Source organism: Haliotis rubra, unplaced genomic scaffold (genome assembly GCF_003918875.1).
Source record: "Haliotis rubra isolate DU_JTF1 unplaced genomic scaffold, ASM391887v1 Scf1665, whole genome shotgun sequence".
In the NCBI taxonomy this organism is placed as follows: domain Eukaryota; kingdom Metazoa; phylum Mollusca; class Gastropoda; order Lepetellida; family Haliotidae; genus Haliotis; species Haliotis rubra.
Window position 1 is genome coordinate 41,299 of NW_025765631.1, and position 72,089 is coordinate 113,387.

Here is a 72,089-nt window from a genome sequence, read left to right on the forward strand (position 1 = left end):
CTCAAATGAGGGTACAGTTAGGCGACGATACATATGTTTCTGGGACAAAAGATTCAAAACATGGCCACTACCGCCCTTGGTATGGGACTGGATATTCCTGATGTGGACGTTGTTGTCCATGTCGGATGTGCGAAGTCTGTCTTATGTTACTGGCAAGACGTAGGCCGGTGTGCCAGAGATGGGAGAAGAGGATATGCGATTGCATTATGTGACAACTTCACAAAGTCACGAAAAAATACTGTTGACGACATAAAAGACATTGTCAACAACGTAACATCGTCTTGCTCCAGGGAGAGGCTGATGCAACAGTTCGAAGGGGATACTGACACAAAACGAATTATTTCTTGTGGACAGTGTACAGTGGACGACATCTGTCCGTGTACACTTTGTAATTGTTGCACCTACTGCAGATCAAACTGTCCTTGTCAAGACGTTATTAATTACAACGTGGAAAAAGTTATGGCATAAAGTGGTTAAGTTTCAGTTGAAAAGTATGTGTACTTAGGACCATTTATACGGAGTTTGTTGTATTTAACCAAGTGGATATGTTCATTTGTGATGTTGAAGAGTTTGTAAACAGTTGCTGTTATAATTCTGTACGGAACTTTTATATGCTGTGTACATTTGAACACTGTGTGTGCATACTTGGAATGTAGCAGACGCTTGGATATTCTGAAAAAGATACAGGTAAGAACATAAAGTATACTTACCAACAGCACTTCATCATAACAGTTAAAACAAACTTAGTCAATGTGAAAAAAGGGAAGGAAAACGTTGGTGAGACAACAGTAGAAATTAGTTTTAACATTATAAAACAATATCTGTACACAGACAAAAAGGAAATTATAAATAGCAAACATTGGTAATTTTGTATTATTTCATTATTTATCTTAAAAAATTACATTAATATTTCAACTACTGTCATTTGAAGCAATCACAAATCGACTCCCCGCCAGTACCAAGTCCGTTCGTGCATTTGTCTTAAAAAGTATCCTAAAATGCTTTGTTTCGTTTCCCTGCCGATCGCCGTTTTAACAACCCAAGTGGTACGCGCGACCTCGTGACGTCACGAGGCAAAGTGGCTGAACCTGAAAGTGGAAAGTAGAGGGTAGTGATGAATACAATGTTGTCGAATATTAAATAATTTTTTTCAAGGTAAGACAGCAATCGGATTTTGTACCTAAGCGATTTATCTTTCGATCCGTGTATCAATATACATGCGATGCTTCGTTTTTCAATGTCTCTGGAGTCAGAAACGTTCCCGTTGAAAATCGCCGGGAAAGTGCTCCTCATAAAATAGGCTTCGGACGCTAAACGTCGGTGTATGCCTTGGTAGGAACACGACGTTTAGCTTGTTGAACTAACGTAGACTGGCCCAATCAAGGATGACCACATGGATTTGATCGTGTAAAGTTAGGCCTACTGTCGATTAACGAAGCTGACATTTATGGTAGAATTCTGTATGCCCTGAAACATTCCCATCACGGATACAATTGAAGAACTTTACAAGTGTGAAAAGGGCCAAGATGATGAAACAGTGGCAACGGCACGAGAATCGACGCGTTGGCGATCAGATCCCTGCAAAATGGCCGAGTACGACCTCTTCCGTACACTGCTGGATTCGGTGCAGTATGATTATAAACTTTCAACTCGATTCCGGCATGGGATAGCAGAATGACGGCTGTTGCGCGAAGGCAGTGATTTGTGTATGTGTGTGGCAACTTGGCATTCTTGGATATGTTTTTCATAATTTGTGACAGTGAATTTTTGCCAACGCATCGTGACTGAAGTGAGGTGTACCCAACAGAATCGCGGATATCGACGACAGATTTCGGATGTTGAAAGAACGATTCATTATTGGGATTCATCTGGGATTTGTACAATTTGAAGGATGAAACCGGACACAAAAGGTAAGATGTCAACATTTTTAATTGTTTTGATATGCTTGGGCTTGTGTCAGTGGGATTTCCTAGACTGCATTAGTACCTTTTAATTATTACCGATTAGTATTTATTTTTTGCTATTTTAGTATATCATGATATTATCATTCAGTGTTAGATCAGATGTAAATCATGTTGAAAGCTGTTTTTGAGAAAAAATAACTATATTTGCTTTTATGCCTTTGATAATTCTGTTTAGAAGCCGTGTGACAGTCTAGCGAAAGGGAGGTAACTAACATGTAACTTCCTTTTGGTTGGTTTACAAAACGTTAAACGATGCACACCTCTGAAGAAAATTGTGTTTCTCTCAGTTGCTTTCGATAATGACCCATCAATTATTTCCCTCAGGCCATTCTCATCAACCTTAGCAAAGCAGGATTGTGGAGGGACGCTCGGTGTACAAGATGGAGCCGGGTCTTTACTTCACTATCATTTGATCACATATGATTATGTGCCATGTGATTGTATACACCATCATCTTTGAATAATTCTTCCAAGAATTTGTCGTCTTCAAAGATTGTATCAAAATCCCAGAGAAAGAATTTGAAGTGGTAATGTTCCTCAATTATGCAAATTCATGCAGCGAAAATAGTACGGTATTAGTGCCAACGTATTAATGTGCGGTTATTAGGCCATCAATTTCAGGTATGTCGAACAATATTCGACAAGGGTAATTAACCAATCAGATTGCGGAAAGCACTCACTATTGGTTTACAATATTAAATTTCCTATCCGTTGGTATAAATATAAGTGCAACTACCTCGGCAGTTTGAGAAAATGTTGTCCATTTTTTTTGTTATGCGTTAAAAAACAGTAAATTTCTCTGCTTTTATCGCGCACCGATAAAAGCACTGTGCTACGCATTTTATTTTAATTTAATTTAATTTTCATTTTAATTTAGCATCTTTACGGAAAGTATGAGCGAAGAAAATACAGCCTGATATCTGAACGACATAATTGTATATGAATTGGGTTTATGTGGTTATCCATAACGTTATACGCTCATCATTAACAATGACTAGCAATAAATGTCAAAAATGGATTTTCTTCTATGACGTCAAATTACGACAGAGAGGTCATACACGTATAATGATAAGGGGGCATAACTCCGTTATGTTTAACACTAGGCCAATGTAACTCAGTTCACTTGGAGAGGATTTGTTGTGGATACGGATGCTATATTTCCTTATTTTTTGTTCATGGTGAATCAAACTATTCCAATTCAAAGTTCCCAAATGTGAGCGGATACGCTTTGGTAGTTTCTCACACACAAACGATGACAACGTACTGCATGTGAAAGTACTTAATAGCGATTTGGATGGCCCTATCCAATATATAAGTTAGTTCTTAGATTCCCATATTCTCCTGTTTGTGTAGATGTATTTTGACTGATTTTGGATCGTTATTACCAGAGTACTAGTTATATCTTCAAATGTAATGAAATTGCTCAAAATAATACAACATTTTAGTTGACGTCATTGCTTGTTTTATGCATTTTGCGTCGTCGGAAAAAGGCGACATTGGTATGCTGATTAGTATATATCTCACCTAATTTCCATTAATTGTATAAAAGTTCTCGGCTTCTTTGTAAGAATTTAACACTCTTTAGCCAAAAGATAAAATGACTGATTTTTCCATTTAAATACTGTCCTGAATATATCAACAATTAGACGGTTTGACTGTGTATCTTATTGTGAGCAACACGCGCAGCTGTTTGGCATTAAAGGACAAATAAACTGGGTTTTTGTATTCTTTTAACCATTACATATGAAAGATGTGTGGTTAGTCTTGTGCAGAACACCAAATTCATTCTTTAAAAACTTGTGATTAATCAATACCGAGCGATTAAAAGTTGCCAAAAAGTCGCCTGCTTCACTCTCGCCCGCCAACGAAACCACAAACAGGTTACGTAACCCTGTCGCCAGCGAAACGGAAGTGACGTCATGTGAGGGAACGATTTTCAGTTAGTTGTACATAAAATGTGTAGCAAGGTCGTCATTTTGATGATTTCTCGACATCAACAAAGACATGCCGAATCGTTCCGTCGTCGTCAATTGCTCCCAGGGGTCGGGCGATGGTGTCACCTTGCACAGATTTCCACAGGACCCCGCAGTTCGTGCTAAATGGGTTATGTTTGTGAGTGCGAAGCGAGCGTTGTGGAAGCCTGGAACGATGTCTTACTTGTGTTCAGATCGCTTCACGGAAGTTAAAGAAATAAAACTACTTACTAGTTGTAGTAAAATATGTATATGATTGATGACCAAGAAGATTTTCCATGACACAACTTGTAACATAACGATTTCTTCCTCGGACGCGAGGTTGTGGTCGAAGTAACAATAATATTGTAAGTAGTATTATATTGACACCCACCTCGCTTCCACGAGAGAAATTGTAATGTTACAAGCTATGTCATGCAAAATCCTATTGGCCATCAATCAAATACATATTTTACTACCAGTAAAAAAATAGCTTTGATTTTGTAACTCGGTGAAAACAAACCTAAATTGAAATAGCATTTATCCTCAGACTGGCGGATGTTCCCGACAGGGCGCCGCCATTTTAGAAAATCGTGAAGTCACGGGCTAAAGTCTGTTAGAATTAGTGAGATTATGGTTTGTTTTCATCAAGTTGGTCAATCAAAACTACTTTCTACTCGTAGTTAAATATGTATTGGAATCATCACCAAAAGGATTTTGCATGACACAACTTGTAACATAACGATGTCTTCCACGGAAGCGAGGTGGGGGTCGAAGTAACAATACTGCGCGATAAATTTCTTGCTACATTTACGTGGTTAATGTCCACTCACCAGTATGTAGATATTAGTCAATATACGTCTTTTATTTGGTCTTATAATCCTAATTAGTTTATTATCATACTTGTATGAATTTTGAAACTTAATAAAAAAGCAGGCGATCTGCTGATAGTTATAGTGGATTTATAACAGAACTGTAATATCTAGACATTTTATAGTTTGCCAGTGTGAATCATAATTCGCACACACGCCCTAGTGTATGTTGTCTGTCTCATTACACTTCAAGGCGAAAACAATGATTCTGTTGAATGCTACGACAAATGAATAAAAACAAAATGCAAATATTACAATTAAAACAGATTCAAGTTATAGGAACAATGTCATGCTATTACCTTGTTCGAAGAATGTATCATCAATATCCACAAAAACGAGTGATATGCCATTCATCTGCAGCTGTTCCAAGAGATGTGTCTTTTAACAGTCTAATATACCAAAAAGTGATATATCGTTTCAGGTATTTCACATTGGTATATAGTCTCATTGGTCACCCAAGATAGCACACCTGGCAACTAATTGCATAATGTCCGCCATTCTTTAAAAAAAGTAATTTAGTTAGCCAATAATGGGCAATCAATCAATGTATTGGCAGTTAATCTTTTGAAAGAAGGACGTTGTTTTTACAACACAGACACGACAGAGTGTATTCAGTATAGATTAGTAAATCTACATACATAAACACTACCTTTTGACAAATCCGCTGTGCAAGATAAAAGTAATTAATCAATCAGCGTGTTATCGGTTAATCCTTTAATCGATGTTTATAATGATGAGTTTTTAATCCAGACACAAGAAATGCCAAATGGGAACCTTTGTCGGTTAATGTAAGTGGTGTTACCACTAATTATGCCTGTTATAAATTCATTAACTGGCCATCATGTGAATGATGACAAATAACATGTGTAGGGTATACCGCCTAACACGGGTTACAACAAGGGAGTATTAATTGCTGTGTTATTGGCTGACACTGTTTTGAGAATACGAACAGAACTTCATTGTTGCATAAGAAATACATATAAGCATTTGCTGTGTGCTAAAACTGTATGTACTTTTTTTACCTAAGTAAATTTTCAGATTCTTCTAGCAACGGCAAAGTAGGGTTGTTTAGTTTACGGATTCAAATAAATCAAATGTCAATTGTTAATATCATACGTAATAGACGTCATATTTTTACATGACATGATTAAATCTCGAGGTAAAAAAACACAGAAATGGGATCAATTTGGATCAGTCATTATACCATCCAGGCATTAGATAACTTGAAAAAGCCCACACTGCTTTGATACTTTATTACAATCAGACAATAACTACCGAGGATATTTTCAAATAACTGCATCTGATGGGCATCCACCCTTCCTAGTGTCGCACTGTTTAGGTTGAAGAAATTAACCGTAACCGTGATGAGCGAGGCTGATCATCGTTTACACTATCACTCGGAAACTAGGTAAAGCAGGAGACAAAATTAAATATTAGTAGGGTGTGAGAACATATAGCTTTCATTTTTCACAACAGTTGTCACGATTTCAGGTTTATACAAACCTGTAAACAAGATAATTTACCCCCCTGAAATAATATTTCACAACACCCGAATATTTTGCTTAGGATAAGAATTTCCTTTGTTTATGATTATGTATCTTTGTCTCTTCATAAGTTTGCAATGAAAGATGCAAAAAGATACCTTTTATATGTAGAACTATGTATTAGAATATGGATGTAAGATTTGTCCAAATTAAGACATGATATGGTTTATATATTTTTCAAGAATTTTCGTATAAATATAGTTAGAGTTTGATATCCTGTCATCACAATATGTTTTAATCGAATATGAGTTGATTATATTATCGAAAACAATGATAGTGAATCATAAAACGTTTCCGACAAACGCGCACCTGGCCAATCAATATACATCATTGTTTTGTCTATGAAACGACCCAACAATATCCAATGAACAAGACAATTCCTTAAATATATGTGCATATACATTTCATAACATATATAAATCATTTTCCTTAATATTATGAGTTTTACTTATAAGGTTCAATTAAATCGCCGTGCATTAACCTGTCCATGTGAAACTGCAATATTAGTCCAAATGCATTGAATATTGTACATCATAGAAACTAAAGTAGTTGCAGTTGTGGCTACGTTTGATCTTCTAACACTTGTGTAAAGGTTTAGAATATGGTGTACTGCAGTAAATATGCCAATTTCTTATGTAATTATTATTCAAACAATCAAAACCTTTCAAAGAATAAAACACCGTAAACCCTATACATGTATACACGTATGATATGATATTGAACAAGGCTAAATGTAGATACTGAAGTCATTTTCATGAAAAACTATCTGAACTATCCGCAAAATATACACCTTAATACTGACAGTGTAATCGGAAGGCTTGGGCGGTTGTGTTTACTCTCGTTCAACCGACCTTCACCTCAAAGAAATTGCGTAATATGTACAACAATGTTGACGTATGACATCACTACCGATGACCGATTTCTTACAAAATGGCGGCTTTGCTGACAAGGGTACACAGGATTTTGCGATGACGCTTCCATTGATTCAGGGATCGTTTGTACATAAATATGAGATGTAAGTAATCAGAATGACTCTAATTATCTGTGTATTGTTATATGTTTTTATCGTTTTCACTGTAAGTAAGAGAACAAGCCAGAAATGCAGATAATTACCGTTGTGGTTCTGCGTGATTTTGCGACAGTCATGGCCTCACGCTACACGGAAACTTTGACAATTTCTTATGAATTATCAAATCATTGCATTGTATCTATTAATAATTTCCTATTTCTTGCTACGATACTCTTTCCATGCATATTCCAAAGGTATTGAGCCATTGCTAGCAATGAATAGACGGATGAATGTTGAAAAATTCAGAAAATTCTACGCAGTTTAAAATTGGAATTTGGCTTTGTTTACATTTCAGAGAAGCGCAGTCTTTCAAGCACAGCGTTCGTTTTCACACCCAATATGTTTCATCTCATTTTAACTAGACAGTTGGTATTGGTGACACAGACAAGTTGCAGTTTGATTCTAAAATGTATGGGGAATTCAGTGATGCATTTTTCGAAGCTGAATATGAAACATACGTGATGTAATAGGCGTCTCAATACCTGCCTTCGCGAAACGTGAGTTTGTAAACACTATCCAATATGGCGGAAAGCGCTCCACGGCGTTAGTGTAAGTGCATTTTCGAAAACATCAGAACCGATTCTAGATTCATCGGCAACGTTTCAGAATTATAATTAGCGATTTCATGTAAAACTGATATCAGTGATCATGAATGTGTTATTTTTTTAAATTAAATACTCCCAGTAATTATCCGATTTTCACATTTCAAAACATACAACAAATAACGCTGTGAATCGCGATTTCGTACTGTGTCAAATATGGCGACATTTTCCATGAAGCCTATTTTGAAAGGTCCTTTTCATCTCTTTAGCTTTGTCTAAAATAATAGTGGATGGTATCAAGGAACAGGAAATTTCCCGCAGAAATCGAAACTATGAAGTGTATTTGTGTGCGTGTGATAGTTTGATTTTTATTGGACTTCAAAGTGAGGGTTGGAGGGGGAAGGACATATTTGTCCCTGTGGCACCTGTGGCAGACAAATTCCAATTTTACAACCCGGTTCTTCACTGGTGGCCTAACAGACCAGCAATAGGATGATGGTTACACATGCCATCTGTTTGGGCGCAGTGGTTTGCCACCTGTGGGCAATCGAAGATCAGCTTCACAGGCCATGCTATCTGGGTGGTCCCAGAGGTCACTTCTAGGTAAACATAGAATATTGTCTTCAGTGTTCGAATCGGAACTGTTGCAACATACCGTTGGCGCAATGCACAAACCTTCAAAGTGTATTACGGACAGTACTCTTATATGCCACGACGTGTAGCATATGGACTTGTAATGAGGCGAATCGGAACTACAGGGGTTAAACATTACGGAGTCCACCGCCGTTTAGGGTACTGTTCTGTGTTCTGACTTCGGCTAGTTTAAAATCTGGGATATATATCAGTGGTCCTTGTGCCCACCGACTCCTTCAGCTGAAACAATCACTCTCTCAGTATTATTTCAGTGGGGGCGTGAACACAACTGAATTGGTCAACGGCACGTTTGGCAGTGTTGAGTGGATTAAGTGTCTGAAATTGTCACATTTCACCCACATTGCCTTTTTCAGTTCTTCAGGGGCATGTCAGTACCTTGCCATAACAACTGGGTACAAGTATACAGTGGTGAGTTTAGAGTACAGAGGATATGTCGTCAGCACCGCCAGCCATATGACGTCACGGCGCCAGCTATGACGTCAGGCCCCGACGACCAACCTTGCCGCGTGCCAGCTGTAGTAAGAAAGAAAGAAAGGAAGACGTTTATCCTTTGAGTCCTGTACGGCGGGCGCGCGTCTTGTGCCGTTTTTGTATTCTGATCTCAATCTTTCTGCTGTAAGTATTTTGACATAATGTAATTCTTCTGGCATACGGAGTTTGATATTGAATTATGTAGTGTTTAGGCCAGAAAAAAATACGCTGTGATGACTATGTATCCGCTCAAAAACATCTGATTGCTAATATTGCTAAAACATCCCTTACCCTTGTTGGTATAAAAACCGTTGTCATTCTGATATTTCCCCCCAAGCCCTGTATGTCAAGCTTACGAAATGTAAATACATATGAAAAAAACCCCCTATGGCTGTGCAGACAGTGTCCATATTGTGTTTCCACAGCCGCCACATGTTAGTTCAGATAGAAGCACAGGTCTGCAGCAGTAATGACACAGGATTCACAATTTATCACGGCCTCAGTCTCAGTGTTGTGTCTACTGAACCATCACAGGTTCGTATTATGACAAAAACACTGAAGAAAATACTTGAAACAGATAAAAACTTATCCTTATGAACTGGTATAGGCAAAGATCGTATTGGTTAAAACACGAAAACTCCACAAGCATTTTGATGCTGCAGAAAGTCTGAAGTGGATGTTTTTAAGAACATTGACATTCAATTGCACGTTATTCTCTTTGGTCAATTTGTGTCGGTACTGTCGTATTTCGGAGACAATGTTATTGTTAGGGGATTAGCGATCCCAGATTTGGTTAGGGGATTAGGTATCTCATGCAGCGTCAGAGTTAGGGGATCAGCGATCCCAGGCAGCGTTAGGGTTAGGGGATCAGCGATCCCAGGCAGCGTTAGGGTTAGGGGATCAGCGATCCCAGGCAGCGTTAGGGTTAGAATTTTCAGTGTGCGTAAAGTCTGGTGTTTCGGCTAGGGCAACTCACCAGTCAAACTGCATATTGTAAGAAATTGTTATAGAAAGGGGTATTGTATGGCCACAATGTGCACCCTGAGTTATTACTCAAAATGGGTATGCGTTGGCCACAATGGATGACTTCAGTAATTTAGTCAAATGGATATCTATATGATCTGTTTCTACAAATTAAGGTTGCCATAGATATTTGGGCTTGTCACTGTGTCAAATGACATCAACAGTGTTACATTTAATAGTTAAATATAAATGAAACAAAAGAATGATTCACTGAATCACCCTAAGAAGTCCACTCCACTCACTTCCTCACTCACTCACTCACTCACCTCACCCACCCACCCAATCACGCACGCACGCACATACTTAATTCATATCAATATATCGTAGAAAATAGCCCTACTTGCACATCCGAAGTACACCCTACCTTCAGTTTAGCCAAGTGAAGCGAGCACAATCCTTCCTGTCGAATGAGAGTCGTCAACGTTGAAACGGGTCCCGCTCTAAAAACACCATCATTATTTCATGAAGGAATATGGCACATTGTCCCACTTAAGTCATATTCCCTAACTAAGTAGTTTTATAAATACACACAACAACTCGCCAAAACAATACTAATTCCTTTGCCATCAGACGTTCGAGTCGTGCCACAACAGGCTAAATGTTTGTCATAGTATATTATAACGGTGTTTGCTTGGCTCTAATGGACCGTGACTAACATATGTTTAATCCACAACAGTTCGGTTAACACGACTGACCATGTTAGAATAAGTAATTCCATGATGAATAACCCCCTGTTTCTGGACAGGTTACCTGAAATTTGAGCAGATAGCACGCCACTGTTTGCCGCCTCAGGACCAATTAAGGCCTGTGAGTTCAAGTACAGAGGTAGTGACGTCATCATCGCTGGTTCTGATGTCACAGATTTCCAGACGTCTGCTGTCCGTCCAAGCTGCCAAGAAGAAGACTTGACCATAAGCTCGGTTCTCGGGTAGAGGAAGGGAGGACTGGATGAGTGAAGGGCGTCGGAAGAGAAATGGAGAGACATTAGCATTTGTGGGGAGTCCTATTTTTTTGTATTGTATGCAATACAATATATAAGTTAATATGAAATCAATCAATCATTACTGAAAGCTTGAATCAAACCAAGCTAAATACTAAAGAAGATATATGTACTATATTTTTACAGCAGGATAGCACATCTTGCTGCAAGGCTCATGTCAGCAGACAGCTAATTTGTGAGGGTTGGGCGATATCAGGTGATCAGATATACAATACTGTGATACAGTACCGAAACTTAAACCACACACACACACACACACAGCCGCCGCCCCTCTCTCTCTCCCTCCCCTACGTAAATCATACCGTTCATACTTCAGGTTTAGTTTTGTTATTCATATATGTCGACGTGTATGCACCGGCCTGTGTTCTGCCCTTGTAGGAGAGGTACAGTAGTTTAGTGGGTAAAGCGTTCACTCTCGTCACGCCAAAGGTGCTAACCACACGTGCTGTTCCCCCGAGTTTTCAAACCATTCCCCCCGCCTCAGTGCCATTCTGCAGTGTGACCTCTGCGGCAAATGTCTGTCAGCAGCAACATTCTCCCAGTGATCAGGCATGTTTAATAAAACTTTAAATACTATAAATTCTGTATTTGAGGGCAGAGCCACAATAAATGATAACACGCCACATTTTCCGCCATTCACCACAAATGTAAGCATCACAAGGAACATTGTGCAATCTTTGTGAAGTCGACTGATGCATGGAAGCGCGCCGCGCGCTGAATGTCCTGGGTTCGAAACGCTCATGTTCTTGAAACCATTGCTTTGTAGACATACTAATCCACAGTGAAAACTACTCCTATACCTTGATATAAACAAGATATGAGTAGAGTTCATATAAAACTAAAGCCGTAAAAATCATCTCGTACTTTAGATCAGACTTTGAGCCACGTCATGAAAATTCTAATTAGTTTTTGTGAACGGCTGCTTGTCCGATATTTGTAGGCCGCTTCAGTTAGTTAGCACTACCTCTGTTAACGTGGAGGTTTTCAAAAGGAGGAAGTAAGAGACACAATCAACCGGGTTCGAACCTGCCCATCCCACGTTATTAAGACCAAAGGAAGGATAACAATAAATGGATGAACAACTTGTTTATTACAGTGGGATCCACGTTTCAGTGTAGCTTCTAACACAAGCAATTGTCACAACCTACACCGAACGTTTGTTATATTGCTATCCTTCCTTAGTGCCCTAACATGTAAATGCCTCTCAAAGACGTTTGTTTAGGACGCCACGCCACGCCACGCCACGCCACGCCACGCCGTCAAATAGATAATTTATGTAGGCAACATACCAGTAGTCGATAGCAAGAATCAGCACGCGGCACGGCACGGCACGGCGCGGCACTTTTTCCCTGTACCCGCACATATGAGGGACGAAACTACCATTGAAGCAATTGCAATTCTGGCACCTGACCCACAGTTTAGGATTTCTTGGTACCATGAAGTTCCTGGGTCGATCTCGCCTTCAGCATTGTTTTCTTCAATATTTGTTCACGACGCCTTTATTAGACTTTCCTCTATACAGGGAGCTTCAAGGTATGACAAATAGAAAGAACTGACCGAAAACATTAAGACATTTTGCCAATGTGAAGAAAAACTTTGGAATTTCAGTTACTTAATCATGCTCAAGTGGCTATAATACCATGTATAACATGTCCCAACTTATCGCTCATTGTGCAACACTATTCCGAGGCAAACAGCCGTACTGCCTCCCCACCCATGACATATGAGTTTATATTCAACCCCTCCATTAATGCAGTGTAGAAAGACCTCCAACAATGTTTTCAACTAAACTAAGCATCTTCATGGGTATATGAAAAGTAAATGTATTTTCTGCATACAAAAGAAATGAAAGACAGAAGAAGCATCATAATCATCACATACAGTTAAATGCTGATACTGAATCGAGGCAGTTTACAAGCTAATTTCCATGACAAGCCTCATACACATACCCAAGGTCCGTCAATTTTTGTTTAATATGATAAAACATTTACCAACATGGTCGAGCTTGAGACTTAACACACACTACGGCCAGCACCAAGAACATACCTGCCCCTCGACGACCCCTCTCTCTCGTGTTGGTCCTGTTACTCAGGCACTGTTACAGATATGGTTCACATTTTGCTTGGATACAGTATACCAATAAGTATTAAAATCAGTACTGATAATTATCAGATAAAGCCTCAGTGCCTGTGACCCTGTGTGCATTAAGTCCAACAATGTACAACATTAGACAGGACCACGCGGCCAGCCTTCCAAGCCCAGATGATAAGAGTGTTTTCCCTCTCTATCATTCATACAATGTAAAAGAGCTGGTTTCAATGTTGTACTGTGCGCTGTTTGTTGTTTTACTGGCTTCAGTGGCTATCACAGTGTGTGTATCATGTCCAACACTGTAAAACAGTAGACACGGTCACACGCACAGCCAGTCAGACTTCCAAACAGTTGATTACTGGATTGTCTGGTCCAGACCGCCACCACATAGTCGGGATGTTGCTGAGTGCGGCGTTAAACAACAAACCAACACAACCAACAATGACAACAACTACAACAACAATTTAAGCCCATGTGATATAGGCGTTTTTCCCAACACAGCATTTATGCAATGTACTAAGCACGTGTTTCAAACCGGTATTGTGGGCTGATAAACTTGGCCGAAAATGCATTTTTTGTCTTGTGCACAAATGAGGGGGTAGGGTACCCGGTGTTACCCACATATCAACGAGGGTATCGATACATTATCAAGATATCTTATTACCAATACTATTATCACATCAAATACACAACATTCAGCTGCAATTTATCATCCAAAACTGTGTTCCACAGGAGATATCGCTTGTGTGAGATCAAACGATATCTCCTAGGAGATATCGTTTTGACAGTAGATTTTGTACAATGCCCTGACAATGCTATGACGTCATGTACTTGATGACGTCACAATGCTATGACATCGCTGCACTGCAAGTCTAATGGCAGTACCATGCTCAGAGATGTACATTTTCATTGAAAATTAACGAAGAATGATTTTGGATGATAAATAGAATCTCACCCTCGTGTCTACTGATATCAATTATATCAACACTCGTTGATAAAGGTAAAATATCCTCGGCAAGCCTCGGATATTTGTAACTTTATCAACTCGTGTTGATATAATTGATATCAGTAGACACTACTGAATAATTCTCTATATATCAGACAATCTATGAATGATACTGGGTGTAGGGTGTCTAACACTGTGCAACATTATCCAGAGCAAAACGACCCTTCAGCCTTTCCAGCCGAAAAAGATATGGGACTTATTCACCCCCACCATTTAGTACATGTTTACAACCGCGGGACACTTTCGCAACTTCCTGTATCATTGTTACCGCTGGCTTCTGTATAACACCCGGTGTCGTTGGTCATGTCAACTGTAATGTTTGACATGTTATACAGGCAACATCCACTGTATACGGGGCGGTGGGGTAGCCTAGTGGTTAAAGCGTTGGCTCGTCACGCCGAAGGCCAGGGTTCGATTCCCCACATGGGCACAATGTGTTAAGCCCATTTCCGGTGTCCCCGCCGTGATATTGCTGGAATATTGCTAAAAGCGTCGTAAAACTAAACTCAGTCAGTCAGTCAGTCCACTGTATACTTTCGTGATTTTCACGCAGGCATAATCTGTTGTCACGTCAACAATAAGATAATGTAGTCATACTTTTATAATAAAAAAGTTACCTGGGAAACGGCTAAGTATGTTTAAATATAACATAAAATTGTCTAGTAAAATATCATTAACATCCAAGTATGTGTTTGCTCTGTGGTATTGTTCTTTTTAGTCAGCAGTATAGGTGTTTGTGGTTCAGGCATTTTTGTGTATTTATGTAGAATAACAGTCAATGTGGTAGTCAGTATCAGGTCACAAATGTGGCACTGCATACACAACGGTATGGGTAACGGTATGGGTCCTTGATGTATGTTACGGTCCATGACTGCGTGAATGCGTAGTCACCATACATTCTTTCAACCACACAGAATAGCCGAATGTCTATTAATAGCAAGGGTGGTTTCCAGACAACTCACACCAATCTCAAAACCCATGATGCAGGTACACTTGGAGCCTGTGGAACTACAGCATCCTGGATTTGTACCCGAAGTAGCAAGGCGCCAATCACAATGGCCCCGGGGCACCTCCAAGAGGTACAAACGCCCATTTTCAAGAAGAACTCTCTTTTGAGGAACTACTTAGAAAGCAGCCAGCCAGCTGACCTTTCCCTCTTGGCCAATAAAAACCCTGCCTTTTTTCACCTACGACAAGGCGTTTCACTCCCTTTGCTTCGTTTCGTCTCCATTACCCGGGCCATTTTATAGTCGCTAGAATTTTTGGCTTTCTTGTCATACAGTCATTTACAAATATTCTTCAATTGCTTTTTAAAGTGTTTCATTATTTATGTTTTACATTTTCTTCATCTCAAACACGTTTTTACTTTCAGTATATTTTTTGCACCTGTTGAATGTATGTGCGTGGTGTTTTAGGTTTCTATTTTTTAAATAGTTTTTAGAGTCTTTTATTGCTTATTCAAACATACCACAATATATTTCACACTGCTGCAGTTTTGCACCATGTATTGTATCTGCCCTGCTCAAAATACTACTGCCTGAAAAATACCTTCACTACGCAGGCTTTCTGTCAAACAGAATTATGCATACTTTCAGTTTATTTTCTTTACATTGACCAATATTTTTACATTATATTCTCTCTTTCATCAGAGCTGCCATTCATTTCTGCTCGTTTCCACTTTTCACGTAACCCCCAGCTGGGGGAATCACTACAGTTCACCTGCATGCCCAGGCATTCCGTAACCCGGAAGCCGCCAGCCGCCAGCTGCAAGCCGCAAGCAACAAGCAGGAAGCAGCAATCACAGGTGAGATGGCAATGTTTACTTGCATCAGCTGATCATGGCGGCTCACACAGCGGACCGAGGGTGGAGGGCTTGTAGTCAGTTTGCAACTCCGTCGCTGGTCAGGGACGAGTTTTCACATGCGTCTGGAGGTAAGTGCATCAATGTGTTTCACTCGACATTTAATATTTATCGCGCGGAGTTGACTGACATTCGCTAGAACGGGGACGAAGCATGTTCCAAACATTGTCATGACAGCCGGTTGCAGTCACTCTTTCATGGAAGACACTGTCACCTGTTTTCGTGCCTCTGTGCCAAATGTTTTCGTGCCGAGGAAGCAGACAGGGGGACTTTCCGTATTCTGCTAGGCATGTATAATAATTCAAGCAATCATCTCGCATATAGTAATAGTAAGTGAAGCTCTCACGGCGCCTTTCAATGGGTGACCCAAGAATTCCAACAACGTATTTGTTAGTTTCCAGTTGACAAGTCCCCCAAGTTATTTTACGAGCGCTTCATTTGATTTTGGTTGAATGTTTGCTTTGTTTCTGTAGGTGTCTACTGATTAATTGCCCCGGCAACTGATACCGAAGTAGTCCGAATCGTGCCACAAAGCATCTTATGTTATTTTTGTCTCTGATGAATATTATCCATTTGTGTCGTGCATAACTGAAACATTTCTCATGTCATGCATGTAAATGCATATTAATGAACAATTTAATGAGGTATTGTACAACACAATTTGGTTTCGTAAAATCAACAATATTCGGTAGTGATAGACCATACTCTGTAGCATTATTTGCATTTATTGTACCTTCTACCAGTAATTTATCTGTTTCATCTGCCAACTATATGAATTCTACCCAGGAATGAGTAGAACATAAAAATATATCCACAGTATACATGGTCATCATTCATTCTGTATTTGTATTTCACTTACAGTATTTCTTTCATTCATTCATTCATTCATTCATGCTGTCTCCCTCCATTTTGAATGATCCAATTCTGAATGAATCTGAGATGTAGACGGCCTCTGATTGGTTGATCTGCATAGATGTGAGTACTCCCAATATCGACATCCATTACCTTAGAGTGAGTTGAGATTTCAGGAACTATGATATCCTAGTTGTGACATCCTGATAGTGTTCCAACGGGGAATAAACAATACCTTCATGAGCGTTGATGTACCCCTATGTATTTATGTTCCATTTTGTCTGGGTGAAATCATTCTCTTCCCACAGAGGGTTACTTGTCATATCTTCACCTACGAACCTCTGTTCTATTACGGCCATATTTCCCGGTTCTCGTAAAATCCCTAGCGGCAAAAGATCGCAACACGAATTATCTCCCTTGTTTCTATCCAATCAGAACACGTGTTACATCGACTTAGATTCAGTTTGACTAACACAAGCAAATGCGGGGCCACAAATATCCCCATCTGCCGGGGACTTGTGTTGATGTTACACACAAGACGTTTAATGGATAGCTTGTCCGTTGTCAACGAGGGCGATGGAGACGCCACTGATCCGCCATAACATGACTGAGTTCTGTCTACAAGAAACGTTTGCACATCGTGCAGGGAAGAAATTTAGTTTTTCTCGAAGCATACGGAAATTACCGAGGCCTTGCGAATGATCACTTTTGAAACAACGTCTCTGATTGCCTCCAATCACGAGTCTTGAACGCTCACACCATGAAAGGGCCGTATTAGAACAGAGGTTACGTAGGAAGATATGACAGGAGTAACCTCTGTGGGAAGAGAATGGGGTGAAATAGGAAACCCAAAGTCCCATAGATGTCAGACGGAATTAGTCGTCTAAAGAATTGTCTATGTTGACATGTGGAAAAAGGAAATCTCCGAGATATCCGTGAATGATGGCGTGTTGTAGATGGAGGTATGCCAGAGCTGGAGTGGTTATAATTGTAACTAGCCACGGAGTTATCGTGAAGATATGGTTGGTACATCATAGATTACCCAATGGTCAGAGATTCCCTACGGACTCCATCAGAAACTTGTGTGGTCATCAAGGTATTCCAAGATGAAGATCGATGAGTGTCATCGTTGCTGAAAACTGGGTATTCTGAAGCCGCATCCTCCTCCATCGTAGTGGGTAGCGTAGAATCTTTCTCACGTCAGAAGTAAATCAGCAGTATATTCCTTGAATATTGTTGATTAAACGGACAAACTCATCAAACTCTCTAATTGTTTTCCCTTGATCAGTGCTCCAGGGGATATGGTACATCCCTTCAAACCTTTGTCCAGGGAGGCAGATTTCAATGCTAAATCTCAGAACATGAGTCTTTAATGTGTGGTTCCGAGCGTTGAATCTGGGTGAGTAAGTGAGTGAATATATTTATTGTCACATCGGCGATATTACAGCCCTATCCTGACGAGAACAATTAATTATTCCATTAGAGAACAATAAAAAGTAGAAATTAAAAAGCCTGTTGACGAAGAACAGTAAAACTAACAGTGTATCACAGATACTAAAGTAAAACTAGTATGTTATCATTAAACGATATTTTTCAAGAAGAAAATACAATATAAAACCAGGCTATGGGTTGCCAACAACTGAAGGTAGATCAACATGCCAGGGACCATGGGGACTTACAGTACATTTGCTTCCTGCATGGACCCTAGCTGGATTTACACCATCCCTTCAGCCGTTAGCAATTTACATAAATTTAGCCGTACATAAAAATAAGATATATACTACGATTAATGGTAGTAGGTTTAAATTTACTTTAAAATGTATTGGGACTTAAGTACCCTCTTACAATACTTCAAACCCCTTTGAGGGTGCAGCCACTAACAAACTCAGTTACTAATCTAAACTACCAATAATAAAATATTCATCTATTTACAAACCATTCCTCAAAAGTTATCTAGTAATTCTATTTCTTTCAAATATTCGATGGTTAAATGATAATTAACAGTCCTTCGCAGGTTTTACATTGAAATACTAATCCCTTGTGATGGAAAAATCAATACAGTCAAGCAGGACATGCTTGACCGTGATTCTCTCATCACAAGGGATGCAAACGAGAGGATCTTCGCCTTTTAACAGATTTTCATGTGTGTATCGAGAATAGCCAATACTGCATCGTCTTAAAATGACTTCTTCAAATCTGGACTGGCAACCCAAGTAGGTGTAACCAATATAGGGTTTTACATCAGTAATTTATTTATACCGACTTGAGTGTCCCACTTCTTTTGCATTAGATCACGGATATAAGTAACGGCTTTACAATCAGTATATGGAATAAGAAGTGGTGTCACAGATTTGTTGAGTGCTGCCTTTGCAGCAAAATCGGCCATTGTGTTCCCAGAAATACCAACATGGCTGGGTAACCAACAGAAGACGCTGTCGTATTACCAGTTGCAAGATCATTATACAGCCTCAATAATCTCAATTAAAAGTGAATGTTTGCAAGAAGGATGTTTAATAGCCTGGAGGAACGAAAGGGAGTCTGAATACATTTTATTGGCTGTTAATATGGCGTCTGCTTCGGCAGTGAAAATTGAGCTGTGGTCCGGTATAATAGCAGATATATAATAGTTAGTTCCATTCTTTCCGAGGTGTGTCGACCCATACGCCTACAGTTTTGCCTCTCGTGGGGCCCTTTATGTCCAGGCACCCGTGAAGAGCCACCTCCTCGTGGTGGGTGCTTGGTAACGCTAAGCGCTCTTCGACCCCCTGTTGCGGACCTGGGGTATATTTGGTCCACCAACCTGTTTACCGTGGGTTGCGCCCTGTGTCGGTGGATGACGGAGTCTGGTGGTTGAGGGCACTGGTTCCAGGAACAGTGTTCCTTTGCCCAACACATCACTTCGCCCCTTACTTCACCTAGATGGGTGGTAGAACTGGCCCGGATCTATCAATCGGCTGGTCGCCATATCCTGTGCTACAACTGTATAATGTTGCACAAACTTTGATACCTTTTAGATGATATTTTTAAGTCTTGGCAAATTTTTGAACTCTGAATTTCAAATACACAATTTCATGCCTGTTTTGCTATCATTGGGAGATTGATTCAGACCATGCATATGCACAAATGTTTGAGCAGTCGTGTGGGCATGATCAATTATTCATCAAAACGTCTCCAGACGTTCATTGTTTCACAACGCCCTCAGTCATCTTTCTTGTTGTTTGAAGCCTAACCACAAACTGCCAACATGTTCTGGTGGTTGTCATGTGGCACCTTGTCTTTCCCATATAATTCATTACCATCACTTGATACCTGCTGGTATTTCTGGAATCATGTGCTGCTTACCAATATCCTCTATCTCTTTGACCTGTGAAGATCCGGGTAAGGATTGGTCTTCAGTGAGTCAGTGAGTGAGTATAGTTGTACGTCGCACTCGGCAATATTCCAGCTATATGGTGGCGGTCTGTTAATAATCGAGTCTGGATCAGACAATCCAGTGATCAACAGCATGAGAATCAATCTGCACTTTATGAAATGAAATGAAACAGGTAAAATGATATTTTTATTCATATAAGCTTAAAATATCACTTGTCAAATATATACATTTACCCCCTGAATAAATAACCATTGCAATGTTTCTGTCAGTAAACACACATTAGCCTTTGAGGTTAGTTATACCACTAAAGCCTGGGATTGTAAGGGCTAGTGCTAGGAGACACAGAGACTGAACCTTGCCTGGCTGTATTAGTGTCTGTTCATACTCAAAGGAAGAAGTTCAAACAAACAAAGAAACAACTTCAATTACATCCTTCTTGTTTATTGCCTCTGCTGTCCTGTGTGAAGAAGGACATATCAGTGTTGAGACACTGCATAATGGCTCCTGTATAGTATGGCCTATGCTTTAAATGAAAGTCAGCTGCAATCGTCACGGGATTAGCAGTTTGACATGTCATACCACACCAAACAGCCCTGATATTCTCAATATGAAGTGTGGAGTAACTCAGGTAAAGCCCAGGCGAGCTTACCAACAATGAACAATGTTTCAACAATGTTTCAACAACGTTTAACAAAGGGAGGGTCAAAGGGTGAGAAAGGATGAACTGTGTAACACTGTAGAACACTGTGACAGTGATAATTTCACACTGTATCAGGATTGTATCACAATGTTACATACTACTGTTAAGGGTTCCATTGAGTATACACAACAATTATATTCTCATTAGGAATTATTAATAAGTACTTCATCAACTCATTCCCTCTCAGTCGCCAGTGCCAAGTACACAATACCCCCACTCCCACAGGTGAGCTGTCACTTGTAAATCAGTGCACATTACATGAAGGGATCACAAGCTGAAGGCGACTCGAAACCAGAACAAATTACAGGATTTGGTGTGACCACGGTTAAAACAATCAACAACAATTATTTAAGCATTTACTGAGTGCAAGGTTTTGTTCGAGCCACTGAAGGCATCTTTATTAATAAAAGTTTGTGACAAGCCGACAACAACATGCTTGATTCGGCTGCACAGAGCCTTGAACGGAAACCGAAGCTCTCGTATAATTATTTTGCTTAATTAAATTTGTCATTAGAAATAAATGGGGCTTTTTATGTTGCCATAAGGGTGATTTGCCTTTGCACATAATGTCTTCTATATCGTTAATGTTACTTACCTGAACAAAGCAAAGTAAGTAGGAATACTCCTGTGGGATTATGAGCAATTAGCGAAATTCGATGCCGTGTGGAAGGGAGCATTTCCTGCCATAATGTTATAACAATTGGAAGGGATTTTTTTACGTAATCGGACAATGTCAGTGCTTTAATAGGCCTTCATTATGATAAATATATATAATATACGAAAATAGTAGAAATCAAGACTAGTATAGATGGCATGTGAAGTAGGGCACCGCTTTTGGAATATTCCATGAAATGAATTCTCCCGTTCCTGCTTTGTATTAAATAATATACTCACTATAATCACTTTTCATAAAATTATGCATGTATCCCTGGGCCGTGGGTGATATAAAGTAGTTCCTAACAATTAAAATAGTCTTTTCGCCATTTGATATCGTCAGTATTGTAAGGAACAGTGTCCTGAAGGTCACCGCGGCTGTTGTTTGTCCAAGCTGTGGATGCTCGATACGCGGTTCTGTGCAAAACTTTGCACTATTTTCTCTTTTGTGGGGACCGTCTCAGTAATTTTCTTGAAAGTATTTGTGCCAAAAAAATATTTCAGCTTGTATCCTAAATGCCATTTCTAGTGAAATTTTTGGTATGTGTAAAATTAAAGATCCAAGCGATTGCCCTCATTGAAACAGTAGGGTATGACATGAAGAACTCAGGCTCAGTTGGGGAATTTGCGAGCAATTCCAGCCTGTCCTGTGAGTTATATATGTCTGTGCCATGAGATTGGTCTGACTTCACTAGGTGTGCAGATGCTCATCACAGACATTGGATGAACATACATGACACATGCACAGTGTATCTGGGGATGAAATCAACTTGCAAAGCTAACATGTTAAACTGCAAATCTTGTTCTCCGAACAAACCGCCTGTTATCCTGGAAAGTACATAACTTTGTTTTAGTCCTGGATAAATACATATATTCTACCACCTGAGGGATAAACAAAGAACTACAAGTGAGAAGTGTCCAGAAACATGCTGAATACCATTCAAAAGAATAGTCCTCGCAGGTCCGTGCGTACGAGAAACACAAAGTAGTCAGTTTTAGCGACAATTTTGACGTATGTGCCAATTTCAGAGAAACACGAGTTTACTATTTTCTGAAAGCTTATTCAATGGAGATTTACCTCATGTAAATACTTTTTCCATGTACACGAACGCACATGGGTGTGTCATCGCGTTGAAACAGTTCTATTTTTCCTCCCACTGCTCGTCACAGACAAGCAAACCTTCCCTCACAGATCCGTTACGCATACGTGAGACGCCTCTCAGAATCACGAGCAAACGTAGTCAGTTTTGGCGACAATTGTTTGTCTATTGTTTGAAGGCATTCTGAGTACATACTGGATGATAAATTAGATTTCTACAAACACTTTAAATCTTGTCTGTCAGTATAACATTATTGAATAAAAAGCCGACAATGGTGAGCATGCTTTATGGAAGATTAAGAAGTGGGGCATGTTTCACTTGTGTGCTGGATTCCAACATTAACAATTTCAACAAATTATTTCTCACATTCCAGAACCATGGCATGCTTGAGAGGTGCCAACAGTGGAACATGTCAGCTCTATTTCAGTTTTCTGGTACATGAAGAAAACAAAACCAAAATACTAACTCAACAGATACGTACGATGTTTTAGTGCTAATTTCACATTCTCAGTTCTGTGACTGAGAGACAAACTATCTCCTGGGTTGGGATTTTTTTGGGATTCTGTCAAAACCTTGTAAGACCCATCTTACCCCTCACCTATCAACATACATCATCAGTTTCAGCATTAAGATGAAATGACTGGTCAGGACACAACCCACTGATCCTAAGCCAAGGCATGTCAAGTATTCCTGGAGATACACCACCAAGGCCCAAACTCAGATATACCTTGGGGAAACAACCTGCTGTTATATCAGCACAGACACTGATACAGTCCTACCTAAGCATCAAACATGATACACCAACATACTCATCGACAAATACCAAGTGCTCACACTGCAGTAAACAATGGCCTCTGCTTCAAACAAGCTGGTACTGAGCTTTAACACAGCTTAGATACATGTGTAAAGTTCAGCTGTTTCTGATAACCACAATGTGTTATAATATGTGCAATATCATGCTTTGGTTACGACTGTTGTTTGATAAGATAAGCAAGTAGGCGAGTGAGTGAGACATCAGTGGTCACAGAGAAGACCTATGTGTGATGGTGTGCACAGGTGCAGACTGTGACGTTTGCCACTAGTGCGAAGCCCGAGTAAAATTATGTTTGGAGCAGTTAGATAAGCCAAAGAAGTGAACAGTAAACAGGGAGAAATATACTGAAGATGATGCCAAGTTTGGGGCGGGGCACAGACTGCAGGTGTGTACCGACAGAAACAAACTTACCTGTCTCATCAGCCTGCTTTCAGTCATGATGATGGGATGATGTTGGGATACAGGGCTGATGTTGGCTCCATTGTAAGAGTTGTGTTGGAGCAGCTGGCTCCAAACATGATGGTGGTCAAAGCTGCAACAATGGCTGTTTAATGAGTACACATGATTTGGCTGATAGTACAATGGTCTTTAATCTTAATAAGAAAGTAAGAAAGTTTATTGATAACAACTTCTTTATATCTAATATATCATATATAATAAAGAAGTTGTTATCCATAAACTTTCTTACTTTCTTATTAGTCACCAACTTCTAAATGCCAATCAAACAGTTTAATCTTAATCTGAACAACTTTAATCTTACCAACATATAATTAAGAGATATATCAACATACAAATGTGTTTCATGTTATGAAAGAGTAAAGGGGGGATATAAGTCAAAAATTAGTTGCTGACACAGTAAACTTATTCCTGAACCAGTGTATGACACACATAAAATATGCCATACTGGTGGGGGAAGGTGGGCGACCGAATGCAACAATCAAAAGTGGGGAGTGTGGGGCCAAGTTATTATGGTGGCTGATTAGGGCCATCGCTTTTTCGTATTAAAATTCGGAGGCAAGAAAGCGAGAAAGCGATTTCACGAGAAGAGAAAGTGATAACGCGAGACGAGAAAGCGATAGCACGAGACGAGAAAGCGATAACGCGAGACGAGAAAGCGACAGCACGAGACGAGAAAGCGATACCATTATGGGAGAAAGCGATAAAGGGAGACAGCGATAGAGCGAGAAAGCGATATACCATGGCGAGAAAACGATATACCAAGGCGAGAAAGCGATATGGCGAGAAAGCGATAGAGCGAGAAAGCGATATACCAAGGCGAGAAAGCGATATAGCACGAAAGCGATAGGGCGAGAAAGCCATAGAGCGAGAAAGCGATATTTCCCATAATTCCGCATTACATCTTGTCTGCAGGTGACTTAATCCAAATGGAGGCTTTGTCGCCATTTGTAAAATGGAAGAGATTCTGAAAGATCTTAACCTAAGTTATTTGACCACCGACTTTATTGCCAACAAGGTGAGGTTTAACAAGTCTTTACTATTGTTGTACGTATGTGTTTGAACCCGTGAATATCCAGTGTAGAAATGATCTTCAGTAACCCATGATTGTCATAAAAGGCGACTAACTGGATCGGGTGGTCAGACTCCCTCACACGACAATAAAGAAATGAGATAACACCACGGGACCCCAAACAATCAGCACCTTCACTACTCCCCATATCCCATCTTTCAAGTTCAAACTGTGCTAATGTTATCTACAGTGTTGATATGTGTGACAAAAATTGAACTATAATTATTAATAGGGGAATAACGCACTATAACCTATACCACCAGCAACGTGCGAAACGCTCCTATTGATAGGGGTGTCTTTAAAAAAAATACACCAAGAAATAGAAAAGACACAGTTAAGAATCAAAAATAGAATATCCATATATATCAAAATAAAAGTAGGTATTCAGAGGGGATAGTTTATAGATTGAAAATAATTATAAGTTTACACGGGCAGTGAAGTTGGAGGTAACAGGGCGGGGAAGTCGGTCCAGGAAAAATAAACCAGCCCAAGTTAGCGTATAATTTATATATGGTAAACTGTGTAAAGTATATTGAGGCTTATTATATATCAAGAACAGTTCAGCTGTTGCTGATAAAAAGGTAAGGAGCCTGCTAAATAAAAAAAAGGTTAAACTTCAGGCTAAATGTCAACACAGGAAAACTGATTTGTATGGATAGTCAACTTCTTTATTGCAATGAGTGCGACGTTTCGGTGTAGGTACAGGTCACTTGCTTGATAACGGTGTTAGTACCTACCTACACCGAAACGTCGCACTCATTACAATAAAGAAGTTGACTATCCATACAAATCAGTTTTCCTTCATCTTCACAACTTCTAAAATGCCTCTCAAAGAAATTAAATGTCAACAAGTTTGGCTTCCCAGGCAGGGTACGGTATTTATGGTGAGGTTGTGAAACGTGCGTTGAGTGACCTTGGCATTGAGAGATAGTCTGGATAATTGAGTTTATACTGTAATGTGTGTAGCTGTAATGGTTGTTTTAACTCATGAACGTCGAATATCACATCCGCGCACAGAATTTGTATCCCGATCTGATATGAAAAATGAATGATGTTTATAAAATTAATGTGGTGGTAATTTATGTGTAGACTAACGTTCAGTTTCTGAATATATATAAAATTAATAAAAAAAATTCAATTAAACTGAAAAGGAGTCCCAGTGAAATGGAATATTCAGAGCCTAGTGAAATCTACACTTGCTTCATTAAGGAATTTAGCATCGTAGAAGGGGCCGGGCGGGTGGGATGTAAGGAGGTCCTGTACTGCACAGTCTAATGTATGTGTTGTATAATGTTGTTTAATTGGATATGTAGGTGGGTGAGGCCAGGGGATGTATTTAGAGGTACCAGTCTTTGTGGCTATTTTGAGGGCTTTGTAATATAGCGAGTTTAGTTTATCATTATCGATCATTAGAATGGAGGACGGGAGAAGCGCACCCCTGTGTGCACAGCCTAAATGTTTTGTAGATATGTTGGAGGGTTTGTTTGTCTGCATCCCAGTGAGTGCCACGTTTTGCTCTCATTAGATTTAAATCGTTGCAACATTAGCTCACCAAATCATTAACATAACCAATACAGGTAAATAATTCCATATATCTAACGGGTTTCAAGTCATTAAAAAGATATTTTAACACACTGTCACCAATCAGCTTCTCAAAACCTACGTGGCAATGTGTAGCTGTAGCCTGTGAGGTGGACATATATTCTGTACATAATTGCATCGTTTAAAGATAGGTAAATCCGTATTATAAAGTACTGTTGCAGTCACAATTCTCAAACGGAAAGCTTCACACTGTATGTCTGACTATGAATCTGTCTTGTAGCATGTATTTTTAATCATGTTAGGTATGATACATATCAAACTGTTGTTACTAACGTAGTGATATGACGTGGTCACGTCACTTTATCCAAGATGTCGTATAGTCAAATGCGTTTAACCAACTTCTGTCATAACAAACGAAACTTAAGAAAAGCAAGATTTATGGATATCAACTTCTTTAATGTGAATAACACGACGTTTCGAAGTGTATGCTTACTACATCAGTAGGTGAATGGTAAGGAGTATGAGGGGGGTCTATATATATGAGGCACTACAAAGATGTATATATCCCCCTCATACTCCCTACCATTCACCTACTGATGTAGTTTTCTTGTGCATTCCACTTCTAAATGCCCTTCAAATATTTGAAACTAAACTTAGCTTTTCCTTTTAGTTATTACAAAAGTAGTTAACTGCATGTAGCTTGCACCCGCACTCATCATCAAAAGCTTCAGATGATATATTTAAATTATATTTTTGTTCAATACTTTTTCACGCAAGGTTGGTCCTTCAGAAGTTCTTTCCTTGACGGATGAGGAGTTCAAAACACTTGGGATCGGAACCATTGGCGAAAGAGCTAAACTCAGACAACGCTGCAAAGATTTCATCTGTGGTAAAATCCTCCTTTTAAAATGGCTAAAATTTAAAATGTACGGCATTAACGTTATGTCTTCTCAAAATACGTCGATTTACGAAAATAATTGAATTCAAAGTGTACACATGTAAACAATATGCACAACATATCACAGCAACTGTTATACATACTATGGTATAGTTAAATAGGTAGCTTCGTATATGTTGCAAGTGAATTTTACATTCATATTCAAAGTGTTTGAAGTAACTTTGTGTTATTTCATCTGCAGAATCTATACCAGAATCACCAATTGTCCAACGAGTGAAAATGTTTCAGTCAAAGAGGCGACGAAGGTATTCCTAGTATATCCTAGTATGTTCCCAGTTGTGGGGTAAATGATATGCACTCTGTGTAAGGAATGTTTTTACCACTCGAGTAACAATTTTTCATTTTTAACTGATAACTATTCATATTCATATTCTGAATTTCTGGAGTATTGGTTCTTCGGTTATTCGTACGTTATTTTGAAACTTTGATAACGACATAAGTGTCTATGTTGACGCCAAGGCATGAACGAACGATGCACTTGTAATGTTTTAAAATTTTATCTATCAATCAATTTGTATTTGCTATTTTGCATTGTTGTTATTTGTTTTCAGTTATGTCTGACCATGTATGATTCAATATCATAAATAAGTATTACATAATACCCCAAAACTGACACTTTCAAGTTGATAATTTATTATCGAGTTTTGTTTACATATATGTAAAGTTCACTGCTTGTTTGTAGGCATCATGGGGGGCTGACAACGGAGCCTTCAGAGGTTCGAAATCAGCAACAAGGAACATCAAATTAGGATGGAAACACCAAATCACTGGCTCGTTCAAACTGATACCTGCAAGTAAGGGAGGGGGTGCCCATGACATTGATGCCGAGAAGCACCTCTCACTGGTTGAGCTGGAAAACAAAATTTGCGAGCTGTATTTTCCAGAGGGACAGAATACAGTTCAGGACTTGCTCCTGTCAAATCTCAATGTCTCTCTGGCTAATTTCAGTGGCTCAAAACTGCAGGACACCATAAATGGAGAACCCTTCACTGTAGATTTATTCTACAAAAGTAGGAAATCTCACCCAATTAGGGTGTATCTTCACACATACGACAAAAGTGAAAAGGTATCTATAGTATTGACAGGGAAATGAGAAAATATTACCATTCAGTAGGGCACTTCCTTCACTAGTTCTGATTTATATACCCGTTTGTTCCATGGAGTCATGTGTGTTCATCACTTGTTTGATGGTTCTGAAAAACTGTCATAAATGTCATAAGTCAACTGTTTAGTGTTGTGCCTGTTTCCTCTATGTATGCGTAATGTGTATTTCCTTCTTTCAACAGACTGTCGACGAAGCTGCTACTGATCACATCCCTGTGACACTTAATGACCCTAATGCTGATGAGCAAGAGGTATATATTCAGTTGTCCTGATAATTGTTCTGATGGAAGCAAAGGGGGTTTGGTATCCATTGTTTCATAGGTTGATCCTAGAGCAAATTGTAATTACGTAATTGTGTGACAATGATAAAAAGTTTGTAAATGTGAGAAAGAATCATTATTGCATCTATTTTAGGAGTATCTGAGTGTGGTGCTATTTTTAAGTTGTTTACTTTCCATGTTAACACATACATGTTAACATATGGCATGAAGTACAGGTATTTGGTATTGTTATAAGGTAAAAATGCATCCCTAAATCAGTGGGAGAATTACATCAGACTCGGTATATAGAGTTACAGTTTGGCTCATGATGGATAACGCCACAAACGCTGGGAGGAGACAAAGTCTAAAGTGAATGGCGTTAAGTCGTCAGTTAGAAATGTATACGTCGCTTGAGACAGAACCCATTAATAAATCAATGAATATTGGGGAGTTACCGAACTGTATTTACCGATAATTTTCCAATCATAATATTCATGATTGCTGGGACAGATATAGGATTAACGAATCAAAACGATGGGTTGGAAACAGGTGATCAGGATCAGGCCAGTCTCGAACCATATAAAAGATAGGTTTGGCACTGAGCGAGTAGTGCGCTTTTAAGTGACCTGAAGCCAGTCCACGTCACTCAGTTGCCTTTGTGGTACGAGCCTATCCTGTCTGTTGATGAAGTTGTAGTTAGAGATGGACTGAGACAGAGTAAAACTACTATGTGAGTATAAACTTGGTTTTGCGTTTATCTATGAATGTATGTGTGCCAGTACAGGAATGTTATGTGGCTTGTTGGGAGTCACGGTTGTCCGACCCCTCACTCCCTGACTTAGCATTCTGCAACGGACCAAGCGAGTTGAGCACCAGAGCTACCATCTCCCCGAACAATGGGGAACGACCATAATCAATAGGTAACTGGGGTAGGGTTTACTAACACCCAAACGCCAGTTACGACAGTATGTAACAGACAACAGTTACTGATGATGTAGTAAATAGATGATGATGAGAATGGTAATTGTCCTGACAAATAACAGTACTCCATCTTTGGTGTAATTTGCATTGAAAGTGTGGCAGTTATGTACAGGCTGTATGTTTACACAGGATGTCAACGGACCCACCTCAGATGACCAACATCAGATGACCAACATTCATCAACATTGTTCTGATGAACAGGTATAGTGAATTAGTCTTGGCCTATATAAATGTAGTTCTTTCAGCGCCACCACAGTGTAAAGTCAGGTGTATTTTATGTGTTGTAACGTTATGACGGCTTCAAAGTTCTAGGCCCCGATGATAGTTATCCGTGAAATGAGCACAGTAATTTCACTCCACCATTAACGTTTTATATACATACACATACTGGTGATTAAAAATGTTATTAGTTGTAATCTTTTCAACCGTTGGCTTTTTCATTTCCTGTTAGGGTTCACAAGTCATGGACAACGACGACGACGATGAGGAGCTGCCCGAAATATACTGTGGGACGCCAACCATTGTCTTCAATACACACCGTCACTTGCAGGTGTCAAATGTGTACTCCAGCCCCTTCTATAACAAGTACACATATCATCTTTGATTAATGTAATTCGGGAAATACTCACCAGTGAGGCTCATGTCAGTTTACAAAATGTTTTCAATAATAGACGTGATCAAATAATACACAATCAGTCCATGCCCGTTCAACAGAAAACTGAAAATGAAAATCACGTTACAAATACCTTTGTGTCATTCTTTGATTGTGTCATTACTCTTCCCTGTTTGTTACAATACTTACAAACCTTATGGATAGCAACTTATATTATTTCGTGAGTGCGCTGTTTCTATGCAGGTTCTTGCACAGTTGTCAAGTAGGTATTTAGAGTAATCACACAATCAATGTAGTAAAGCGACATAATAACTACTCACTAAACAATCATATTATCCAAGATATATGTTGCTGAATGAATAATTACGTTTACAAAATGTTCTAAACATTCTTTGATTTCTGAGAATGACTTCTCTGTCTATTTCTATTTGAGGAGGAACTCGATGATCTAACAGAACATCAACAGCACAGTAGTGCGATTGTGGTGAACATCACTCATGAAGACACAGGAGTAGACCACCTGCAGTCAGACACAATGTATGTCCTTCCTGTACATATACTCAAACCCCATTTATACAGTCTATGATCACTAACAGGGACTGAAATTAATTATTTATTTATTTCATCGAGTATTGCTGAATACGTATGTCCTTTTCCTGTAATGCTGAAATAGACTGTAGATAGGTTTCATAAACGGTGAATGATTCTTTATCATTAGCTATAAGTATAGCTTATCTCGTAAATGTCTCTAAGAACTTGCAAATAGTATATGGTATCTGATTAGAAAATACGCAGCCGATTTATCTAAAATAGATAATTTAAATGAAAATGCTACCATTTTTGCAATGTGTATAGTTTCAAGAAATCGTTCAATAAGAACAGTCAGCTTTATACCTCTTTCTAAAGGTTAAACAGCATATGTACACCATGCTGCCAACGAGTGCGTCTATACATGAATGGATCACATATACTTAACAATAAATGTGTTCTTTTAGTGTTGCAGACATAAGTTTGACAAACATCCTTGAAGACTGGCAGCCCAAACTAAAGAAGGAAGATCAAACATAGTGAATGTGTCTCGGTATGCTGTGCTGCAGGGAGACACAAGGGCGTTTAGACGACACTCATTTGATCCGAGACACCGTCTGTCAGTCAAGTTTGTGGACGAGTGTGGTATCGATGAGGGAGGGCCATCGAGGGAATTCCTCCGGCTGCTTATGATAGACATAGCTAACCTACCGATTTTTGCGGACCGGAGAATTCAAAATGCTCGACCTTAACTACCCAGGTAAATGCAGATGCATTTGATCACCATCAGTTCTTCTTCTTCGTTTATATTTAGAGCAATCACATGCAATGGGTCCAACTATAACACCTACGTCTATGTTTTGTAAGTGAGTGAGTGAGTGAAGATTTAAAGTCCCATCGGCAATATTTCAACCATATCGTGACTAAAACTAGTTCAAAATTCATAATACATACATATAATATATAAAACCCTGTCAACGAAGGACAGTAAAACCACTAGATTATCACAGATTGAGTTAAAACTAGCAAGCATATATCTTTCAAAGTACAAAATTATTTTTGTACAATACAACGTAAAAATGGGCTATAGATCGCCAACGACCGAAGGTATATCACCATACTAGGGACCATGGGCACTTACAGTGCCTTTGCTACCTGCATGGACCCTAGCTGGATTTACTCTATCCCCTATGTTTTGTAAGTCTTTTGAAAAGACTTCACAGACGACGTCACAGAAGATAACCGTATTTTGTCGGAAGGAAGAAAGGAAATGTTAATGTGTAATTTAATCTTAACCGCATGTGCCTCTGCTATGATAAACATATGTACATTACTATCTTAACCGCCTGTGCCTCTGCTATGATAAGCATATGTACATTACTATCTTAACCGCATGTGCCTCTGCTATGATAAACATATGTACATTACTATCTTAACCGCATGTGCCTCTGCTATGATAAGCATATGTACATTACTATCTTAACCGCATGTGCCTCTGCTATGATAAACATATGTACATTACTATCTTAACCGCATGTGCCTCTGCTATGATAAGCATATGTACATTACTATCTTAACCGCATGTGCCTCTGCTATGATAAGCGTATGTACATTACTATCTTAACCGCCTGTGCCTCTGCTATGATAAGCATATGTACATTACTATCTTAACCGCATGTGCCTCTGCTATGATAAGCATATGTACATTACTAGTGTGGTGCAGTTCTCTTCCAAGAGAGCCTGTAAATCACGCCTTCAGTTGGCCATTCTTGGTAAATACACGTTTCAAATGTTTCTTCATAATCTGAATGTACTGAAATACTGCTAGGAAACAAAATGAGCTAAAAGATGATTATAAATGTTATTTTATACAACGTTATATTTCAGTAATCAGCTTTGACCCCTGCGTAGATTCGGTACGTGAGGTATAATTTGCTAAACCCATGGTGAAGGGATAATGCTTAAAATATCATCTGTTTGAGCATCGTGTGTGTGTGTCGTGTTTTCTTGCTTTCTTGGGTTGCATGCTGTAGACACGCACATTCAGGTACCTTTAACAGTCGAATTCCTTTTAAACATGTATAATAATCTCTCCTCACTTCCTAACATTCTCTCACACATAATAGAGTCCAAACTAATACTTACTAATACATAAACAGGTATTTTGTATGACAATGTGCACATTCACACTGCTTAAATTCAAGATGCTGAAATGTTAATTCTTGAACTTTAAAGGAATTATGTGATAAGAATGTCATAGTTGGTATAACTACTCATGGAGCAGTGGCTTTTGTTGTCAAAAATTTAAACACGTAAAGACGTATACCGGAGTTATAGCAAGATTATTTTGGTACCGGTTGAAAGCTTGGAATCTCTAGTTTTCCAAAACCAATGTTGCCAGACTTGAAAGTGTCAGACAACATGTCATTTTGAGGTGTTTCCACGGTAACCATGTTATTTTTCAGAGAACATGACTGCTATATATACAGGAATATATCTTCACTATGAATAGTGATTATATAATTTTTGAGAATGCATGTGCTGATCCAAGCACTGCTCCACCGAACCCATTCGAAGTTTTACCTCGCATCTTTATGAACTGCTGAGTATTGTAAAAGTACAGCACCATGTGTTTCGTGTCAAGACACCTCACACACTCAGCTTTCTGACAAAATATATTTCAGACCAGCAATTGTTAGGACAGGTGGGATTGAGGAAGTTTCCATGGTTAACAAGCATGTTTAATTATATCAAAGAATGCATCATAGTAATAGTAATAGTCCGCTTATATGGCTCTCATTTCCAGGCACATTGCCTGCTCACGGCGATACGTACATTACTATCCCCGGTCATAGGACACTATCGTACTTTCCGATACTCCCTGGGCTTCACACAGCCATGCTGCCTGTTAGGCGCAATGAACTACACACTCACACTGGCAGCACACCCTGACGGGTACGCATTTTACAGCAGAGTGAACTGAGACAATCATGCCTTTATGTAACTAAATTATAAGAATGATATTGTTTCAAGAATGTTTCCCTGGGAATACAAGTGCATAAATACAAGTGCATTAACACCTTCAAGGTCAAAGGCCAAGGTCACATTCATCAATTGTGTAGCAAATGTGGGCTAAAATTCAAAGTTTCCTCATATATTGTTGGTATGTCAACACAAATAACACCAACTACATTCTGAGCTCAGAGTCACTGTATATGAAATTAAATGTTGCCAATATAAACAGTGTCACGGAATATTAAGTTTAGGGGGCGCCACCGTGGCAAATGTCACTGTAAATATTCTATATTTGAATACAACAAAGATAACAGTAACATTTTGCTTTATGCATGTGTTTCAGTGATTGCTTGTGTAACATACAACTAAACTGTTTACAAACAGGTCAATGAAAATTGTTTAACGGTCAAGGTTAATTTCAAGGTCAGATGAACATGTTTGATATTTTCAAAATCACACCAAATTCATCAATTTTGCAGTAAATTTAAACATAAGTTGCATATTTACATACTTATTTTGGTTTGCAAACAGAAATATTAGACACACATTATCAATTCAGATACCAGATTCCGATGTTGCAAAGATATGCAAATATGAAAAATGTTGTATTGTACTACTTGAAGGGGTTGGGGAGGGAAGGGACCATTTCCATGGTAATTTATGGATAACTTTCAATGACTTTCCAAGTGTTGTAATAAATCAAAGACAAACTTAAAATTTTCGTCTCTATACATGTTTTAGTGATATATATATAGATAGATAGATACACACACAAACACACATAAATGATTGCATACACGCACAAAGGTAAGGGTAGCATCACCAACCTTCGATTACATGTTTTGTAGAGCATACCATTGCAATATGTTAATATGTACAAAACATTGGGTTTTTAACATGTATATGTCAGTATATGTTCTTGATATTGCGGGGCGGTGGGGTAGCCTAGTGGTTAAAGCGTTGGCTCGTCACGCCGAAGACCAGGTTTGATTCCCCACATGGGCACAATGTGTTGAGCCCATTTCTGGTGTCCCCGCCGTGATATTGCTGGAATATTGCTAAAAGCGGCGTAAAACTCAACTCAGTCAGTCAGTCAGTCAGTCTTGATATTGCAATTTATCCAAAACTGCCAGTGTCCAGATGACGTAATTAGGAGGTGTTATAATTCACTGCCAGAAATGGGACATACGGAAATTGCACTGACCGAATTGGTACAACTACCATCACTAATTGGTCTGTGTAAAATGGAAGTGGGTTAATTAATCCTGAATTAATCCATTGCTACCTACCTGATCAATTGCTATGTGGGCAGGTTAACCTTTTGCCAATTTATTATGAACGCAGTGTGTTTGTATTTGGACAGAATATAGTGTACATGGTTATGAACACACTTTGTTCTGTATTTTAAGTACATTACACTTGGCGTCAGGAAATGATTTGTTTTTGTATGTTAATCGAATTTCTTAGTCTTGTTTGTTAGAATTGTTAGTCAGTATTTTAGTCACACATAAGCATTATGATGGCAGAGAAATGAGAGAAGGTGGCGGGTTCGATCCCCGACCGCGTCACACCAAAAGACGTTAAAATATGGTACTTATTGGTCCCTGCCTGGCGCTCGGCATTAATGGGTACAACAAGGACTAGTCGGCTCGGAGTCAGTATAATGTGTCTGAGTGGGGTATTCATGGTTTAGCCTAGTGGTTAAAGCGTTGGCTCGTCATGCCGAAGACCCGGGTTCGAATCCCCACATGGGTACAATGTGTGAAGCCCATTTCTGGTGTCCCCCGCCATGATGTTGCTGGAATATTGCTAAAAGCGGCGTAAAACTAAACCCAGTCAGTCAGTCAGTATTCATGCTTCACTGCGGCATGGTATCTCAGTGGGCTAGCACTATAAAACCAACTTAAGTATGGGATAGTACAAGCAGCCGCACATACACATACACACGCATGCACGTGGTCATATGAGCAAAATATTCTCAAGCACGACGTTAAACCCAATTTCACCTCACCTCACCAAAACACGTTTAAAAATGGTATCTTGTTGGCCCTGGGCATTATTGGGTACAACAAGGGATGGTCTGCTCGGAGTCAGTATAATGTGCCTGGTGGGGGTATTCATGCTCACTGCGGCATGGTATCTCAGTGGGCTAGCACTATAAAACCAGCTTAAGTCTGGGCTAGTACATGCAGCCACACATACACATACACACGCATGCACTTTGTCATATGAGCGAAATATTCTTAAGTGCGACGTTAAACCTCACCTCACCTCACCTCAACTCACCTCAACTCACCTCACCTCAACTCAACTCAACTCATATCCAGACATACCATCAATACAAAACGTCCATATGTCAAAATCTACTAAGGTTCTCCATCTGGAACTTCGAAGACATGTTTTGATATTTTCACAGGCTGACCATAAATATGTACACTAAACATTGCCGATCATATGACAACCACTGACACTTTCTAGATGTTGAACACTGCGAAACAGAATGTACGGAAACACACAATCTCTCATTTCGTATCTCATAAGAACACGATGGGAACTGCGGGCTGCTTCATTCTGGCTCCATCCACATTATATCAGTAAATGTTTTGTTTTAGTAATGGATTACTGTGGTGCTTGGGTGTCAAGAATGTATGCGTGCCTTTCATAAGTCCAAGTGTATGATAGTACAAGAGGTGCACCAGGACACCCGTGCATGTTTCAGGAGATTTCTCATTGACTGCATGCATGATTAATCGATTATATTCTTCCACTTGTAATTGGGAAAAATGTGTGATTTCTTCAACATCTCGTGAACCAGTTAATTTTTCAATTTTGCCAAACATATTACTGATAACAAGTACTGTTCTGTAACTTCATTTGTGTTGCCGAATACACTTTCAGCTTTGCAAGATCGGACATACGAACTTGTTGGACAGATGATTGCATACTCTATTGTGCACGGTGGACCACTACCCAATTTCCTCCATCCACTTCTGTATGATGCCATGGTCCATGGCATAGACAGCGTTCAGCCAGCAACAGGCCACATCAGGACCACGACTACAAGGATCAAGTGGTGAAGGTAAAAGTGCACAACCGATCAGTGAATAGACAACCTAACTAAAAGCTAATCACACGTGTTTTACTATTAGTTCAGTTAGTTTATTTCGTCTTGTGTACACGGGAATACAAGTACATTAATAATCTGCTGTCTGTTATCTCGTTAAAAATATGCTCAATGAACTAAGCGCTATTCCAAAACATTCCAAGAATATTGTAAAGTGTACATTTCAAGATTCATTAATTTCATTATTAGTTTAACAATGGAATTTAGTTACGTTGATTGAAATGATCAGTATTTGATATAAAGCATTATCGTGTAGTGAAATCTGTATGCTGTATGTAAAGTTAACAACTACGTGTGCGATTGGACACAAACCTGTAACTTTTGTGAAAGTAAATATTGATAATAATGAATTGCATGAACTCATAATGAATAGCTTCACAAGAGAGTGAGCCATGGATTCATGTCTTTCGAGGACGCTGTTTAAGAAGACTCGTTCGTTTGCACATATGCAAATATCCGCTATATATTACACTGGAATGACAACCCAAGTTATCTATTTCATCTATTATCAGTTATCTCAGGCCGAGGATTACACGGCCTTTGAAGACCTGATTCAGATGGCAGGCAGTATATCCATGGTCCATACGCTGAGCAGGCGACAAGAAATGTGCAAGGCCATAACACAATTCATTGTGTTCGGACGTGCACATCAAGGTTTTGACCAGTAAGTGTAAACATCAAGTGCGTATTTATTCGAGATTTACAATGTTTTCTGTTTATTTCTTATGTAAACGCTCACGAACATCGACTACATACACTTGTGCAGAATAGACAGCACACACTGTAGCTATCCATGGACATACCTTAAACAAAAGGACAGTGACTGAATATTGTTTGACGCGGCGTTAAATGCCTTATTACTAAAGTCAACAGTGCATTCACTTAACACATTTTGTATCTCGTACCAAATGTAAGACAATGAAATAGTGACATTGCACTGTAGTACAGATGAACACCTTGATAAGATACTGAACATTCAATTCTGTGTATCTTAGATTCTGCAGAGGACTTGAAACGCTTGGCGTATTAGGAGTGCTAAAATCATGGAAGACGCATGAAAGAAGTTTTTGTTTATGAAGAAAGGCTTCTGGATTCAACAACAATAGAACTATTGTTCGAACCGGATTTAGCAGACGCCAGCTCTAACCGACGCCGCACAGAAGAGATTGTTCTCTCAAACTGGAGAGAGATTTTCTTGATTTGGAAGGTACAATCAATGTGATAATTGGTTTTATAAATGAATACACCGTGCATTTATAGTATTTGTTACGAAGGTAAGATCATATAGCTTTGGATAACTGATATCATAGTTTAAATCAGCGATTATTTCTCAGTAAATCACAGACTCAATGCAAAGGGACCCCACAACTGATAAGGATACTCTATTGCATGTATTTAATGCATAATGTATTTAATATATCTCATCAGGATCAATCCTTTCATGTATTTAATGCATAATGTATTTAATATATCTCATCAGGATCAATCATTTCGTTTCCTTTCTATTCTTAAATACTTCAAGCATACGGAATATTGCAAACGTTTCAATAACGGTTTTAATAGGGTGTTAAAAAATTAATATATAACCAATGTATTCCTGAGTATACGGTAAACTACGGTTAGAACGAATGCAAACGTCAAGTACATTTAGTTCGTCATACCCGTAGTTTGTTATATACATTTCGACTATAATATAACGTATGTTGGTTTATACGCCGTGTTAGTAACAAGCGTAGTACACTGTATGTCCATTTCAGAAGGTACGGAAGTCCCCACACTCAAAGACCTCTTGGTGTTTTGTGACCGGGGCTGACGGAATCCTGCCTCTGGGATTCGACCCCTCTCCACCCCTGCTGTTTCAGTCGGCAGAAATTGAATCACCTGAAGACAAGAAGAATTTCCCTTTTGCAAACACATGTGCAAACAGTTTGTCGCTCCCTATGTTAGTTGACTATGAGCTTTTCAAAAAGAACATGGTCGCTGCCATACAAATCAAACTTTTTACAACTGAGTAGAGCTGTGACATAAATAACAATGTACAACGAATGACTGCCTAATGTTTCTGTTGTTAATATGTTCATGTTTTGTCTTCATACCATGCATATTGACTGTGAGTCAGTTTGATTGCATCCTTTGTTTTAGCTTGGATTAGACGTGAAGTTATTACGTCTTGTTACTAGGCAGAGTTAGACGAATGTTTGGCTGCACTATGTATTCCACTGGTGACTCAAAAGGCCATCAAGTACTGTAGTACGTCTCTGTGGTTTGTTGTACGGCTTCAGCTTCAGTTTTTGCACATGAACAACGTACAGTGAGATACAGGCGGGTGTTGATGGTCCTCAGACTCAACATCTACATTCTTAACAGCTAGGGCTCTCATGGAACACGACTTGTTTTACTCTTTGTTTATCATAATGATCATACACCGCAGTGCTGCTTCTTATGCTTGTTGTGGTCTTCGTCGTAGTGCGTTGATTTTATACCCGGGCGACTTATATCACCTTGTCTTTCTTTCGCCTTATACGAGAGATTACACTTGCACAAGTCTCTTGTACAATGGTAATTAGCTTTCGCATTGTAATAGTCTTGAAGAATAATATTAATAATCAGAACATGCTGTAACTATTAAAGACTGGAATCCTTAGATGTAGTGAACGCTTATCTATATTTGCATATTATAAAGGTAGAATTACATGCACTATAGAGCCTTGGATCAAGGCTAAGGACGGATAGTGGAGACTGGTTGTTCTCTGGCGTTGATAGGCTATATTGACTGTGTACACCACATTTTGTACAGTAGTCCAAGAGTTCAAAGTCACTTTTGTATGTTTTGGTAATTTATGGAAGGTGAACATCTAAAGGTTTATTTGGAATCTTAATATAAACTGTTAGATATTGCCTAAATTCTAAAGATACTGATCATATATCAAAAGGATTTGTTGTTCAAGGTTTAAAATTTCAAAAATAACAGAAAACCGAGTTTTTAATGTTCCCAAAACAAAACAGACAGAGAGGTAAATAACATGACAGAAAGGGGTTTAACTCCGTCAAGCCTCAAACTGAGCCATTTATGTGTGGCGGTAACACTGTTAATATCAGTAATATAGATGACGTTCACGACGTCGTCTCCAGACTCTATGCCTGCCGTCCGCGAATATGAGGGTAAACCTGGATTCATCGCTAAAGACGACTCGATTCAATCTCTCTGCGTCCATCGGAGGTGACGTTGGGCCCACAGCAGACGTTGACGTTGATGAAACGGCGTCAATATTGGCCCACAATATGGACGTCGAGAATGGAGATTGGCAGCCCGCAACCGATTTCAAATGGTCTGTGAGGACAGTCGACCTCTAAACATCTCAGCCCTGGTTCGTGTAGCTGTAGGTGACGTAGGACGATTTGACGGTCTTCTGCTCGTGACGTCACACGTGGACGACCCGACCTTGGGCGATCAGAAGTGGTGCCAGTTTTTTGTAGACGACCTCGCAAGTCATAGATACTACGACGGCTGCATCCCATTGCTCTTGCGACGTCAGTAACTGATCTTCCCGCTTGCAACATGCCAACGGCACGTTCACGTTGCACATTTGACAATCGTGGCATTTCAAAGTACCGTTAGAATTGTGGATTAAAAGTGTTTTCAATTCTTGAGGCCAATGCAAACACGTGCATATGAAGAAAACTTCGATGCGAAGATCACGTGATCGACTACACGTGCAAAACCTTATTTGGCACTAACATCATTTGCACGACAAATGGATGGGTTTGAGAGGGTTTTGCTAACGTTTTTCTAGAGTCGAAAGATAGGGATCCCATTTCGGATACATAGAGAATTTCACCCAAGTGTCTTCTGATATCAATTATATCATCACGAGTTGATAAAGTTACAAATATCCGAGGCTTGCCGAGGATATTTCTAACTATCAACGAGTGTTGATATATTTGCAAAATCTACTGTCAAAACGATATCTCCTAGGAGATATCGTTTGATCTCACACAAGCGATATCGCCTGTGGAACACAGTTTTGGATGATAAATAGATGTATCATCAGAAAAAAATTATTAATTATTTTCAAATTACATTTTGTGAAGTTTCTTTTTGACTCAGGTATATAACAAAAATGAGCCAGGGGCTGTCTACATTTTTCTGAAACTATGGTATTCTGAACTTGACATATATTCTAGACTTGCATGGGCTGTATTGTATATAGAGAATCTCACCCAAGTGTCTTCTGATATCAATTATATCAACACGAGTTCATAAAGTTACAAATATCCGAGGCTTGCCGAGGATATTTTTCATTTTCTATCAACGAGAATGTTGATATATTGATATCAGAAGACACTTGGGTGAGATTCTATTATCATCAAAATCACTCTTCTTTAAATTTTCAATGAAAAATGTACATCTCTGAACATGGTACTGCCAAGAGACTTGCAGTGCAGCGATGTCATAGCATTGTGACGTCATCAAATTACATGATGTCATAGCATTGTCAGGGCATTGTATAAAATCTACTGTCAAAACGATATCTCCTAGGAGATATCGTTTGATCTCACACAAGCGATATCTCCTGTGGAACACAGTTTTGGATGATAAATTAGATTATAGGTACACTAGGTGTGCTGGTCCCAGATCTCTGGTGAGACACATCCTTAGGGCTTACAGGACGAACATAGGTACCCAGCAATCTCACATTGTTATAAGAGGCGAAAGTACCGACTCGGTTATTTACCGGGCGCCGTCATAGAGCTTGAATATTGAAAAATGACAATAACATAGTTATTACGAGGCCAAGATTGTGGTCTGTTATCATACACAGGAGTATTTCTGTGTTTTAATGTGCCATGCTTGGGGATCGTCTATAACTTATTGCTAGGGGTTGATGATGAGTTATATGTAGAAGTATCTGCAATGTGAATTACCCCTAAAATTTATGTTAATGACACACCTTGCATGCCATGTACAAAATCAATGACACCCCACTATAATTTCTTAGCATAAATTTTATATATTGCTATGTACAAAATTCATGAGTCCCTTTCAACAAATTACCCAAAACTAAATGGGTGACGCCCCCTTAAAATCACCACCATCATTACCCGCCCCAACCCCCCTAGCCATATATTATGAACGGTCCTATAGCGTGAAGAATATATGATTACATATGAATGGAAATAGTAACAATGTCCCACTGAACTGTCAAAGACAGCTCACAACTCAACATCATGGGGAAGGGTGTTGGTGAGGGTGTCTGAAACCTCCTTATGAAGACACCCGGTGTGTATCAGTGGGACAGATAAACACTGATGAATGTGGGCGGGGGTGAAACACTGTTTCTGGAAATACGAACAAGCGCTGAAACTTGATTCTGTGAAGGTTGTCATCACTGTATCAACCAATCAGAAGACACCTAGACATGCGCACTGGCACAGTCATTCCAGTTTTGGCGCGACTATATAAGATTGAGAATGCGGCTGTGTTTCAATCCGCTGGTTCACTTCGATCAGAGAACAGCAACAATGCCACGAGCAGGGAAATTTCGTCGAGGGTCTGTCGGTCCAGCCAAGGAAAAGCGCCTGCCTCTGTCCCTTCTTGTCCAGATTTGTACACCTATACGCCTCCAACGAAGACGGCCTCACCACGTCGCGTGACCTCTTCGAAGAATACAAAGCCAGGGTGAACGCATGGACAACTGACAAGAACCTACTGAAGATCGCCGCCAGGTTACAAGCCTTCACTTGTCAGTTCAAGGTGGTCGCCATCAATACGGGCTTCGCCTCCATGGACACTCCACACCGTGGCTATCGTATCTCACAGGTTAGGTTCGGTCGAAATTTGGGGGGAAGGGACTGGGATATTTTGGCAGAACTTTTGGGTTATTCGTTAAGGGGGTATGCTGCCCCCAGTCAGTGCAGGAGAGGGAAAGGAGGAGGCTTACAGATTCCGGCCCGTTTATTGCACCTGTCAGTACCAAAATTGGGAAAGGGGTTTTATGCTTCACGTAATTACAGGGCGGGGGAGGATGTGTGTGAGTACATTGGCCAACTCATACCTAGCGGGGAGGTAGAGTATGACAGGCAACATTTGTCTTATCAGTTCATTTACATGGCTGGGGCTCATGGTGATGAGGAAATGGTTTTGGACGGCCAACGGAATTCTCAGGGTGATCGTATTCACCCCGATCAAAATGTGGGGTACCATGAACCACTGCTTTGAGTCTCCAAATTGTAAGATTAGGCGGGATAATTTGGGGGTGCATGGGCTCACAGGCAGAGGGACGAGGCACGGCGCTAGAGGTTCATGATGTGCACCATCACGGACGTTAGTGCTGGTGCGGAGCTGTCGTTGAATTATGGTGAAACTGATGAAACTGATACATAAAAATATTTTAATATTCAAGGCAGTGGTAGCAGACTGGCTGGGATGTTTTCCTATTTCTATCTGTAATAATAGATCCCCTTAAATATATCAAACATACGATCATTCCCAGTTACTTTACACCTATGTATAGTAAATGTAGCTAGCATTAACAAGTGATTCATCAGTTTAAAGTTTTCTGAGGTTTCCTTGACACCATATAAAACATCTCTATATAATTTCCATATAGGCTATTTTCAACATGAATCTTTGCCCACTTGAAAAAAGGAAATCCAAAAGGGTACTACAAAATGACCAGAAAACATGTACTGGCTCACATTTTGTTCCTAAATATTGATTGTTTAAGACACATATTACATGGTATTATAGAATGTAAAATCTTACACTGCAACTGTTTAATATTTATTTTCAGCTGGTAATTCATCCTCAAAAGAAACAGAAAGTACTGTGTGTAGTAAGTTATACCAAGTCTTGGCTTTATCATGAATATCAGATGATTAATACCATGAACAGTTGGAAGTAAAACTTCTAAAGAAGTAAACTTCATGTATATGAAAGAAACATTAAAACCAATTGCTTTGCTATGGTATTTGAGTAAAGTTTTTATTTTCTTGGCGAAATGTCAAACCAATGTTTTCTTGAGAAAGTTCCATACTTGAAAAATTCACCATTTCTCTTGATTACCTGCCAAATATAAACGATACCTGTTTTTTCCATTCTGCATCAAAATACTTTTTCTGTTTATGAGAACAGTTTTATTATTCCACATCATTTCATTAAATACACCTACCCCATTGTAAAAGTACATTTCCAATAGATTTAAAAATATTCTAATGGAAAAATGGAATTTTACTTTTAATCTTGAAATGTAGAATTACACTGTATTAAAACTGAAATGAGCCAACCGAGACAAATAGAGCTCCAATGTGGGTATGTCCAAAAGCTGCCTCTTAAAAAAAGTATGTTGTAAGCCATACAGTGTAGTGCATTATAACGATATGGAAATCTATTTGCTTTAATACCCCTATTTTCATAGCTTTGTGATAAACGATTTTTGATATTTTTCCTGATTTACTTTTCCATATAATGGCAAGTAATTCTCTATTTATTGACTTATTGACTTCAATATATTTGAGGAAAGAGGTACAGCTTGCTTGGTGATTGAGTCTGATAAACCTTCTGATTTACTGATTAACATTCTTTCATAAATTGTTAAATATATTGCATTCCATACATCAAAGCGTCGCTTGAATTTTTCTGCTGGTATTTCAATATTGTAATGAAACAAACTGGGTCATCAAGGTCTAACATTATACCAATATATTTGTACCTGGATATGTGGATTGGTTAGACAGCTTTGCATTTTTCTCTAAGTATACAAGGTCCACAATAGCGAGAATTAACTTTACATTGATCAAATTACATTATTGAATGTTGTTATATATTGAAATAGATTTAACCTGTCTCCTGCCAGTTATGGTAATACACAAGTTAATACAATGTGTGACGATTGTAGCTACTTTCTCTTGTCCTGCTACTTGCAGCTGGCTGTGAGGTGTTGCTTAGGCGAGGTGTATAAATAGAAGCACTTTGGCAGACGGTGTATTGTTGAAGAGCAGTGGTAAGAATCGTATTGTTTAGTTTTTATTTTGAAATTGATTGTTGTCCATCTGTCCTCGCCAAGAATTACTGGAAAACACAGCAAGTTTGACAAAGTGCTTTTACTGATTTGTAATATTTCTTCAAGACTGAAAAGCTGTTTTCAGACTGTGAAGTGAAAAATACAATAATAAGACAATTAAATCTGTATTAAGCTGACAGTATGCAAATAATACCATAATGTTTAACCCATTTTTACTACTTATTACTTATTACGAAATGCTGATTCACAGCCTTATTTGGGGCATATATTGAAATGCAAAAGTCGGATAATTACTCTAAGTGTTGAATTTCAAAAATAGTATATTAATGATCACTGGTACCAGTTTTTCATGAAACCACTAATGATAATTGTGAAACGTTGCTAATGAATTTAGAATCGGTAGGGATGTTTTCGAAAATACACCAACATGAACGCCATTTTGAAGTGCGCTTTCCGCCATATTGGATAGTGTCTACAAAATGACGTTTCGCGAAGGCGGTAGTGAGATGCCTATTGCATCAGGTATATTTCACACTCAGCTACGACAAATGCATCACTGAACTCTTTATACATTTTAGAATCAAATTACAACTGGTCTTTGTCATCAATACTAACTGTCGAGATGAAATGAAAGGAAAGATCCTGGGTGAACTGTGTTCGAATGACAGCATTTGTATGAAATGTAACCAAAGAATAATTCAGACTTTACACTGTGTAGGATTTCTCAACTTTCAAACTTCCATTCGTCTGTTCGTACCATGCATATGCTCAATACTTTAAAAATATGCATGGAAAGGGCATCGTAGCAAGAAATAGCAAATTAAAATAAATACAATACAGTAATGTGATATGTTTATAAACGAAATTGTCAAAGTTTCTGTGCAGCGTGACGTCATGACTCATGGAAAATCACACAGAACAACGGTAATTATCGGCATTTCTGGCTTCTTCTCTTGCTTACAATGACAACGATAAAAAACATATAACAATACGCAGCCAGTCAGAATCATTATGATTTCTTACAGCACATATAAATGTATGCACAAACGATCCTGATTCAAGGGAAGGGTCCTCACAAAATCCTGCGTACCCGTGTCGTGTATGGATTATAAAAATCCTTGTGGTTTTGCCCACGTATCTGGCTGCTGTTTTGTCAATAGATTCCTTGCTGCATTTCTGTGATTTTGAGAACATCTTAATGATATCATCAAACAAAGCCCCTTCCGCCATCACGATGGTTTGTCTGGTCCCGACTCAAACCCGGCATATAGCAGGCGAGATGGTGCAGCCGCCAGTTGGGGAGACACTCAAAACATCTAGTGTTTCTATAACTCTACCGCAAAAAAATAAAATCTCCTATTCATTCGAGCTGTTTGTCAACACTGGTGTGTTTTAGCTATATGTGTTGCCACTGAATAAAATACAGAACGTAAGTGAAAAAGAATACCCAGTCTAGACTATCCTCAGAAACAAACTACAGTTGGTGTCATGGGTGAAAATAGCTGTGATATGAATGGATCTTTGAAAATCAGTGACACCAGGTGTTCACCAAAGAGTAAGCATGTACCACCCTAACCATGGAATCCGCCATTCAAAACATTTCTCTGAAGTGGAAGTACTTCATGCCTGACGCCATACAGCAGTGCTTCTGCCATGCGACAGCGTCTGTAAATAAACCAGACAATCAAGTGATGGATGGACTGGGAATCTAAATTAGTTGACTCATTTAGAATTACGACTGCTGTGTAGAATATATACACGAAATTTCGGATATTTTCTCTGGATCTGACTTAAATTCATACCTGACCACGTGGGTGTCACCTGCCATAATTGTCAAGAAGACAGGCAAAACAAAGAAGCCAGAGCCAGACAAACACATCTATAATTCTGTGCAGTCGGCAATGACAAATTTCTCCTTACATTGTGTGTCGGATATATAATATTGTATACTGAGTCAAAAAGAAACTTTACATTATTTCTTCAGGGCACTATAAAAGAACAAGAGATGGTAAGATGGTTAAATTGTTATTATTTCATTGCTGAGATCTGTGTGATGTACTCGATACACTGACAGTGCCCTAATCAGTTCCATTAGGCTACACCGCCATTCCAAAACATGGGTATACAGAATGTCAAGTCGCAAGAATAAAAATGCAGAAACTTCTCAGTTCAGTATCGTGTATGGCCGCCCGTGCATTCACCACTGCCAAACACCGTCTCCTCATCGACTGCCTGATGCTTGTGGTTGGGGATTCTGCGCCATTGCTCTTGCAAGGCAGCGCCAAGTTCCTGCAAATTCTGAGGCTGGTTCCAAGACGCAGCTCTCTCCCAAGTGCATCCCAAACGAGCTCTGTTGGATTAAAGGTCAGGGGACCTCGATGGCCAGTCCATGACGTTGATTCCAGCGTCTTGAAGGAAATTTCGTGTCAACATCGCGGTATGCGGTCGAGCATTATCATGCTGGAACTGTAGACCTGGGCCATGAGCCGCCATAAAGAAAGGAACGAGTTCAGGGGCGAGCTCCTGGTCGCGGTAAGCAGCAACTGTGAGGTTTCCACGGATGACCAGAAGTCGGGGAACGGTTGTTCCCATTATTAAAGCACCCACACCATGCAACTTCCGCCCCGAATCTGTCGACTTCCTGTACAAAACATTGGGCATACCGTTCGACGTCGTCTCCAGACTCTACGCCTGCCGTCCGCGAATCTGAGGGTAAACCTGGATTCATCGCTAAAGACAACTCTGATTCCAGTCTCTCTGGGTCCATCGGAGGTGACGTTGGGCTCACAGCAGACGTTGACGGTGACGAAATGGCGTCAATTTTGGCCCATGATTTGGAGGTCAAGAATGGAGATTGGCAGCCCGCAACCGATTTTTCAAATGGTCTGTGAGGTATGGTGGCTCATTCAGACCATCGCTTTATCGCCCTGAAGATATCAAGGCGATATCGCGACAAAGCGATAGTACGACACGATTTTTGGATATGGTGACACGATACAGCGATATTGCGATACAGCCAAAAACTAAATAGCGAAATCACGACACGACATGGCGATAACAAGACATGGCGATAACGCGACACGAAATAAGCAACAACTCGACACGAAATGGCGATAACGCAACACAATATGGCGATAACGCGACACGACATGGCGATACGACGATATTGCGATCACGGCGATATTGCGATATGCTACACTGTTAGATCTGCGCATGCTCAAACGGAAAACGAGGCTCATTCGCCATTTGCAAGTAAAGGAAAACGGGTATGTATTTTCTTACTGAATGTCCTACATTATAACACTCATTTGTTTTCATGCGCATTGATTGTTTTTTGTTGTTATAAACAGACGGAAAAAAAGTGCTAAACTTTGGGTATCCCGCATACCACTTTGAAGGTACACAACGTGTAAGTACAAGAAGATTAGACTTGTATTTCCACATAATATGCATAACCGTGTGTGTAAGCTTAGGACTGCGTATTGATTTGTTTTTATCTGACACTCTTTGAAAAAGGAACTTGCTCAAAACCCATTAGTATATTGACATATTTGCATCCAAATGGAATAAGGTAAGCCAAATTCTCTCATTTTGGCTAGCTATGCTAATAGTGTGTGAATGCGACCTCACGAAGTTTACATATGTTATGGTACGTGGGTCTTTAGCATACCGCAGTGTTGTTTACTCTTTATTATAGAAATCATCCAAAGCAAGTTGAAGGGAAACTAAAGCATTTGACGAAAGTGATACAAATGTCTCAGTTTGAAAGTGATTTTCAAAGGCTTTCTCTGTTTTGCAATCCACTTGGAATTTGTCCAAGCTGCTAGCTTTTGTGGAGACAATAAACTAGATGTCATTGACTCGTATGAGATCAATGGTTTCAATCCTATTGAACACACTGGCTCTGCTCATTTCAGTCACTTGACAGTTGCAACTTTAACTCATGACATGCTGAAATTAGATTGAAACAATTTATAAATATACTGATGAGAGGAGGATGTTTCATTCACGTGAAGGCATTACATGTTAAAACCTTGCTTTTGCACATACCTATGTTTATTTGTCTGATCATCATATGGTGACACTTACAGTCGTTTAATATTAATGTTGATGATGCTGATGGCGCCCTACTGTAATGCTGGAGGAAGGGTGTCAGTCAAGCAAAGTGTCATTTACAAAGCGCCTTGAGTCGCCTTTTGGAGATGTTTCTGAAAGGCATGTATATATCCAGTGTGGGTTGCACAGGATAGCAACCTAAACTGACTCATTTGCTTGCATGAAATCGGCTGGCCTGAAAAGTGTACGAGGTTTCCTTTTCGTTGATACATTTTATGGCACATGCTCATCCTGATGTGTACACACACACATACATACATACATACATACATACACACACACACATACATACATACATACATACATACACACACACACACACATACATACATACATACATACATACATACACACACACACACACACACACATACATACATACATACATACATACATACATACATACATACATACATACATATACACATACATACACACCTTTATGCCTGTAGACATGCAGATTTGCCTGTTTACATATATAAGCACAAAGTAAATTGTGGAATGTTTATCCTTACAGATTACTTTGATCATGTCAAGACCTGTTATGGGTAATTTGTTCGTGTTGAAGTTGGAAGTCAAACACTATTTGGAAGAGGTTAACCTTCGAAGTGTTTATGAAGTTGTCAGTTATTCCAATGGTTACCTATTCAGTTTCAAGTGCTTATCTGCCTACATTCTATCCAAGCTGATGTTGGCAGAGAGGAAAACGTATATTCTAAGTTTTTGAGAGGTTTGTGTTGATTGTCAACTTTGGTACTTATAATAGGGGTACAATTCACTATACAGGCGCAAGGCGCGATTTAAGAATGTTTATGTTGGTTGCACAATTTGCAACCTCAGAGAAAGCAGGCTTCGAAAAATGCATCATTGATTTTGTTCCCCTTATATATATTAACTTAGTAAGTACAGCCCCTCTCCTAGAGGAACACACTTGCTGTAATTCTTTATTGTTCTATTTCCGTAGTGGATACCGTCAATCTGTTTGGCGAATCATACACCGTAGTCTTCCGCATAAGTACAAATGTATTGTCCGACAGATGTTGAAAGTATATAAAATAGATTCATGTAATATATATATAAGTTAGTGAGGGACTGAGTATAGTTTTACGCCAATAACATATTTCATCAATATCAAGGCGAGGGACACCAGAAATGGGCTTTACACATTGCACCCATGTGTGGAATCGAACCCGGGTCTGCGGCGTGACGAATATATATAATACAAAAATAGATGACAGAATAGCATGAGTGATATATGAAACGTTATTAAACTAATGATGTACATACGGAATTTAGATATGTTTTGTGCAAAATTATTAATCAGTAAATATGAAAATGAATTACGTTCATTGTGATCTTTTTTTCAGCATGGATGAAATTCTTGAAGAACCTGTCATCACTGAAAAGAACTTTCAGGACAACAAGGTATGGAAAAGGTCATGTTCATTTTTCTTATTTCGTACGTCTATGGTTTATGATGTATTGCACCTATTCTACGTTTCTCTTTAAGGTTGATCCTACAGACGTGCTGTCTTTGACTGAGGAGGACTTTAGAAGACTTGGCGTGCAGACAATTGGGGAAAGAGCACGATTAAGACAGAGGTGCAAGAATTTAGTTTCCGGTAAGATTATCAGACCAATTAATCCGTAATTCATGAGTGCTGATTATGTCATGTTACGTTCAAATAATAAAATATCGGCGTTTGACAATTTATTAACTTTTCCAGAGTCTATGTCAGAACCACCAGTTGTTCAACGTCTCCGGATGTTTCAGTCTCAACGTAGACAACGGGTATTGTGGCAATTTCTTCTTACTCATTCATCATATAAAGCAAAGCAACTAAATATATTCTTATTAGCAAATTTGTATTGCAAACAATTGTACACACAGATAAAGAACCTGGTATAAGTATCGTGCTCATTTTTCGAAACAATGAATATTTGCTGTTGCTATTTGTTGCACATACGTCTGCTCATATTGATTTGAAAAACGATAATGTCGCTATTATTTCAAGGTGAGTTGGAGAGGTCCAAACTCTGCTGCATCACGATTGACAACCAGGCGACTACATATCGGTTGGAAACATAAATCTCGAAGCACGTACATCCTGGTTAGTGCAGGCAACGGTGGCGGTTCTCAGACTTTTGATGCAGATAAAAATCTGACTTTAACAGACCTTGAAAATAAGGTCATAAGCATTTATTTTCCAAGTGGTGTGAACCAAAGCCAAAACCTGAGATCTCTAACCTGACGTCTCACTTGGCTCACTTTAACGGAAAAAAGCTTCCGAACAAGATCAATAACGAAGATTTTACTGTAGATTTGCTGTATACGCACAGAAAGTCCTACCCAATTAGGATATATCTGCACACATCAGCGGTTGAAGAGCAGGTACGTGTGGCATCTTAAAAGAAAAGTAATGATAAAGAATTTTGTTTTCAGCTATAGTGAGTGAGTGAGTTAATATTTAACGTCACATCGGCAATATTTCAGCCATATCGTGACGAGAACATTTTACATTGTAATGGAATATGTATATATTATAAAACCTGTCATCGAAGGACAGTAAAGCAACTAGAGTATCACAGATATATATATGTAAAACTAGTAATTGAATCTAAAACATTTTAACCATAGGGGACAACACAATCTAAAAATGGGCTATAGATCGCTAACAACTGAAGGTAGATCACCATCCTAGGGACCATGGGGACTTACAGTACATTAGCTTCCTGCATGGGCCCTAGCTGGATTTATATCACCCCCTCAGCCGTTAGCAATTAAGACATATCTAGCCATACATTAAAATTACAAATATTCTACGATTAAAAAACGGAAAGTTGAAATTTACTTTGAATGTTTTGGGACTTACGTACCCTCTCAGGAGGACAATAATTTTACAGTACTTTAACCCCCTCGAGGAATACAGCCACTAACAATCTATGTTACTAATTCAGACTTCCAATCATAAAATATTTAGCTATTTACAAATCTGTTAACAAATTTAATTCTTTTAAAAAAGCAATAATTAAATGAGGACTTATATTAGTAAAAAGATCCTTCATAGTTCGGGATTTGAAATAGATATCCCTTGTGATGGAGTACTCAACACAGTCAAGCAAGACATGCTTGACCGTGATTCGTTCATCACAAGGGATACAAAACGGAGGATCCTCACCTTTTAATAGGTACTCATGCGTATATCTAGTGTGGCCAATACGACATCGTCGCATAATGACCTCTTCAAATCTGGACTGACAACCCAAGTAAGTGTAACCGATATAGGGTTTTATTTCATGTAATTTATTGATACCTACTTGGGTGTCCCACTTCTTTTGCATCAGATCACGGATATAAGATCTTATAGCAGCTTTGTAATCAGAATATGGCATCAGAAGTGGTGTCACAGATTTGTTGAGTGCTGCCTTAGCAGCAATATCAGCCATTGTGTTCCCAGAAATGCCAACGTGGCTGGGTAACCAACAAAAGACGATGTCGCATTGGCCAGTAGCAAGCTCATTGTACAATTCAATAATTTCTAATAAAAGTGGATGTTTGCAAGAAAGATTTTTAATAGCCTGAAGACACGAAAGAGAATCTGAAAAGATGATATATTGTTTATATTTACGGTGTTTATTAATATATTTAAGAGCTGTTAGTATTGCGTTTGCTTCTGCTTTGAAAATTGAACTGTCATTGGTTAGTCTGGAAGATATTGTTTTGGACCCAATGACAGTGGCACAAGCAACCGCGCCACCATCCTTGGATCCATCTGTATATAAGGATTTATAGGTATTATATTTATTTCTTAATTGACTAAATTCTTGTTTATACTGTAAATCATTAGTTTCGGATTTTTTTTTAAATGTGGTTAATGTTAAGTCAACTTCTGGCCTCACCAATTGCCAAGGAGGAGAAGAAAGAAGACGAGAAGGAGAGATATTCTCCAGCTCAATGCCAGCAGCAGAAAGGAATGGTTTAATTCCCTGTGCCCAAGAGGCGGAACAAGAGAAGGCTTTTTGTTATACAAATCCTCATAAAGAGGTTTGAAGACACAGTTAAATGCAGGATTAGATTCGTTTGAATATAGTTTGGTAATATATTGTAAAGATAATTTAATACGGCGTTGGGAAAGAGAAGGCTCATCTGCCTCAACATAGAGACTATCAACTGGAGAGGTTCTAAATGATCCAAGACAGAGTCGTAGACCTTGGTGGTGAACAGAATCAAGTAGTTTAAGGTTGCTCTTTTGCAGGCTCCACCATATACGATCGAACCATAATCAAGTTTAGATCGTACCAATGATCGGTATAAGTGAAGGAGCGTAGTTTGATCCCCTCCCCACTTTGAATTGGAGACAACCTTTAACAAATCGAGTGCCTTCAGGCATTTAGCTTTAAGGGATTTAATATGTGGCAGGAATGTTAAATGGGAATCGAAAATTAGGCCCAAGAATTTGGCCTCCTTTACAACTTTGATGGGAGTGCCATTTAAAGATAGTTCTGGGTCCTTATGAGGCTTATATTTACGGCAGAAATGTATACAATTAGTTTTGGATTTAGAAAATTTAAAGCCGTTTTCAAGACACCATTTATTTATTTTATTTAAACACAACTGCATTTGCCGTTCAATAGTGTGCATATTTTTACCGCGACAAGAAATATTAAAATCATCCACAAAAGTGATCCATCAATTGAATCGTTTAAAACCTTTGTATAAACTGTTAATCTTAATGCTAAATAATGTGACAGACAAAATACTTCCTTGTGGAACACCCTGATCCTGATTATAATGGTCAGACAGGGTAGAACCCACTCGGACTTGAAATTGCCTGTCATTTAAAAAGTTGGATATAAAGTGAGGCAAACGGCCTCGTAATCCAAAGTCATGTAAAATCTCTTAAAATACCATGTTTCCATGTTGTGTCGTATGCTTTTTCTAAATCGAGAAAGATCGACACTGTATGCTGTTTATTAATTATGGCATTTTTTAAAAAGACTCTAAACGCACTAAATGATCGATGGTACTACGTTTTACGGAAACCACATTGGATATTAGTTATGAGGTTATTGGTTTCCAAGTACCAAACAAGTCGATTGTTAATCATACGTTCCATGGTTTTGCAAACGCAGCTAGTCAGTGAAATTGGTCTATAATTAGAGGGATCAGTATGATCACGTCCAGGTTTAGGTATGGGAACAATAATAGCATCCCGCCACGACGAAGGAAAATTTCCAGATGTCCAAATGTCATCAAAAATTTGTAAGAGCGTCTCTAAACATGATTCAGGTAAGAAGTGCTTCAGGAGTTGATAATGTATGTTATCAGCCCCTGAAGCAGTATCATGAGCCTGATCAAGATCAGTATGTAGCTCATGTATCGAAAAGGTTTCATTGTAGTCTTCCCATTATCTGAATTGAAATTAAGAGATTTCTTTTTCTTGCTGTTTTTGGTACTTTTGGAATTCAGGTAAAATAATTAGATGAGGGAAGAATGTTTCGCCAATGTCTCACCAAGTTTATTTGCAATATCTGATTTATCAGTCAATAACTGATTCCCATCTTTGAGATGGTGAATGCTAGACTTAGAGCCCTTACCCTTGATTTTCTGGATCATATTCCACACCTTTGATATAGGTGTACGCGAATTGATTTTTGAGACATAGTTTCGCCAAGAGTGGCGTTTATTTTGCTTGAAAGTACGTCGTGCTTTAGCGTTTAAAATTCTAAATTTGTTTAAATTGTGGACCATAGGATGGCGACGGAAATAATGCTCGGCTTTCTTCCTTGCCTTCCTTGCCTGTTTGCATTGGTCGTTAAACCATGGTTTTCGTACGTGTGGAATTGCAGAGGACTTTGGGATACACTCGTCAGCTATGTTGTTAAGTTCATCAGAAAACAATTTTATAGCATCAGGAACGTTAATAAAAAGTTCAGGTTTAAGTTTGTCAGTACAGAGAGTTTCATATAAAGGCCAGTTGGCCTTTTTAAAATTCCATCTTGATGATGGAGGAACATCAGATGGGTTCACGGGGTTTAATATTGTTGGGAAATGGTCACTTCCACAGAGATCATCGTGGACTGACCATTCAAATTCACTCAATAAGGTTGGAATCAGTAATTGACAAATCAAGAGCTGAATATGTTCCTGTGCCAGGATGTAAATATGTCTTTGAACCGTCATTATAAATACATAGATCATTGTTTGAGATGAAATCCTCCAGTAACTTACCTTTGGTGTTTGTATTAGTACCACCCCAGAGTGGGTTGTGGCCATTTAAATCACCCATAATTATACAGGGTTTAGGTAATTGATCATAAAGAACTTGTAGATCCGTCAACTGGACAGCAGATGAAGGTGGAACATACAATGAACAGAGAGTAAATGCAACTTGTAACGTAAGTCGCACTGCCACGGCTTGGAGATTTGTTTTAAGTGTGACTGGGCTATGGATAACATTTTGGCTTACCAGGATTGATGATCCACCAGTAGCCCCTATCACCTGCAGGAGAAAAATAGTGATATGCCTTAAAATGACGTAGGTCAAAATTATCCGTCTGCTTAAGATAGGTTTCTTGAATGCAGAATGCTGACGGTTTAAAATCTTGGACTAATAATTGCAAATCGTTTAAATTAGTCCTTAGTCCTCTACAATTCCACTGAATTATAGGTGGAGACATTATTTCTTGGGTGGAGGATGTACAGGAGATCTATTCCCTTACCTTCCTTTGAGGGCGACAAGCTATGCGTCCTTCCATGGCTGTGGTCGGACACATCCATGTCCTCAAGGGTTCCAAACCTATTGAAGGTTTGGATCGGATTTTCCCCTTTGGAGGCTCTGCCACTTTGATTCTTTTGAATGTGTCATTATTTGCTTTGCTCTTAGCAACTGGTTTCACAATTGTTTCCGAGTTTGATGAATGTTTCCGAGATATGGATGGATCCATTTCGGAAGATGTCTTAGGATGGTTAACACTTGTAGATACAGTGATAGTTTGTGAACTGGAGCACACACTTGTGGAGGCCTTGCCTTGACTTCAACAGACAGCAGGGTAGGAGCAGAAGTCCGTGCCCACGTGTAATCTGTTTGGCAGCCAACAGTAGTACATGAAACATTTTCGGTTTTGAGGCTTGGATTGGAAGCAGAAACAGTGGTAGAATATGTAGGACCACATTGTTCTTGGGCAAGTACAATTTTTCTTTGCTTCAAAGAAGGAAATGTTACGTTGATGTTTTACTTGAGATATTTTTGACTGTAGTTTCCAAGTGGGACATTCTTTGGAAGAAGATGGATGGCTACCGGAACAGTTCACACAAGCAGGAGGTCTTTCACAAACAGTACTGTTATCACATGTTCCAGCACACCTATGGCAAGCAGATGCATTATGGCATGATTTCGATCCGTGGCCATATTTCTGGCAGGTGTAGCACCTTAAAGGGATTAGGGATAAATGTATCAACCCTTAAGTTGCAATAGCCAGCTTTCAGTGACTGTGGATGTGTGGGAAGACAAAATGAAAACAGAGATGTATTTGATTTTGTGGATTTCATCATTCCTTTAACGGTAAAACGTCGGACATCAGTGACTCCTTGTGAGCGCAATTCTCTGACGATGTCAGTCTCAGTCATGTCTGAAAGGCAACGACCGACATCACGGACGATGCCCTTACTGCAATTCAATGTCCTGTGAGGGGAAACCTCAACAGGAACATTTGCTAACAGTTTAGTTGAGAGGAGAACTTGAGACTGGATCTGCTTTTATATCCCTAACTAATTTTGTCCAATATATTATTACAGACTGTCGAGGAGGGCTGCCCAGGGAGATGAGGAGCCTGATGCGGTTATGAGAGATAATACCTCAGTGGTAAACGTCTGAACACACATGATATATTCTGTAGCTCAAAGGGGACACAAGCTAAGAACAGAATGAATGTTTCATAAATCTGGTCCGAGTTGGTATTATTATATTTGGTATTGAATAATGAAAGCGTAATGCTGTTTAACATGAATATTTTCCACATGTTTCCCATTAAAGAGAATGTAACATACATGAATTATGGCTGATCACGTTCTGTAACCTGAGCCTGGAGTAGTGAGATAAAAGCGTTATTTAACATCACTTTGAACAGGTATATGACGGTGGCGGTCCGTTGTGGGAGTCTGAGGTTGTGAGTGAGTGAGTTTACTTTTACGCCGCACTCAGCAATGTTCAAGCTATATGGCGGCGGTCTGGAAATAATCGAGCCTGAACCAGACAATCCAGTGATCAACAGCATGAGCATCGATCTGTACAATTGGGAACCGATGGCGTGTGTCAAGCAAGTCAGCGAGCCTGACCAACCGATCCCGTTAGTCGCCTCTTACGACAAGCATGGGTTACTGAAGAACGATATTCTGACCCGGACCTTTACGGAAATCTGAGGTTGTGACAAAACTGTGGGTATGGCTTGTATTCAGGACAAATGAGGGATTTGACCATACGTTCATCTGATTCTGTGCTGGAAGCTGTAGCGCCTTAGGCGTGTTCCATAAGGCAAATAACGAATATTTCTTTGTGAACATGAATTCGAAAGGTATTAGTTTTCAGCGTAGAGATAACGTTTAAACCATATGGGCAACGTATTTAATGAATGTTAATTAGGAACACAAATGTGATCAACCCGTCGAAATTCTGTGCCTGTAAATTAAGTAATATAGTATGACCAGAAATTATTGAGAATTTTAGGAATATGTTTAATTGGATTACTAGTATAAACAACCTTGACCAGCTATCAAGTGCTTGGTTTCATTCAATAGAGACAACTCCGTTAATCCTTTTTCATTACTTTGTGAAGAGTTACCCCCCTTTGTTTACTTGCTAGCAGACGACATTTTCAGTGATCCTCAGTTTGGATGATTTATAGAAGAGGAAGTTGATTTTTAGAGTATTATAAAAGGACATCAGATCAGCTAAAGTGATTTCAAGTAGAACAGCCATCCCTTTGTCCACTGTTTATCGTGTTTTGAAAGATATTGCAAATGGATATGGCATTGAGCACCAGGGAGGCGCAGGTAGGCTCAGAAAATTGACTGTCGGTGACAGGAGGCGGCTTGGTATTCTTGTTTCTAAAAACAAACGAAGGAGTTTAGAAACCTTAAGGCTAGATTTGATTGATAGAGGATCTGTGGCTGTCTGTAAGGAGACAATTAGAACTGAGCTGCATGCAATGGGTTGGCAGAAAAGTCGAGTAATTCCATCACCGATCATGAAACCTGAACAAAAGGAGCGAATGACGACCTGGTTCTTACAGCATAAAAATTTAACTGGGACAATGAGATTTTCTCAGATGAAAGTTCTGTGTGGCTGTTTCCTAATACACTGAAATTCTGGACCAAACAAACTAAAAAACCTTTGTATCATCGCCCAAAGTACAGGCCGAAATTTAACGTGTGGGGTGGCATATCTGTGTTAGGGACAACGCCCCTCTGTGTATTTGAAGGGAATATGAACATCGAGCGGTACACAGATATTCTCGAGGGACATTTACTTCCATCTGCTCAAGTGTTTTATGGAAATCTTTTGATTTTCCAGCAGGACAACGACCCAAAACATCGTTCAAAGCATTCACAGGCCTGGTTTCGGATCCAAAATATGACTTTATTAGATTGGCCAAGCTATAGCCTTGACCTAAATCCAATAGAAAATGTTTTGGGACTTATGAAGGATAGTGTCAATAAGAAAAATCTGACAAATATTGCTGAAATGAAAGAAGAGGTGGTCCGATAATGGGACAGCATGGACCACGACTTTCTAACTTCTTTGATCAGTAGTATGCCTCGCCGCATTGAAGCCTGCATTGCTGCCCATGGCGACTTGACAAACTACTAACTGTTCACCTGTCTTTAAATCTGGAGTTATGTTCTGCTAATATTCACATTTAATACGTGAGTAATGAGTGAAAAAAATATGTAAAAATTACAATCTTTAAATTCTCAATAATTTCTGGTTGTACTGTATACTTTATAGAAATAAAGTCACGTGTGATAGATTGTTTTATGTGTTTTGGCACAGGTGATGGATATTGATGAGAGTACGTCAGATGATGGAGATGAGCTCCCTTCAATGGATAGTGGGACACCAACCATTGTCTTTAATGAAAGGCATGGCCCTGTAATGGTATAGTAGTGAAAGCTTGGCGCTTTGTCGTTTTCTAATGTTTTCATTGAGACGTGAACACATTTCTACAGCGGAAAAATCGATTGGTAATGTTAAGTGTTCACTTTGTTATTTAACACCGCTGTCAACAAAAATAAGAGTATTTTTATCATGTTGAAAGTGGATTCAGATTTTCAAAATGCCCTTTTCAATAGTTATATATAATAATCTTAAAGGACCTAAACTTTGGCATTCATATTTCTCCTTTGAATGACCTATATTTTCTTTTCTCACAATTTATGCTGACAATGCTTGAATATCGATTCTGACATCCCGTATGTAGTGTCTGCTTTTGTCAACTATCTATACAGGTAAGGTGCTGGGTATTTGAAGTAGAGTTGTCATGTCAATTGTCATAGTAGCTTTATGCATGCGAGTGCAGTGTGTTCTGTACGTGTCTGTATCTGTAACTTTATTAATAGACAATAGTTATCCGAAACACATACATCCGTAATACCACATCTTTGTATTAACGTTGCACAGGTGTTTGGATATTAAATTATGTAACTTATCAATGATTAGAACGAAACTAAGTTAAATATCAGCAGCGTTTATTTTAATATCACAAAGTTATCTAAGTTTTACACTGAATGCATGTAATAGAATGATAAATGGACATTTTTATTACTATCAGATTATTTTCACTCAAAATTCAGGAAGGCTTGCGTGTGTATACGTCTGCGAATGAGAGTACTTGCAAAGAGTGAGTGAGAATAAATTTCGTGTTTTCATCTCAATATGCATTATTTTATATTTTAGCCTTACAAAGCAAAACTTATCAGACTGTTGGAGTGATGATGGCATATTCCCTTGTTCACGGGGACCACAACCGTCCTTTCTCAGCCACTCTTTTATGACGTCATCGTCGGAGGTATAGACTCTGCGGCTCCTACTATTGACCACATTTTCAATCCTGAGTACAAGGAACAAATAACTAAGGTAAAGTACTTTTCCGTTCTCGTTCATGTGCTTGCAAAATAAACATACAATATCAGTATTTGTATAACCATAAATATGTCTGGTTACAGAGAACAATATCCAGGACATTTGTTATTGAACGTGCCTGTTTCGCAAACACACCGACAGTCCTATAGGATTCTAAAATCTTTTCAGCTGTGCCAAGCAGAGGACACGTCAACAGTGCCAGAAGCTGGGGAGTTGATCCTCGTTGCAGGATGTGGCGCAATGATGTACAGGGCAGATCGGAAGGACGAGATGATTACAGCTCTCATTCCCTTCCTGGTTCTGGGTCGTGTGTCACATTGCATTGACCAGTGAGTGTAATATACTTCAAATACATTTATTTTGCTATAATAGTATTACATAATCTCACAAGAACTGCAAAGATGTAATAATGGTGCGTGTTCACTTTCTGTGGGGTAACAAGTTGATCATGTGTTATACTTGTAGAAACATTTGGATGTCTTCATTAAAAGCTTGCGCTCTCAATCAACTCATTGTAGATTCTGTCATGGACTCGAAGAAACCCTGGGTGTGCTCGAGGCAGTGAGGCAAAACAGGCACAGCATGGAAGGAGCTGTTTGTTCATGAGGAACACAGCATAGATTCCTCGACTTTTGAACTCATCTTTACACCAGTGTTTAGCGAGGAGGGTAGTAATACACACAGGCTTGCGAGAAATTGGTGCACTCCAACTGGAGAGACGTCCTGCTGGATATTGAAGGTATTTGCAAGTCTCTTTTAGGCAACATAGTGGTTAATGAATAAGTTTTTTTTATGGATATACCACTTCTTTATTCTGAACAGGTGACGTTTTGACATAGATTCTACTGTGTCGTTGCAAGGCAAGTGGTTCCATGAAGTATTTTGGGGTGATATATATATATATATATATATATATATATGTGTGTGTGTGTGTATATGACATGTTTGGGCAATAGATGAGGGTGAGGCGAACATGAGTTCTGTCGAAACGTTGCCTATACAGAATAAACAAGTTGTATATCCATAAAATAGTCCTCATTCTTCATCTACTCAACTTCTAGAATGATAATCAAAGAAAACATTGTGGTCAGTCTTGTTATTGCATGTATACTTGATATTATATGGGTCTTAGCATGATAAACAACTGCGATTTCTTTTACCTGTAAGGAACTATCATGCTTTCGCCTAAGAATCAATGTGTTGATATAACGTCATAACTGAAACCAGACATTGATACTTTTGAATTCGCGAGTTATAGGTTTGTACAACTTCACTATTTCCAGAGGGTGTGGAAGATACGTCTCTGAAGGATGTGCTGATATTTTCAACTGGTGCCGATAGAGTTCCGCCACTTGGTCTCCGACCGCAGCCAACACTAACGTTTCACCAGTGTGACCCACTTTCAGCAGAGGCAAAAGAGAACTTTCCGTTCGCCAACACATGTTCAAACACATTATCTTTGCCGTTAATTGCGTGTTATGATATGTTCAAAGGAACATGGCTGCAGCTGTAAAGTCCACCTATTTACTACAGAGTAAAGATGTAGTTGTACGGCTCCATAGCTATTACACGACCTGTAGGGGGAATTAAGACCCTTTGATCATGTAATACATTGTACAAGCTGCATAAATATACGTGTATTAAAATACACTCTAATCTTGAAATAGGATAATCATTTACCTAACACAGGAAAACAAGAATTTACCATTATTATGTTAGCATCACATTAACCTTCTTATGACACTTATGTTTGGACTACGTAAATACTCTTTCTATGTATTGCATGGATACATGCAGGCATGGCTTTGTTCAGAATATCACTTGGATAATGAGACAAATGTGTCCTTATGAGCTCATTTAGCAACTTCAGTTATTATTCTCTTTTAGTTTGTCAACACCTGTGATTCAGAACCTCTGGAATGATGTACACATACATTACTTTTAACAATTGAGAAATAGTAGAACTTGATATCATTTTATACAGTTCCGTCATATGAGTAAGACATTCAGAAACGTAATTGGTGTAGAGAGTATTTTTATACACGACAGGCTCATTACGTTTTTATTTAAACAATGTATATTTCGAATGTGCATACTACGAAGGTAACAGTTTTGAAGATGACAAATGGCCTACATTTATAATCTCTTTTGAATTTTAGTTTACAGTGAATAGTATTTTACACAAGACAGTGCTTGCGTGAGACATGATTTATAATTGAAAAGTTGATTACGGTTTTGTTTCAACCATTATTTTCAGTATGTTTGTGCATGTTATTCGTATGGAATAATTATTAGTTCGGGTCAAACCCTCTGTTTGTAATCCTAACAATAATTCGGCGCCTACATGAGAGTCATATAAAGGGGGCATTAATGAAAGTGACAAGATGCTTCAGATGAAGAGGTTTGAACTGTTTGAAAAATGTGACTCCATGTCTCCAAACATTCTTTAATAGAGTCATACAGTAGAGTCCCTCCAGTTTTGACACACGAGCCAAGCATATAGGTCCAGAGCTTCCTGGGTATCCTTTGGCTCTGTCTTCCCGTTGAGGATAAGGAGATTCTGACAGACGTCTTCGAACTCTTCTTCACATCCCGAAGGGCGAGGTATGGTGCACATTGACTGAATAGCGTGGATGTCTCGTGCGTCAACTTCAGTCTTGTAATCAACAGTGCCTGAAACATATACGAAGGGTTTAACGCAGTGTCACAACAGGTATAAACGACACACATTTCGCAAGTTTTGGGGTGGAACCCGGGTCAAAGCGTAACGTGCCAACGAGTTATCTTATAACATCTTTCTACCGTAGGATATGCAAAGTTATGTTTATGCATTAACTGCAACACAACATGGACAGTACTGTTGGTGACTCCAGTGAATCCTACCATATTCAGATGGAAGAAAAAAGAGAAGATCTGGCTTTCCACTGACATCTGCCCCCGTTCGCCTAACCCTGTGCTGGTTCCATTCTTTGCCGATCTGGTCAAGCTCAGTCTGTACCAGCCGAGTGAAACAGAACCTCAAACACTCCCTGTTCAAAAACAGATGTTGCACTTTTGACAGTTAATGTTTACTGATGAACTGAGTGTAAATGTAAAATCCTCTTGTACACTGCAAATTGGCTAAATGAGTCTGTATAACGGGTTTTATGGTCATATATTCATAAATGCAAATCGTGTTTTGAAATTCATTCCTATGGTAACAGTAACAGCTTCACATGCAGCTTTTATAATCAACAAAACCAACACACATGTTAGAGAACGATACGAAATCAGTGACACTCTATTATCAACCAACCAGAAAAAGAGTTGTGTGCTCGTTGGCGTTGCCTACCTTCTTAGGTTTATGGAAACAAATGCAAAAACACACTGCTTGGTTTGCCAATTGAATATGTATGAACCAATAGCAATTCTATTTGCATATTAACAAAACATTATGAAATTATATATTTCAATGTTGAATACAGCAAAATATAATGAAAGAAATAGTTGTGATTGCTACTTACATGTGAAGGTTGTTGTCAGTTGATACAATGCCCTGAGATTCCATGCCCTTGAACAAGTTGATCCAGTAATCCGCAACCATTTTGTCTCAAGGACAACCACCATTTTTCTATTCTCTGCAATAAACACTGCTTCTTTCAAAGTCAGATACACATGCATTTATTTAGTGCTGAATGCTCCCAGTCATATCGATGTGTATAACACATGGAAAATAGTCTTTACCTCTATAAGACATATTAAAACATTCCATGAAAATATCTTGTTTGAGTGGCATTGTTGGTGGGGTGAACAACAGGGAGTGTTCAATAGATATACAACTTCTTTATTATTAATATGAGCGACGTTTCGGTGTAGCTACTTACACCGTTATCAAGCAAGTGATGTACAATACTGCAAGCAAAGCTATATATATACATAGTCAAGTTTGAACAGTAAGTTGATTGATGTTTACAGAATTAATGAGGTTTATGTACAACGTTTACACAAAAAGGCAATTGTTACATGTACATTTTGTTACTATGTATATATAGCCTTTCTTGCAGTATTGTACATCTCATGCTTGATGACGGTGTTAGTAGCTACGCCGAAACGTAGCTCAATAGTACAGAAGGTGTATATCTATAGAACTATAGAACTCCCTCAGTTGTTCTATGAAAATAGGAGGTGTTTTCATCTTTAGATGTCACTGAAACAACGTGAACAGAAACTACCATGTGTGATGAAAAGAAAACCCTTTCCACACCCATACGAAATCACTACTACTAAAAAGCAGAGTGGATAATTCCGACTATGTCATGAGCTGTCATATAGTGATGATACTGGGTGTATTGTGAGCTAATGCTTCATACTTAGGAATAGGTATCAGGGTTTATATGTTTCTGCTTCAGTAAAAACCTGATTTCTGTGAGAACTGCCATACAAGACACTGTTTTCTCCTGCCATATCATCCGTGTGTGACCACCTCATTGCTTTTTGTAGATCTTCAATAAATACGTTCTCAGTCCCCCTGTCCATCCTTATGGAGCGGGGAACCCCTGAAAGGAAAACAAATACTGTTTTGCAATGTACGGCACCACAATGCATCATATTTAACATAGTTACCGTTGTCGAACATTTCCTACGTTATAACATATGTTATATTTTGGATTACACTTTCTCAGTAAAGTACAGATTCTAGTACTTTTGATGGAGTGAGTCCCATTCGGGATTCGAACCCACACCCTCAGAGTCACGCAACTTATAGCTAGCACACAAAGTCAGCCACCTAACCCGGTCAGCCACCGCTGAGTTACATTTGACCACTTTGTAAATAGCACTGTGTATTCATTTCCAACGCTGACTTGATGCAAAGTACTTTTGTGAATTGGAATTAGAGCGGCGTTAAAATCCAACATAATTGGGATCCTAAGTTGTTTGAGGTTCTGAATTTATCAGAAATAGTCTGAAACATTGGACACAGAAGTCATGCATTAGGCCAAAGCGATGATACTATACTCCTCCCGAGTCTCCATTACCTCCAATACTTTCCACGTAGTGCAGGAAATAGTGACCTACAACATATGGATCTTTGTTACTTCTGCCAACTTTGAGCCATAGTATTCGTCTTGAAAAGCTGAAAATGATATTAAAGTATATATATGTCTTCATTCAAATTTCCTTTACTATGTTAGAATGACAACATGGTGTCTGGTACTAATAATTATTATATAATATTTAGTATGAACTTAGCCGCAAATAGCGCCGTGAATAGCAAAACCAAATGGTGTAATCTTGTCGTAGCCATCTATGTGTACAAGATACTTGGGTCCCTTGTTACTGTACAGTCGTCTTGAAAAACGTTGGGTCGACAATCGTCAGTATCTCCATGACCATATGCCTAGTATGAATAGGAGTCGTATATTTCCGATAGAATTATGAGAAACTGATGTGAATAACTTCGACGAGACGAGCGAGCGATTTATCCACTAGGCTACCCCCACCGAACCTCACAATAAACAATATTCCACTGACGATGTATTCTTTGACATTTTATGCCTGAACAATACCATTGTCGCTTGTTGTACATTTCATTTTATAATTTGTAAAGACACGGATAGCGCACAGGATACTTTACCTTGGTACTCTGAGACCATGAACATTTCTTAGGCGTTCAGTCATGCTTCTGTAACCAAGACAGGTACCACTACCTTGCAGCTCATTCTGAGAAAGAACAGAATAACTAAGAATAACGCGTGCATGCGTGCATGCGTGTATGTGTACATATATCAAAGACAAATAAAGTTTGATAGCATATTAAGGATGAAAAGGTCTTACCTGAATAGCCCTTATAACTCTTTCATGATCTATACAGCCCAAACGACGCCTCAGACCAAGTGTGCTGAGCGTTCGCTTCAGAGTTCGTATGCTGAAAGATTTACAGTTGCCTTTTTACTCATTTAACATGCTCCGCGTAAGCAACAGTATGGGTTTATTACCATTCATTAAAGATGTGCTTTCTTTATACTATAGTTACACGACACATGCTGTTAGTATAACGAAGAAGGAACACATGCGTATAACAGTTACGCGTAAGCAACAGTATGGGTTTATTACCATTCATTAAAGATGTGCTTTCTTTATACTATAGTTACACGACACATGCTGTTAGTATAACGAAGAAGGAACACATGCGTATAACAGTTACTAGCTGGTGATAACTACTAATTTACTTACGACATCATCTCTAGAAGTAATACTAAAATCTTACCGTCACTGCTGTTACTATTTTGGTTCATATTATATGGTGGCTGAATGTTTACTAATATGATCTTACATTACAAATGGCGAGTCGGTTTCCGTTTGTGCATGCGCAGATCTAACAAGTGAACATATGACGATATCGCTGTATCGCAATATCGTTGTATGGCCATATCGCCATATCGTATTACTGTATCGCAATATCGCCATATCGACTTACATCATATCGCCATTTCGTGTCGTGTTATCGTCATATCGTGTCGTGTTATCGCCATATCATGTCGTGTTATCGCCATGTCGTGTCGTATTATCGTCATATCGTGTCGTGTTATCGCCATATCGTTTTCTGTCTGTATCGCAATATCGCTGTATCGTGTCGCCGTATCGCAATGTCGTGTCGTACTATCGCTTTGTCGCGATGTCGCCTACATTTTTCAGGGCGATAAAACGATGGCCCGAATGAGCCACCATAGGTTAGTCTATATTGCACAAATATGGTCTTAAAATCGATATGATCGTTTACTTCACTTCCCATTTATCGCATACGTTTGGAAAATTGGATTTGGATATGAAGCTATCGTAAACTGATCTAGATCCTTTAGTAGGTTTAATAAGATCATTCCAAGGGGAACTTATCGATACCTTTGTTATGTTTGGGTTTCCAGCAGTTTGAATGACTTCTTTCCATTTTGGGGGATACTGACGATGACACGATTTATGTCAGGTACTGTGCCCCTTAATATCAAATTTTGTTTTAAGTTCTGCAAATGAGAGTACCTCTTAGTCATTGAAAATGTCTTTAATATTAACAATTCCTCTTAAAACCAGTTATTGATTATCAAATATGTGTTGCGTAACTGGTGATTTAACCAAAGAGGTTGCATAACAATGTCGTTTATGTTGATATGATTCACTACATATCCCTTTACATATCTATGCCAGGCATCAAGTGCATCTTTATCTCACATACTTCCCACTATCTTATTATTGAATCCTAAGAATGAATCAGCGTACCCGCTTTTCTACATATCGCCATATCGCAATGTCGCTGTATCGCCATATCGCGTCGCCATATCGCAATATCGCCTTTCACGTTATCACCATATCGCAATGTCGCGTCTTTTATCGCCATTTTGTGTCGTGTTATCGCCATTTCGTGTCGTGTTATCGCCATTTCGTGTCGTGTTATCGCCATTTCGTGTCGTGTTATCGCAATGTCGTGTTGCGTTGTTGCCATTGCGTGTTGCGTTATCGCTGTATCGTGTCTTGTTATCGTCATGTCGTGTCGCGATATCACTATTTCGTTTTTGTCTGTATCGCCATATCGCAATATCGTGTCGTGCTATCGCTTTGTCGCGATATCGCCTAGATTTCTTCAGGGCGATAAAGCGATGGCCCGAATGAGCCACCATACTAACCGCTAGGCATCTTACAAACTACAATAACAGCAAATGACAATCTGGGATTATATTCTTAGTCAAGTAAAAATCCTTGTACTTTTGCTAGTATGCTGACAAAAACGGATGATTTACATCTTTGTTTACATCTTGGCTCTTTGGTGTTTTTCTTGGACATTTTCCAGGTCGATCTGGCGGGCGTGGAGTGTTCCACGTGAGCATTGCCAGTCGCTATGTTATTTATACCTTGGGTCACCGTCTGTTGTGCCCCTTAAACGCACAATAGTCTTAAGTGCACAGAAATCATGAATATTCATGAGTGGGCGGAGCTTATGGCACTACGTCACATACACGGCACAGTATCTTCCGCGGAACTAGTAGAGGGAGTTGACCTATGCTGCTTCGTCTGTTATTGCCTTATACAATGTGACAGCTACAATATGCATATGAGGTATATGTAAACATGAAGTATACGTGCTGTTTATTCAATATAATGTGCTGTATTGAAGTTTTGCGACGCAACTTCCCACGGTGAAGGAGTTCAAGCGAGAAAGCCTCCTCGAGAACAACCAGGGTACCTAGCGTTGCGATGGAAACATTGACATGTCAATATTGTCATTGCTCAGTCCTGACTTATCATAGCTCTCCAACCAAACACAATAACATCTCTTGTCAACCAACTAAATACTTATACAAAACATATGTACGTACATATTGCCAGATCTAATTAAACTCCACGTATTTCAATAGCGTACGTCAGCTCTAATAGGGCGTCTTATGAAGGAAGGAAAGGTTACCCAGGCAGGCCAAAGTACCCAAAGCTACCTTTCCATGGCTATCAGGGCACTACAAAATTGAAACAAATATTTGAGATTTATATCCCAGGGTAACCTAGCATGGCAACAAATATTTCTGGAATTTGGGTAGTGTATCTGAAGTACCTGAGGAATTCCTCCAAATGGTAAAATTACTAGTTTCTGGTGTGAAGGTGCAGATAAATATATTTAGGATAAAAACAAACAAACACCATGTCAACACCTCGGCCAGTTTAACACCTGGCAAAGATACCATACTGCCAGGATGTTTTGGTACTTTGGCAAATCTTACTGAGTTTACTTATTGGCAGTTAAAATCACTTTCAATTATTTCCAACTTAACTTCCACTAAAGTAATTAATATAAAATCATTTTCATGGCATTTTCAACACCCCTTTCAACCTGATCCCTTTGACCATGTACAACCCCTCTAGACTGAAAAATTTCATTCAATCTCTCTCCCATTTCAGCCTAGCTGGGCCAATTCCTCGGCACGTCAAGGCGGACAGTCAGTGTGTGCACCACAGAGGTTCTGCCAGCTGCCCAGGAGAGCTTCATTCAGCCCCAAGCACCCCAGGGGACTGGTAGGAAATGATATGCATGTTGTTTTTGCTGTGCCTTTTTAAAAGGTCCATTGTGCATTTAAGGTTTTCTGTGCACTTAAGGTTTCCTATAGCAGTCCTTAAGTGCACAGAAAACCTTAAATGCACGATGATGTCTTGGCCCCTCCCTGGACCCTCTTGGCTGTTTTGGCTGGTGCAGAGGCCCCACCTGATCCCTTTGACCATGTACAATCCCCTCTAGACTGAAAATTTCATTCAATCTCTCTCCCATTTCAGCCTAGCTGGGCCACTTCCTCGGAGGTCCTGCCAGCTGCCCAGGAGAGCTTCATTCAGCCCCAAGCACGCCAGGGGACTGGTAGGAAATGAAATGCATGTTGTTTTTGCTGTGCCTTTTTTAAAAAGGTCCATTGTGCATTTAAAGGTTTTCTGTGCACTTAAGGTTTCCTATAGCAGTCCTTAAGTGCACAGAAAACCTTAAATGCACAATGATGTCTTAACCCCTCCTGGACCCTCTTGGCTGTTTTGGCTGGTGCAGAGGCCCCACCTGATCCCTTTGACCATGTACAACCCCCTCTAGACTGAAAATTTCATTCAATCTCTCCCATTTCAGCCTAGCTGGGCCACTTCCTCGGCACGTCAAGGCGGACAGTCAGTGTGCACCACAGAGGTTCTGCCAGCTGCCCAGGAGAGCTTCATCCAGCCCCAAGCACCCCAGGGGACTGGTAGGAAATGAAATGCATGTTGTTTTTGCTGTGCCTTTTTGAAAAAAGGTCCATTGTGCATTTAAGGTTTTCTGTGCACTTAAGGTTTCCTATAGCAGTCCTTAAGTGCACAGAAAACCTTTCATCACAATAATGTCTTAACCCCTCCCTGGACCCTCTTGGCTGTTTTGGCTGGTGCAGAGGCCCCACCTGATCCCTTTGACCATGTACAACCCCCTCTAGACTGAAAATTTCATTCAATCTCTCTCCCATTTCAGCCTAGCTGGGCGGCTTCCTCGGCACGACAAGGCGGACAGTCAGTGTGCACCACAGAGGTTCTGCCAGCTGCCCAGGAGAGCTTCATTCAGCCCCAAGCACCCCAGGGGACTGGTAGGAAAATGAAATGCATGTTTGTTTTGCTGTGCCTTTTTAAAGGTCCATTTGTGCATTAAGGTTTTCTGTGCACTTAAGGTTTCCTATAGCAGTCCTTAAGTGCACAGAAACCTCAAATACAATGATCTTAACCCCTCCCTGGACCCTCTTGGCTGTTTTGGCTGGTGCAGAGGCCCCACCTGATCCCTTTGACCATGTACAACCCCTCTAGACTGAAATTTCATTCAATCTCTCTCCCATTTCAGCCCTAGCTGGGCCACTTCCTCGGGCGTCAAATCCAAGGGACAGTCAGTGTGCACCACAGAGGTTCTGCCAGCTGCCCAGGAGAGCTTCATTCAGCCCAAGCACCCCAGGGGACTGGTAGGAAATGAAATGCATGTTGTTTTTGCTGTGCCTTTTTAAAAGGTCCATTGTGCATTTAAGGTTTTCTGTGCACTTAAGGTTTCCTATAGCAGTCCTTAAGTGCACAGAAACCTTAAATGCACAATAATCTTGGCCCCTCCCTGGACCCTCTTGGCTGTTTTTGGCTGGTGCAGAGGCCCCACCTGATCCCTTTGACCATGTACACAGCCCCCTCTAGACTGAAAATTTCATTCAATCTCTCTCCCATTTCAGCTAGCTGGGCCACTTCCTCGGGCGTCAAGGCCCGGACAGTCAGTGTGCACCACAGAGGTTCTGCCAGCTGCCCAGGAGAGCTTCATTCAGCCCCAAGCACCCCAGGGGACTGGTAGGAAATGAAATGCATGTTGTTCTTGCTGTGCCTTTTTAAAAGGTCCATTGTGCATTTAAGGTTTTCTGTGCACTTAAGGTTTCCTATAGCAGTCCTTAAGTGCACAGAAGGCCTTAAATGCATACAATGATGTCTTAGCCCCTCCCTGGACCCACTTGGCTGTTTTGGCTGGTGCAGAGGCCCCACCTGATCCCTTTGACCATGTACAAGCCCCTCTAGACTGAAAATTTCATTCCAATCTCTCTCCCATTTCAGCCTAGCTGGGCCACTTCCTCGGCAGCGTCAAGGACGGACAGTCAGTGTGCACCACAGAGGTTCTGCCAGCTGCCCAGGAGATCTTCATTCAGCCCCAAGCACCCAGGGGACTGGTAGGAAATGAAATGCATGTTGTTTTTGCTGTGCCTTTTTAAAAGGTCCATTGTGCATTTAAGGTTTTCTGTGCACTTAAGGTTTCCTATAGCAGTCCTTAAGTGCACAGAAAACCTTAAATGCACAATGATGTCTTAACCCCTCCTGGACCCTCTTGGCTGTTTTGGCTGGTGCAGAGGCCCCACCTGATCCCTTTGACCATGTACAGCCCCCTCTAGACTGAAAATTTCATTCAATCTCTCTCCCATTTCAGCCTAGCTGGGCCGCTTCCTCGGCACGTCAAGGCGGACAGTCAGTGTGCACCACAGAGGTTCTGCCAGCTGCCCAGGAGGCTTCATTCAGCCCCAAGCACCCCAGGGGACTGGTAGGAAATGAAATGCATGTTGTTTTGCTGTGCCTTTTTTAAAA

At 39.5% G+C, this 72,089-nt stretch overlaps 4 protein-coding genes and 4 long non-coding RNA genes across 8 annotated transcripts in view; 5 read left to right on the forward strand and 3 right to left on the reverse strand.

Annotated features, from left to right (window-relative positions):
* Positions 1-468, forward strand: part of LOC124272115 (probable Werner syndrome ATP-dependent helicase homolog 1) — a 1,246-nt gene extending 778 nt beyond the window's left edge. The window contains 2 exon segments of the mRNA XM_046707266.1: positions 1-56; positions 58-468. The exon segment at positions 1-56 is cut by the window's left edge and continues 174 nt beyond it. Of these exon segments, the coding sequence (XP_046563222.1) occupies positions 1-56; positions 58-468 (467 nt within the window).
* A 24,485-nt stretch (positions 469-24,953) lies between these two features.
* Positions 24,954-38,272, forward strand: LOC124272116. Its single transcript, XM_046707267.1, has 10 exons — positions 24,954-25,016; positions 27,390-27,501; positions 27,752-27,815; positions 28,122-28,125; positions 28,253-28,636; positions 28,857-28,925; positions 30,045-30,116; positions 37,708-37,809; positions 37,840-37,859; positions 38,191-38,272. Exons 1-10 carry the CDS (start codon positions 24,954-24,956, stop codon positions 38,270-38,272), a joined length of 972 nt encoding a protein of 323 aa, XP_046563223.1.
* Positions 31,792-37,096, forward strand: LOC124272111. Its single transcript, XR_006897243.1, has 3 exons — positions 31,792-31,816; positions 32,944-32,972; positions 36,970-37,096. It is a non-coding gene; the product is annotated as an uncharacterized LOC124272111 (long non-coding RNA).
* Positions 38,273-60,325: 22,053 nt separating the features above from the next.
* LOC124272117 lies at positions 60,326-61,082 on the forward strand. The gene is made up of 4 exons (XM_046707268.1): positions 60,326-60,331; positions 60,375-60,470; positions 60,645-60,805; positions 60,995-61,082. Exons 1-4 carry the CDS (start codon positions 60,326-60,328, stop codon positions 61,080-61,082), a joined length of 351 nt encoding a protein of 116 aa, XP_046563224.1.
* Positions 61,083-62,931: 1,849 nt separating this feature from the next.
* On the reverse strand, positions 62,932-64,059 carry LOC124272118. Its single transcript, XM_046707269.1, has 3 exons — positions 63,980-64,059; positions 63,360-63,505; positions 62,932-63,149 (listed from the first exon to the last, which is right to left on the reverse strand). Exons 1-3 carry the CDS (start codon positions 64,057-64,059, stop codon positions 62,932-62,934), a joined length of 444 nt encoding a protein of 147 aa, XP_046563225.1.
* LOC124272112 lies at positions 64,060-65,591 on the reverse strand. The gene is made up of 3 exons (XR_006897244.1): positions 65,492-65,591; positions 64,872-65,011; positions 64,060-64,093 (listed from the first exon to the last, which is right to left on the reverse strand). It is a non-coding gene; the product is annotated as an uncharacterized LOC124272112 (long non-coding RNA).
* Positions 65,592-65,709: 118 nt separating this feature from the next.
* Positions 65,710-66,487, reverse strand: LOC124272113. Its single transcript, XR_006897245.1, has 3 exons — positions 66,291-66,487; positions 66,091-66,176; positions 65,710-65,853 (listed from the first exon to the last, which is right to left on the reverse strand). It is a non-coding gene; the product is annotated as an uncharacterized LOC124272113 (long non-coding RNA).
* A 3,685-nt stretch (positions 66,488-70,172) lies between these two features.
* The window catches only part of LOC124272114, a 9,022-nt gene continuing 7,105 nt past the window's right edge, over positions 70,173-72,089 (forward strand). Inside the window, exon 1 of the long non-coding RNA XR_006897246.1 lies at positions 70,173-70,210. This is a non-coding gene — a long non-coding RNA (uncharacterized LOC124272114). The remainder of the gene's footprint in view (positions 70,211-72,089) is intronic.

Bases quoted from the DNA above. Each gene is read 5' to 3' on its own strand.
- LOC124272118 (XM_046707269.1), bottom strand. From the start codon at position 64,059: ATGGTTGCGGATTACTGGATCAACTTGTTCAAGGGCATGGAATCTCAG. The intron at 63,506-63,979 runs GTAAGTAGCAAT...GTTTTTGAACAG, and splicing joins ACTGACAACAACCTTCACAT to GGAGTGTTTGAGGTTCTGTT. The intron at 63,150-63,359 runs GTAGGATTCACT...TATATGTTTCAG, and splicing joins TTTTCTTCCATCTGAATATG to GCACTGTTGATTACAAGACT.
- LOC124272116 (XM_046707267.1), top strand. From the start codon at position 24,954: ATGGAAGAGATTCTGAAAGATCTTAACCTAAGTTATTTGACCACCGAC. The intron at 27,502-27,751 runs GTAAAATCCTCC...TTTCATCTGCAG, and splicing joins CTGCAAAGATTTCATCTGTG to AATCTATACCAGAATCACCA. The intron at 37,810-37,839 runs GCCATAACACAA...GTGTTCGGACGT, and splicing joins GGCGACAAGAAATGTGCAAG to GCACATCAAGGTTTTGACCA.
- LOC124272117 (XM_046707268.1), top strand. The intron at 60,471-60,644 runs GTAAAGTACTTT...AAATCTTTTCAG, and splicing joins ACAAGGAACAAATAACTAAG to CTGTGCCAAGCAGAGGACAC. The intron at 60,806-60,994 runs GTGAGTGTAATA...AACTCATTGTAG, and splicing joins GTGTCACATTGCATTGACCA to ATTCTGTCATGGACTCGAAG.